This window comes from Abrus precatorius, unplaced genomic scaffold (genome assembly GCF_003935025.1).
Source record: "Abrus precatorius isolate BTA unplaced genomic scaffold, Abrus_2018 Scaffold8, whole genome shotgun sequence".
NCBI classification, from domain to species: Eukaryota; Viridiplantae; Streptophyta; class Magnoliopsida; order Fabales; family Fabaceae; genus Abrus; species Abrus precatorius.
Window position 1 is genome coordinate 28,192,333 of NW_020874428.1, and position 57,967 is coordinate 28,250,299.

The 57,967-nt window shown below is 31.5% G+C and overlaps 5 protein-coding genes across 15 annotated transcripts; 2 read left to right on the top strand and 3 right to left on the bottom strand.

Annotated features, from left to right (window-relative positions):
• Positions 1-2,205: 2,205 nt before the first annotated feature.
• LOC113848240 (cx9C motif-containing protein 4) lies at positions 2,206-4,698 on the top strand. 2 transcript variants are annotated; one of them, XR_003501806.1, is made up of 2 exons: positions 2,206-2,313; positions 3,819-3,864. XR_003501806.1 is itself a non-coding variant. In XM_027477659.1 (2 exons), exons 1-2 carry the CDS (start codon positions 2,228-2,230, stop codon positions 4,456-4,458), a joined length of 195 nt encoding a protein of 64 aa, XP_027333460.1. In that variant the 3' UTR covers positions 4,459-4,698. The 2 variants fall into 2 exon arrangements, 1 of the variants encoding a protein (XP_027333460.1); XM_027477659.1 differs by lacking the exon at positions 3,819-3,864 and adding an exon at positions 4,350-4,698 and having other exon boundaries at positions 2,228-2,313.
• Positions 4,699-6,117: 1,419 nt separating this feature from the next.
• LOC113845948 (DExH-box ATP-dependent RNA helicase DExH7, chloroplastic) lies at positions 6,118-38,246 on the top strand. 8 transcript variants are annotated; one of them, XM_027473696.1, is made up of 34 exons: positions 6,118-6,443; positions 6,528-6,633; positions 6,729-6,919; positions 7,155-7,211; positions 7,773-7,923; positions 8,005-8,375; positions 8,935-9,153; positions 9,669-9,780; positions 10,016-10,207; positions 12,190-12,269; positions 13,902-14,024; positions 14,207-14,293; positions 14,769-14,869; positions 15,265-15,322; positions 16,609-16,674; positions 18,020-18,102; positions 18,217-18,400; positions 18,564-18,719; positions 18,805-18,910; positions 19,100-19,155; positions 20,185-20,289; positions 20,757-20,897; positions 21,130-21,219; positions 21,304-21,360; positions 22,087-22,170; positions 25,602-25,700; positions 25,785-25,925; positions 26,188-26,258; positions 27,208-27,277; positions 31,090-31,182; positions 32,117-32,329; positions 35,476-35,568; positions 37,634-37,756; positions 38,113-38,246. In XM_027473696.1, the coding sequence occupies exons 1-34, from the start codon at positions 6,186-6,188 to the stop codon at positions 38,188-38,190; spliced, it is 4,215 nt and encodes a 1,404-aa protein (XP_027329497.1). In that variant the 5' UTR covers positions 6,118-6,185; the 3' UTR covers positions 38,191-38,246. The 8 variants fall into 8 exon arrangements, with proteins under 8 accessions (XP_027329497.1, XP_027329493.1, XP_027329496.1 ...); XM_027473692.1 differs by having other exon boundaries at positions 18,805-18,906; positions 19,003-19,155; XM_027473695.1 differs by having other exon boundaries at positions 18,573-18,696; positions 18,821-18,906; positions 19,003-19,155.
• Positions 38,202-42,809, bottom strand: LOC113845950 (prolycopene isomerase, chloroplastic). 2 transcript variants are annotated; one of them, XM_027473702.1, is made up of 9 exons: positions 42,411-42,737; positions 42,199-42,309; positions 42,044-42,097; positions 41,672-41,959; positions 41,241-41,432; positions 40,998-41,156; positions 40,432-40,668; positions 39,975-40,213; positions 38,202-38,266 (listed from the first exon to the last, which is right to left on the bottom strand). In XM_027473702.1, the coding sequence occupies exons 1-9, from the start codon at positions 42,729-42,731 to the stop codon at positions 38,248-38,250; spliced, it is 1,620 nt and encodes a 539-aa protein (XP_027329503.1). In that variant the 5' UTR covers positions 42,732-42,737; the 3' UTR covers positions 38,202-38,247. The 2 variants fall into 2 exon arrangements, with proteins under 2 accessions (XP_027329503.1, XP_027329502.1); XM_027473701.1 differs by lacking the exon at positions 38,202-38,266 and having other exon boundaries at positions 39,583-40,213; positions 42,411-42,809.
• A 3,654-nt stretch (positions 42,810-46,463) lies between these two features.
• LOC113845973 (elongation factor 1-gamma) lies at positions 46,464-49,395 on the bottom strand. The gene is made up of 8 exons (XM_027473738.1): positions 49,277-49,395; positions 49,128-49,178; positions 48,684-48,833; positions 48,535-48,595; positions 48,305-48,357; positions 48,062-48,163; positions 47,225-47,741; positions 46,464-47,046 (listed from the first exon to the last, which is right to left on the bottom strand). Exons 2-8 carry the CDS (start codon positions 49,134-49,136, stop codon positions 46,667-46,669), a joined length of 1,272 nt encoding a protein of 423 aa, XP_027329539.1. The 5' UTR covers positions 49,137-49,178; positions 49,277-49,395; the 3' UTR covers positions 46,464-46,666.
• Positions 49,396-52,604: 3,209 nt separating this feature from the next.
• LOC113846812 lies at positions 52,605-55,183 on the bottom strand. 2 transcript variants are annotated; one of them, XM_027475468.1, is made up of 3 exons: positions 54,979-55,121; positions 54,182-54,402; positions 52,789-53,953 (listed from the first exon to the last, which is right to left on the bottom strand). In XM_027475468.1, exons 2-3 carry the CDS (start codon positions 54,218-54,220, stop codon positions 53,042-53,044), a joined length of 951 nt encoding a protein of 316 aa, XP_027331269.1. In that variant the 5' UTR covers positions 54,221-54,402; positions 54,979-55,121; the 3' UTR covers positions 52,789-53,041. The 2 variants fall into 2 exon arrangements, with proteins under 2 accessions (XP_027331268.1, XP_027331269.1); XM_027475467.1 differs by having other exon boundaries at positions 52,605-54,402; positions 54,979-55,183.
• Positions 55,184-57,967: the final 2,784 nt, after the last annotated feature.

Below are 57,967 nucleotides of genomic sequence, written 5' to 3' on the forward strand. Positions count from 1 at the left end.
TGAAAGACTAGATTGGCTCGTTCTGCCATAAGTACCTCCATATTCCACTCAGTGGGATTCGGTTCGACAATGGATTTGAGTCAATGATTGGAAAACTTCCTTTTCTTTATCTTGATTCGCGTAGAAATTTGAAAACTATGATCCTAGTTGAACCACGGAGACCTGAATTCCACACTGGTAGCATAAATTTACTTATCTTACATATCAACCATCTATATGATTAGATATACTGTATGAATAGGTCTGGCAAAAACCTTGTATAGCTTCTTCAATTTCTCGATAAAAAGAAATATGACCAACAGTGGTTCGAATGTATGTATTCTTTCTAATTTTGAGTGAGTTATGAAGATGCAAAATTGTTTTTTTTTTACTTAGTACAACAATTTCATTATTTTTAATTTCATCATCTTCCTTCTACTTGAAAAATTCATAACTTTCACAAAACTGAAAACACAAAAGTTTCACCTTCTGTTTTGCTGATTCAAAGAGACGTAGAACCCTAACTTCATATGCCTTAGCTCGTATGGAAGGAGAAAACCCATAATATAACATTTTTAATTATTTTTTAATTAAAAAATTGAGGTGAGTTTAAATAAACAATGTTAAAGTCACTTTAACGTCACATAAGATGTCTTTATTAATTTATGTAACAAAGCTAACGAAAGTTATGAATGTGAGAAAAAATTAAACTTTAAGGATGAAATTGAATAAAAAAAAGTTAGAAGATAAAATTTAATTTTATCCTTAAGATAGGGGACAAAAAAACTAATTTTATCTTTATAATATTCATAATTATTTATTTTATCAGAAAAATAACATTATGACAATTTAAAATTATTTTAGATTTTAATTGCATATTTATAAACTAAAATAAAGAAAAAATTAAAATAATATGACACAAATAGTAATAAATTATCCCTCTCTCTCTCTCTCTCTATATATATATATATATATATACTTTTTATACAATTTTATTTTGATTAGGTTTTAAATATTATTTTAAAAAATAGGAACTCATTTAATTTATTCTTTAAAAGAAAAAAAATGTTAAAACTAGTTCCTAAATATGTAGTCTATTATTTATTTTTGTCTTTAAAAAAATATTTTAATTAGTTCTTGAATATGTGATCTGATATTTATTTTAGCCTATTATCTATAATTCGTTAATTAACTTTCACATATATGTAAGTTTGGCATATTAAATTTAATGTGACTAAAAAAAATATTTTATTACTAATATTATATTGCATTTAATATTTTAGATTGTAAGAGTTAACTAATTAATTGAGTCATGTAAGTATAAAATTTAGTTGCTTTTGTAATTCTAATTATCAAAAAATCTTTTTAAAGTATAATTATTTTATCATGATAATAGTTTTTTTGAACATTATCATATAATTTATATAACTAATTAAAGAAAATAAATTATTCTTTTTTTATTTTGTATTCTTTTTCCTAGCTCTCTTTAGTAAAATCTCTTTTGTTTTTATTTTAAATAATTTTGTCTTGCATGACTATTATAAAATATTTTTAAAAAAAAATGTTAAAATCATATTTTTTGATATCTTACCGTGAACGAGTGAATCATTAAATGTGCAAACACACTACTTAATATAGTTTAGAATATGATTTTAGTTTGAATATTGAGTTATGATAAATCTAAAATTGTAAATGAAATAACAAGATTTTTTTGGATGATCTCATATAATTTTTATTGATTAATTTTTTTATAATTTATGACATTTAAATAATATCAATTTATATTTTATTAAAGTGACGAGTATATAAAATATTTTAATAAATCATAGACTATATATATATATATATATATATATATAAAAGTAAATTATATACTTCACTTTTGTATTTTATGTTTCTTTCATAAGTAACTTCTTTAAAAATAATTAATTTTTAAATATGTTACAGTTAAATTTTAAAAATATAATGTACAAAAAAGCATTAACATATTTCATTGTTTTTAAAAATTTATAAATTTTAAATAAAAAGTTAAAATAAGTTACAAATTATATATTTAGAGATTAATTTTAATGTTTTTAAAAATTAAATTAAAATAATTTATATTTTTTTTTAAAATTAGAATAAATTATAAATTATACCGAACTAGTTTTAATATTTCGTTGTTTTAGGACTAAATTGAAAGAATCTGTGATATTAAAGATAGCTTAGCTTTCTGTGACCTGATAGAAAAATCTTTGTGAGAGATTCGATGGCGCAGGCAAGCAAAGAGCCTTGCAAGAAAGAGGCTTGTGACATTCAAGCTTGCCTCTCCAAGAACAATTTTCTCCCACAAAAGTACGCACCTTCACCCTATACACCTGCAAAATTTTGTTTCCGATGTTCATATCTGATTGTGTTTTCAATTGAATTTCTCTTTGATTTTTGAGTCGATAATATTTCTGTTCTTATTCTGCCAAGTACCAATTTGGTACCAAATTCCCATCAATTTATTCCTTATGTCCTCCCTGGTTGATGTCTCCTATCACATCATTGATGAGTTTCACCACTGTTTCCATTTTGTTTTGATGATTCTCTCTTCATGCATCATCTTAAAGTTTCGTAGGAGTTATCCAAATAATTTATCTATTGAAGTGTAGGTGTAAACTAGGGCTTGTACAAATTTAAGGGTGCTTGCTTCATTAGTTTGCCTGGAAGAACATTTATGTGATGATCCTACTTTAACCACAAGTTGCAATGAGCACCGCCTTCTTTAACACTGGTTATGGCATGGACTAAATATTATTTATTTATTTTTATTTTTATAAAAACTTAAAGTAAAATGTTCGCTGTCTCATTTTGTTGGTCTCTCTGCTGTGATTTTAAGTATTCTCTCTGTGAGCTTGGAGATTGAAATCCAGTTGAAGGAAAATTCCGACAGACAAAGAATATCAATGAGATGTGTGACGTGCAAAAATGCACTATTCTTGCACGGGTTGTGAAACTATTTCCATTTGGAAGTCCAACCCATATTTGCTTCATTTCATAGTATGGTGTGAGCCATTTAAATGAACAAGCAATATGATCCATAGCTCCTAAGTCTAGGATCCAGCCTCCTAGGGGTTCATTTGAGTGGCACAAACTTCTATGACGGTATTGATTGAGTTCTTCCCAAAGTACGTTAGGCTCTGTAAAATGCTTACTTACTGACAACAATTCCTGCTTAAACGCATACAATTCTTACTGTAATCCCAAGACTCTAACTAGATCTCCCTTAGAAAAATATACTTCGAAGTATTTCCAGACTAATATTGTGTTCCTAATGAAAGCGACATTGTGTGCGATGGAAGGTGAAATTGAGTTAGGAAGCCATGATTTAATCAAGGTGTTACATTTCTCCCATGCCTCATAGTTTGGATTGTTCATTGATGGAACTTAAATTGTATTATCAAGACATTGGAACTTGTGCTTTGATATGAGGGCTCTACACATAGACCTTCTCGAATGGTAATTAGCACCATTGAAGGTGGGGTGACCATAAAGTGGAAGGATTCTCCCTAAGATGAACAAAGAGTTATATGAATATGAATTTCATGCCACTAAAAAGAATTTCCACAGCAGAGTTTGAAATTCAGAGCTCTGATTCTGATACCATTATGAAAACGTGCTTGAAATGAGGGAAATATGAGAATTCCATTTACTGATTTTGTGTATTACATTGGTATGTACATACAGCTATATGTAAAGCTGTGTTTCCCTACTGTATGGCAGTGTTGCCTCTTGCACTAGAGCCTACCATCTAACTACCACGTAACAGATTGGTCCTAACTGTCTAACCGTGAATTTGATGCATGTGCATGCAGTTGTGATTATGTTACATGGGAGGAGGTTGACTCGTGCATATGAGTGATCGTCTGAGGTGGCTGATAACTTGTTTAACCAACTTTTAACATTTGAAATAAAACAGACGACTGAGAAGTTTCTTCATTGGTTTGGCTTTAATGTCATGTAGAAGGAAAATCCCTGCAAAAGGCGTTTTGTTTGCCAAAAGACATTAATATAACAAAATTTATCCTTTACTCGAACTTTTCTTTATTAACAAATTTTGGGTGTAATGTCGTAGAGGTTCATGTTGCTAATTTTCCAATTAAAATTAGAGTTTTAATTCGGTAATGTATGCTAATTTTAATCTCAACCTTGGTATGAATTATCAAAGTGAATCTCTACTTATAGTGGGATGACGATATTAAAAAGACCAATGGGATAACAGTATTAAAAACACCAATAATACTAGACTTAGGTTTTATGTTCTGCAATCTTATTGCGTGTGGTTTGATTTCTAAAATACTGAGTTACTCGTAGAAGTTTCTTATAAAGACAAATCATAATGCCAGGTGCCTTAAAGTCATTGAACTGCTGGACTCCTGTTGCGCAAAATGCGATTATAATTCAACTCACTGTGCTTCCCTCGCCGGACTTTTGAAGCAAAAACCTAGGAGATGAGTTATATTTTCATATTAATGATGATGACGTTGACCGGGATGCATATTCTCGTTTTGTCGATAGCTTACGAGACTCGGCCACTTAATTGGAAGAGTGGTTGAAGTGAGTGAAGAAAAAAAACAAATGAAGGGCTCGCATAAAATACTTCTTTTCTTTAATTTTGTTTTTCAGATTTGAATTATGAAGGGCAAGCATAAATGTTGTTGAATTATGACCAGCTTGACAGAATGACCGGTGCACCCCGGTAGTAATGTACTTCTCTTACAATTGTCATAGGATTATGATATCATAAAATTTAGATATATTTTTGACTGAAAGTAATTATTTATCAATTGCAAGAGTGAAAACTAATATAATTATGACCTGTTGTACTAATGTTTATATTTTTTTGTCAACAACATTTAAATCCTCTAAGTTGTTCTACAATGCACATGTTCAAATGAATCTTACTGTACGGTTAGGAGCACCTCATTAAATTTATTTTGATTGAATTAATTTAATGTAATTGATAATGTTTAATATATACTAATATTTAAATGTTTAAATTTAATTTAAGATATAAAAATAGAAAAATTAAAATAATTTTTATAAATGTAAAAATATCCATTTAGAAAAATATGAACACTTATTTAAAGTAATAAGAGAAAGTTAAATAACAATTTTAATTTTTAAAATTTAAAACAAATTTAACAAAAATATAAAAAAAAATTATCACAACAAGATAATGTATAATTTATACATTTTTTTAATTAATTTTAATATTAAAATATATATGTGGTCATCTATGAAGGAGGAAACATAGCAGCATGACAAATTATTAATTATTGTCATCTTTTATTTATTTTGTTTTTGCGTAAATTATTACTAGTTTAATACATGAATAATGATATCTAAGCACAAAAATTGTTTCATGAAAGTGACGGAAACTGACCCATTCAAGATTATAGTAATTTTTTTTATTAATGCGGCATTTGGATTGACTAATTTTTAAATTTGTTAAAATTACATTATATCTGTACTAAACAGCAATGATGTTAATATACCTATTAATATTTTTCATTTTTAAATTTTTATTAAACTTTGAAATTTTATTTTTGTCTAACTTTTTTTTAAATGAAAGCTAAAATCATTTATTTTAAGACGATTGATATTTATTGACGCTCATTACTTCTTTTTGTAATCTATTTTTAAATTAATTTTATTAATTTTTTAACAAAAATAAAAATTATTTAAGTTTATTTTTTCATATATCAAATGTATATAAAAACTGCATGTATATTTTTTTTATTTAAATTTAATATTTTTTATCTATAAAAATTAGATAGCTCAAATATAGTTGTTCTTGTTGAAAGATAACCGTAGCTAGAAAAGAAATAGTAAACTTTTAAATAATTTTTTATGTTTTATGTTTACATTTTAAGTATAATAACAAATAATTGTTTAGAGTGAAAAACACAAAAATTTAAAATTGAAACCTACAATAGTTGAATGACTGATATATGTATTACTTAATAATTGTCTATACATTTAATTAAAATAAAAAAAAGAGACAAGAAGGAGTTGAATTAAAAGATTTAATTTTTTTTATCACATTTCATATGTAAAAAATAACTTCTTTTTGTTAAATAATTACATTTGAAAGATGACCGACCTACGTAGACGAAGTCCAAAACAATCAAGAAGTTATAAATGAAGGAAATTTTGATCGTGAGAAAGCCATATCAAAGATGGCGCCGAAAAAGAATAAACAGAAGGCAAAGGCGCAATCCGGTCCGAAGCTTCAGATTTCGGCCGAAAATGAGAACCGCCTCCGCCGGCTCTTGCTGAACTCGGCGGCGGCCCGGCCTACCTCTTCACCGGAGACAGCGACGGACGATACCCTAACCAAGGCTCAGAAGGCAAAGAAGCTCAAAGCTGTTTACGATAAACTCTCTTGCGAAGGTTTCACTAATCATCAAATCGAGCTTGCTCTCTCTGCTCTCAGGGTAGGGTACACTGCTTGAAACCCAGCCTATCCTATTAAACGCCATTTGCATTTTTCTTGGACTTTGTTTCATTGTAATTTGTAGGAAGGTGCTACGTTTGAATCAGCTCTTGATTGGTTATGCTTGAATTTGCCTGGGAATGAACTTCCACTCAAGTTTTCTACTGGGACTTCCTCTCATTATAGTGAAGGTGCATTTGTGCTCTCCTTGATTATATAACAATGTTAATTTCATCATCTGTTTGGAATTTTGGTGATTCATCATATACATACAATGTCTTCTTAGGGGGTTCTATTGGTGTCATATTAAATCGAAGGGACAATTCAACTCCATCAGTGGATCCTTCTATTACAACCAAGGAAGAAGCTCTAGAACCTGCAGTGTTAATCAAGAAAAAGTGGTGTGATGATTCTTTAGATTCTTGTCAACTGTCTCAAGCGGATTGGATCAGGCAGTATGTGGAGCAACAGGAAGAGGTAATTTAAGTGCAAGCATCACTGCATATGATTGCTTGAGATAGGTAGTGCCTGAAAACATTAGGTTGTTTTTACAACTAGAAATAGGATTAACCATGTGATAGTATTGAATCACAAGTGTGTACAGATTGCAAGTGTCCTCTACATTTGCAATTGTCAAGTGTTTGCTTCTATCAGATGTTGTCTACTTGTCTTTGGGTGCGAAGGGAGAGCCTTAATTGTTTGGTATTCGCAGGATGAATCCGAGACTTGGGAAGATGAGATTTTTTATGGAGGTAGTGCCACAAAGAAGGTATTTCTCTTTTCTTGAAGTTTAATAATAAATAAATAATTTTGATGTTCACTTCAACCTTTACTTTTCTCCATTATTTTAGTATTATAAATTCAAGTTTTGGCCTGTATTTTTACCTTTATGTTCCTTCTTGTTTTTTAATCATGTTTTGGATTGAAGTTGCTTTTTTGCTTTGATTTCTTATAAGTCATGGAGTTGTCTGTTATTACTTAATTTATTGCAGAACTGCTATTAATAATTTCTACTCTAACCAGTTTAGCTCTGTGTCTTTTCCCATTGGACCTTTGTTAATGCTATTGAATTGATGCAGCATCCTACTTTATGTGCTCTGACTGAAGTTGATTGTGTCCATAGTAAAGTTTTCTGGGTACCATGATCAATTCAAAAATTAATTATAGGTTAACTGTTACTCTTATAGGTCTCCTTTATTTAACAGGACAGGAACTGTTGGTTGGAAAGTTTAATGTCTTTATTTTGTTTGGTCTCTATTAACAAAGTGGTGATGATGGAAATTATTTATTTAATTCTGATGAGTTTATCATTTCTCTTCTATCTTGATAGCCCTGTGAACCTAGGTCTTATGATGTTATTGCTAAGGAGTATCTAGCTGCAAGGTTGGAAGCTACAAAAGCCAAGGAAAAAAGGGACAAGAAACTTCAGGAGCAGGCAGGCCACATCATCCGAAAATTGAAGCAAGAGTTGTCTGCTCTAGGTTAATTTAAATTTCATTTTCTAGTTCAATATTTTTGTGACCTGTAATTTGTCTCATTTGATTGTGCAATACATTTAGCAGGATTATCAGATGACAATTTGGCCTTAGAGCATGAGCATGAAATCAGTTCTAACTTCAAATCTGAGAGAGCATCCATGGGTCATGATCCTTTTGATTCCTTTGAAGAAAAAGCTCCATGTGAAGCTAAAGGATTACCTTCTGATGAAACTGCAGTTGATGGAAGTGATGTGGAGAGCCATAACTTGGTGGAGAGGATGGAAAAAGATTCTGCTCAAGGAGAGGATGGAGAAATTGAGCTTGGTGGTTTCTTCTTGGAGGATGTACCGTCTGATGAAATATTGCCTCCTGATATTTTGAAAGTACAGAAACAAGAAAAAATTAAAAGACTAACTGAGAATAATTTGGATAAATTAGAAGGCATTTGGAAGAAGGTAATTTTGTAGGGCACATTTCGTCTATCTTGATGAAAGGAGTTTAATGTAGTTTATGTGGCTTCCAGTTACTCTTAATATCTCTTTGCTTCATTTGAGTTTGAAGAAACACATTGATTGTATTGGTGGAGAGAGGGAGGGGTGGTTCATGGATGGATATGAGAATGCCTTTATAAAACTAAAATAAAAGTGGAAGGAATATTTTCGTGAATTTGAATATGTTGTTTGCATTTGTGCAGTTTTTTTTAAAAAGGTTTTCCAATTTTGCAAAAGAGTCAAATGCCTTCAAAACCTATATTTATAATGTGGTTTCATTGATTTTCTATTTGTTTAGGAAGATTCCTCAATCTTTACCCTCTCTTTTCTTTATAATTTTTTCTCTTCATCTTAATGAATTTTCTTTCATATAAAAAGGATTTTAAAATAATTGTGTCTCTTGTTTGTTTATGAGCATTGGTTGGATAACATTGTTTATATTTGTGTTTGTTCTTGTGGATATATATGTTGCAATGATCTGAGAATAGTTATTTCCTACCTGTTATAATTTAAATATGGATAGGGGGACCCTCAAAAGATTCCAAAGGCTGTTCTTCATCAGCTATGTCAGAAATCAGGGTGGGAAGCTCCAAAATTCAATAAAATTCTTGGTAGAGGAAAAAGTTTATCCTGTACTGTAAGTATATTACGCAAAGCTAGTGGGAGGGGCAAGAACCGAAAAGCAGGGGGATTGGTCACACTTCAGTTTCCTGATCAGAATGAAACTTTTGAATCTGCTGAGGTGAGTCATCCTTAAGCTCATTATCTCCATGCTTCTGCTAAATAATCTTTGTAGTTAATAAATGATTTGCTAGGTGATTTTTGTAGGTACTTGCATTTGATCACAACTTATTTTGTTGGGCATCTGATAGAAATTGGGTATCTTATTGAGAAGAAATAGGGATAAATCCCAATTACAAAGATAGAGCACTGCAGTTTGAGGGACTGCACCTCTTGAGCCAAAGGCCCTAACTTTCTCACAATTTACCTCTCCCTCTCAAGTCTCAGCCCCTTATTTTAACACCACCTTACACTTTCATCCAGGCTTGGGACTTGCGATGTAAAATTTTTAACTAAGTACAACATAGTTAAATCTTCTGAAAAAATAAACTCTGGATTGTAAAACCTCTTTCTAAGGTGCAATTAATGTGTCACTGCTCATGCTTGATTTTTTTTTTGTCAATTATGGTCAAATGATATGTGAACAAATTCTTGTTGCATGTCCATTCATTGTTTGCAATTTTGACTTGATTGCAGGATGCACAGAATAAAGTGGCAGCATATGCTTTGTACAAATTGTTTCCTGATGTCCCAGTTCATCTCCCAATTGCTGAGCCTTATGCATTGCTTGTTATGAAGTGGATGGAAGGTTACTTTTTTTTTAACTATTTGTAAATTTGATTTAAAATAGAATATTATGGCATCATTTGATCCATGTTGTTGACCTACCTATTGGGAAAATGCTTAGTTGTTGTATAAATTTTATTAAATGAAAATCTTGATTCTTACCATTCTTTACTGCAGTTATCATGTTGTTGGTGTAAATATTTTAACCCATTGCATATGAACTTCTGCTTGAAGATATGTCATTTCTAAATTTTCAGGGGAATCGTTAACCAATCTAGAAGACAGTGAGGAAGCTCATAGGTCTGGTTTTGTGGATTCATTATTAAATGATGATGGTTCTGGTGCAACTGCATCTGTTGGTGTTGCAGATTATAAATTTCCACAAAACTTTGGTAGATTCCATGAAAATAAAAGTTCAATCATTGCTAGTCATCAGCAATTTGTTCAGAGTAGGTTCATCCATTTCTTATTTAGTTTAATATGGATTTGGAATCTTATTTCCATTCTTTTCTGCTAGTTTTTGGTAATGTTTATTCAAATTGTCAAACCCATTTCTTGTAATGTTGAAAATATTAAGATTTTGACATACATTATTTGTTTTGGCTATCTTAATGTTTAATTTCTTTCTCATGTTTTGCAACCATATATTAATCTTTTTTATCCTTTATGAAATATTTTAAGATATTGCAAGTAGCCAATATAACTTTCCAATCTAATGGATTTAATTAAGGGAAAAGCTTTGCGGACAATCCAAGCTCAACATTAGGAGCCACTCAAGTGATCAGAAGCGAAGATAAAGTTTGAAATTGGTAGAAAAAAATAAAAGGGTATTAGGAATTTGTATGTGGGTCTGGTCCAAGAGTGAGGGAGAGTGATTGAGCTATAAGCTTGTGTGACCTGCTTGTTTAAAATGCCTTAGGCAATTTAGACTTGATGTTTTCTTGCTTATATACCCTTTGATTTATTGTTAATCTCCCAATGTGGGACTTTATTATCTTAACAAAATGACTTCAATAGTGCCTTGGTGGAGTTTCTTAAGATGTTAGGCACATGGATGTATAAAGTCACATTATTGGTTTTCTATTGACCATTGTGCCATGGAAGCCTCTTCTTCCTTGAGGAATTTGCTATGATATTGTCGCTATATGCTCCAAATTAAAATTCACATGAATGTCATCCATCTCTCCCCCTCTATCATACCTACATTGAAACCCAAAGCCAAATTTCATTTACTTTGTTTTTTCTTTTGTTGTGATTGGGAAGCTTTGTTGTATCAGTTTTTTTTGTTTTTTCTTTTGTTGTTTCTGTTTTACTTTTTTGATTTCTCTTTGTAATGCATTCTCTTCTCAATAATTTTTTTTTTTCATGTATAAAAAACTGTTGCTAGATATAAGGAAGAACCTCCTTCTAGAATCCAAATCTTCTGCCTTCAATCCTTTTGACTCAAAAGGGTTATATATATATATATATATAACCCTTTAAGTGTTACTTAACTTTGTATTTTAATTTCACAAAGCAAAATTATTATAATGCAAAAAGCCCTTTATAAAAGCAACTTAATCCTATCTTCCTCTAAAATGATGATTTGGAGGTAAAGTTTATATGGCTTCTAAATAAAATCTTGTATTGCATCCACTTCCCAGGATCCTAAATGCTAAAAGCTACCTCTTTAGGGATGTTTGACTGTTAATAAAATCAATCAGGTTTATGATTATCATGAGTAACTATTTCAAAGAACTACCTAACGTTTTTTCTTTCCAAGAGTGTTCTTAAATTTAGGCTTAGGCATAACTCAACTACAAATGATAGCTTGTAAGTTGATGATTGCTTTAGTCCTTGTAAGCTCTTATTTAGTCATATATGTAGTTGATGTGAGATTTCAACATTGAAGCTTGGAAATTATAGGATTGATTTCTTGTTTTTAATATTGCATTGGAACAGTCATGGGATTAGGTAGATTGTGTCAGAAAAACTATGAGGCCAAGTTAATTGCACTGGGAAAAACTGTGGGACCAAGATTTTTTTTAATTTTTCAGTCAAAGGTGGCCTAATATTAGATCTATGGCAAACTCTAAATCATATTACATTTGGGCGAAGGTCTAATTTAATCTCAAAAGTTAGCTTGTAAGGTGAGGATTATTTTAGCCTTCATAAGTTCTTATTTAGCCAATTTGTAATTGATGTAGAATTTCAAGTGTTATTTGGTGGTAAATTGTGTATTGCTTGCTGCTAAGTAAATCTGCTTACAATCTTTACAGACCCTAGACTCAATAATGTCTTTTGATTTTTGCTTCTAATTAAATAATGTGATAACAAAAAAAAAATAAAAATGGTCCATCGATAAAGTTCAAGTGGGCGACACGTGTGTTCCACCTATATGCAATTATTTCCTTGTTAATTTCTTCTTTGAATTTTGAGTTTCATTATACAGGAGAATCCTATATCGAGGAAATGGAGAGTGCTGATTTGAAAAACGTGCAACGTATTAAAATGAGAACACAAAGATACCAGGTTTGCATGTATTTCGTAGAATTACGAATCGTGGCTTTCTCTCATTTTTTTAAAAGCTTTATAGCACATATATTTATTATATGATTTCTCATGTTAGAAAATGAAAACTGTCTCTGCAATGAATATGGGATTTATCTAGTGAGAACAACTCATTTTAAAAATAGGAGAACAATAAATCTAGATCATACAACTTTACATGGATGCAAGATTAAAAGTTAGTTAGTGGTTATATGATCGCTTTAGAAAAACTGTGTCATTTTTCTTTTTATTTTGACCATTCAAATAAGATCTAATGGTCAATATTTTGTTCTCTCATTTCTCATAATAATCATGTGTTCTCACTTAAGCAATACCCTATACACACACAAAACACTTAACTACTATGAGAGGTAAACACATTTAGCATGGAGTCGTGAATACACACACACAAAACATTAATTACAATGAGTGGTAAACACATTAAACATGGACACATGAACACAAACACTAATTACAATGAGAGGTAAACACATTTAGCATGGACACATGAAGTGCATGTGGCTAATCTTGCACTTGCCCTCTTGTTGGAATATACATATTATATAACTCAAGCTTGTTACAAATAGAATCAACTTCATTCTCATTATATAATTCAAGCTTGACCCAGTACTAGTTTGATGTTGGGATCCATAGATGTATCATTGCGATGAAGTCCAACATACCTGTCTCTTCAATTGTGTCCAAATCATCATACTTACACGTAGTGATGATAATACCTATATTAGATTCAACAACATTAATTCCCAATTAGTATATCTAACACAAACATTAGGCGTGGAATTTTAAAAGAAAACATGATCTGCTTAACATTTTATTATATCTAACAAGCCCCTTCATCAAGTGTGTTTGGGTTTGAAGTGTGGATAATGCATAGTCATTAAGGCAAGAATTGAGCTCTTGATTGCTTAGTCATTAAGGCTCTAATATATCAGGAAGAACAGACTAGCCCAAAAATTTAAACTATTACAACAAGGCACAAGATTGATTTTATTTCTCTTCACTCCCTGTTACACAATGAGTTTGGACATAGCATTTGCAAGGATTGAATTCCTGACCACTTCCTAATATTGAGGTTCTGATGCAATTCCTAGAATAAAATATTCAAAGCTTATATGTATAACAGCTGGCAGCCTGGCATAATATATGTAGTACATCATAGCCAAGTGTTTACTAAGATTTTAGTAATAAATATTATTAAGATGTCTCACATTTGCTAGGAATAGAGGCAAAATAAGCTTGGGTAGTCCTCCTTGTATGAGCTAGCTTTTGGAGGTGAATTAGACCCAAGTTTCTTAATATGATATAAAAGTTTATCTAGTTTGAATATTGGACTGCCCAGACATGTCTAGTTTTGTTGGGCCACCTACAAATGTTCAGTCCTGCAAACTTCATGTACCAGATATCTAGTCCTGACATTGGCTAAAAATAAAGACATAATACTCCTTATAAGGGCTTGAATAGTCCTCATTCTATGAGCTAACTTTTAGGAGTGGGTTAGACCTAAGTTTTTTCTTAATAACTACAATTGTCTCACTCTTTCTTAGGAAAAAAGAATCTTAATCTGTTCTGACCTAGACACATTTTCTGCTCCAGGATATGTTGAAAACTAGAGCTACACTTCCTATTGCTGCATTAAAGGGTGATATATTGCAATTGATGAAGGAAAATGATGTTCTTGTTGTTTGTGGGGAAACAGGCTCTGGAAAGACAACTCAGGTCACAACAATTTAACTATAGTTTGTGATATCTTGCCATCTCTATTTTCTGAACTTTCTGTTTCTGTCATTTGCATTCTTGCTTTCAGAATTTATGTATAGATGAATGCAGGTGCCATACTCCCTCTTGTCATCTCCCATCTGAGCGTGTGCAGATTATTTTCTGACTGGCATTTAATGTAGGTTCCCCAATTTATATTGGATGACATGATTGAGTCGGGACAAGGTGGACACTGTAATATTATTTGCACACAACCACGAAGAATAGCGGTAGGTACAAACTCTTGTACTTTGCATATTTGACCAATATAAATATCTACAATAGTTTTATGCTGTATAGTCTTTTCTGTCCCATATTTTCAAAGAATAAGTTACTTGTCACTTTCTTGTTTTATATTCCTTGTCTGCGTGCATAGAAGGGCAAGCTTGTCATAGTGATCAAGGTTTTATGAGGAGTACTGCATTTTGAATATTCTAATTGACTTTACAATTGCTATATAAAGCTGACAAAATTTAAAATAATCTTGGATTGGTAGGACCTTAGGAATCTGTGAACAATCTTCCCCCATCCTTGAATAACACGTGTCCTTTCCTCTTGCTTGTATTTTCTATTATTTGTTTGTTTTAACTTTTTCTTCCATGTGTTAGAGTTGATTTGCTGAAAGTTACCTTGAGAGAGAAATATAATGTAAGCATTGCCTCACTCTTATTACTTTTGGTTAATGTTTTGTGCCTCATGTTTTAGGCTATTTCTGTGGCTGAAAGGGTCGCAGAGGAGCGGTGTGAACCTTCACCTGGTTTGGACAGTTCCATGATTGGTTATCAAGTTCGTCTGGATAGTGCCAGGTGTTTGCTTGTCTGTTCAACAATTCATTAAACACTTTATTTAATTGAGGAGTTTACCTATTGACCCAAAACCATGAGTTGTCTTCAACTGCTAGTCTGGCAAAGTTGCAATACTGAATTGCCTGCTTTCTTTCATTTACTAAATTCCAATTTTGACTTTTAACTGTGATTTATCAAGTATTTTTTATGCAATAGACAATTCTACCAGTTGACGATAGTTTTCAAACTAGCAATACATACTAGATTCCAATATCTTGGTCCATTTGTATGGAAAATTGTTTCTCAGAAAGAAAATATTATCTAATGCTAATGCTAATGCTAATGCTAATGTTTTCTCTTTTTGTTCTGTTCTGTAATTGTAAGTTTTAATCTGTGACTTCTTATTTTCATGTTAGGAATGAGAAAACAAAGCTTTTGTTCTGTACAACAGGCATCCTTCTCAGAAAAATGACGGTAGGTTATTTCTTTAAATAGTACAATAGGTCTATACTTAATGTTGTCTTCAACCTGATGCATGCATCATTGCATCTTAAATGAGAAGGATCAGTGGAAGTGTATGTATATATATATAACATTATTTGGTCCATTGTGACCAACCTTACCTAGTATGCATCTTAAATGAAAAAACATTTTTTTAAACACTTAATGCCATTTTATTCTGTAAGTATGTTATTATTTTCTGATTTTAATTGTTTTCGGGGAAGGCATGGATTATTTTATGGACTAAGTGCATTGGTATAGATTATTTTTGGGAAAACAATTGCTTGTTTTTTAAAAGCTCTTTCTTGAAGCTGGTAAAAATAAAAGATTATATTTCCTAAATATGCTGAGCCAAGCATGCACTAATTTTAAATAAGCGTCCTTCAATACATTAGATATTACAGTTGACTCTTGTGGGATGCAACAATTTATGCATTTTCTTTCATGAACTTATTAATGAAACCCATTGAGCCCTGGCCCATCCATTTGATGAAGAGATAGTGAGAGACTTGCGAGAAATAGCTAAAGGCAAAAACAAAAGAAGGCTAGGGCACATGCGAAGAAAGGTTGATGATCCAACTCCAGTCTCCCCAAAACCTGACCCAGAAATCCTAACTGTGCAGGATTGGTTCTAATCACTGGTTACACAATCCCACGCCTAAGATTGATGATCCAGCTCCAGTCTCACCAGAATGCTATCCTGTGCCCAACTTGGCTTACTGATTGCTGCAAAATTCATAAAATTGAATGATCCTTTGATCTTAATCGCGATCTTAACAACAATGCCCAGTAGAACCAGCAGGGCCAGATGAACCTGGTGATGGCAGCGGTGGGTGAGGAACCTTCTTGCAACACAGCTTGGTTGGTTCTCAGATCAGTTAACTATGGGGGAATGGTGGCAGCAGTGCACTGGATAATGGCATCAAAGATAATGGATTGGTGCTTATAGCAGCTGATGCCCTATCTGAAATCAAAAAGAGGGAAAAGGAGTGTTCTTAAGCTCTGATGCTGACTTGAACTAAAATGAAAAGTATTATAGTTATTAATCTCTAAAGGAAATTATAAGAATTTATAGGGGTAGAGGAACTACCTCTAACCAATCCCTTAAGTGCTAACTAGCAAAAGGATAATAACTAAACTAATCCTAACCATCCTAACAAATATCAGCTTAATCAACCATAACTATACTGTTTTTAAGTCATTATTGGGTTTTGTATGCTTTTCATTTCTTGAATTGTAGGTTATTGTTTACCTTGCAGGGGGGCCAAAGCTTGTCTGGCATTACGCATATCATAGTTGATGAAGTTCATGAGAGGTCTTTATTGGTTAGTTTACACACAACATTTGTATGAAGCTTATGCTCAAATGTAGTTCTCATTATTTATACCTTGAATGATTAGATGCGTGAAGTTCTTTGTAATATGTCATTTTCTACCATGTGTCATGAACCAACTATCCCAAAAGCAAAGCAGTTTTGTTTTATTATATTATATTTCCTACATATCTCCATACGCATTAGTCACTTTGGATTGAAGCATGGACAATGTACAGGCCCACCTATTGGGGGCTGCAAGGATCAAACTCTAGATTACTTGGTCACAAAAACTTCGATACCATTTCATGAAATAAACTATCCTAAAAGCTTAAGCTGTTAGGTCAAACACAAGTGGTTTTATATCATATTTCAACCACCATGCTTAAACATTATTTAGGTAATTGTGTCAACATATATTTGATTACGTTGATTAGTATTGAGATAGGCTTTAAGTAGGAAAGTGAGAAAGAGAGAAAACATATTTTTAGCAATATTCTCTAATTTATAATAATGTAATATAGAAGTAATCATCCAATAGTCTTATTTATACTAATAATTAGGTCAAGTACGGGTGTATTTTACTAATACAAGCTTAGGGTGGTTATGGACCAGGTCAACTTGACCTGAACTATCATACCAATTCTTTAGACCCAAACACTACCTGGTCATGACTCAATTATGACAGGCCCATGACTGGGCTGACTCTACATATTTAACCAAAAAATGTAAATTTTAGACATATAGTTATGCAATTTTAAACCTAAGAAAATAAATTTCTTATCTTCTCACTTTTGTATCTCTCTTTCCTCTCAATAAATTTTGTTAAAAAAAAAAAAGAGAGAAATATGTGGCTTACATCATATATTTTGAAACAACACAATCATGATATGTAAAACATTCTAAGTCAATGTCTTATTTTTTTTATTTCTTGTTTTTAAAAAATTGTCTAAAAATATTATCTGACATCACGCTGGATGGGGTTAACTTTTGAGGTGTTATCCAAACCTGTTTTCCCTATCCCCATGCTTGTGCGGTATCATATCTGTGGTAGATAGGATCAAACACCTCACTAATGCCTTCAAACCTAAACAAATCTTCTTTTATTTGGAAATTTTGATTTTATTTTTGGCAGAGAAGTAACAGAAAAGCAAATAAATGAAATGCTGGGATTTACATATTTTTCTTTCATGGTGAAATTTGAGAGCTTCTTTGAGATGATATTTTATATCTTTTGGGGCTGTTAGGAGAATTCTTGATCCTCTGTTTATGGACTATTATATGCTAATAATCTCATTTATTAAACAATATAAACTTCATATATATATATATATATATATAATCCTATTTTTTTACAGGGTGATTTTCTTCTAATTGTTCTAAAAAATCTTACTGAGAAGCAATCCAGTGAAAGCTCAAGAAAACTGAAGATCATTCTAATGTATGGATTTTTGTGTTCAATGCTGTTTCAGGAATTAGTGACTAAACTTGCTTAAATTAATTTTCTTTTGTCCTAAATTATTTTTTTTGTCTTGTATGCAACTATAACGATCAGGTCTGCAACAGTTGATGCAAGTTTATTTTCAAGATACTTCAGCCATTGCCCTGTAGTTACTGCAGAAGGAAGGACTCATCCAGTGACAACATACTTTCTCGAGGATATATATGAATGGATTAAGTATAAACTTGCTTCAGATTCTCCTGCTTGTTTAACATATGGGACATTTCCCAAAGGACAGGTATTACATGGCCAGATTTAATTACTGTTATTGATTTGTGACTGTGATTTGACCTCTATTGTCCATCCTTTATCCCTTAGCTGACTTGGTGCATAAATTATCTGATTTAATTTTTTTTTTTACTGATTGCACTTCCTCTAATTTATGAAGTATTGCAATTTAGAATTTGCAGAGAGGTGTTGTGACAAATAGCAGGGGGAAGAAGAATCTAGTCTTATCTGCATGGGGTGATGAGTCTCTTCTTTCTGAAGAATATTTTAATCCGTATTTTTTTCTAAGTCACTATCAATCATATAGTGAACAAACTCAACAAAATATGGTAAATAAATCCCTATCAAGATGTAAATCTGCATACCACCTTAAATTGTGACTCTAATTTGACCATTCGTATTTTGTTTATTCAGAAAAGACTGAATGAAGATGTCATTGATTATGATCTTCTTGAAGATCTGATTTGTTTCATTGATGAAAATTGTGGTGAGGGTGCCATCCTTGTATTCCTACCTGTAAGTAAGAATATAGTTATCCTTTGAGTTCCTATGTTTACCTGTATCTGCTAAGTGTGATTAGTAATATTTTTTCAAAATAATTTGTCATGCTAGGGAGTGTCAGAAATAAACTATTTATATGATAAGTTGGTGTCTTCATACCAATTTGGTGGGCCATCTTCTGATTGGGTTATTCCTTTGCATTCATCAGTTGCATCAAATGAACAGAAAAGGGCGTTTTTACGCCCTCCAGAAAATATACGTAAGGTGAGTTTGACGATTATAATTTAGCATTATAAATCACTTGTCCTTTTTTTCATACATAGAGTTACACTTCTCAGATTAAAAGAACTTATGACATTTGGGCAATTGTTTTCCCCTTTCAAAAACAACTGTATGTGACCACAATACTTGGGCCTAATCCTGTCATTTTTCCATTCAGATCCCTATCATGAACAACCAACTATCCCAAAAGCTTTGAGCTGTTGGGTGAAAGCATGAGTGATTTTATATTTAACGTACATGTAGAATTGAGATAAGGACAACACTTGGTACAATGGTAAGGTTGTGGACTAGCGACCTCGAGACCAAGGGTTCAAATCCTAGAAGTGGCCCATTTGCATGGGTAAGACTAGATATATCTACCTCAGGTACCTTATGCATTGGGTCACAATTTTTCAAAGGGAAAATCTTGGTGTAATGATAAGGTTGTTGCCTTGTGACCTAGGAGTTGTGAATTCAAATACTGGAAATAACCTCTCCACTTGCATGGGTAAGGTTACATACATCTACCCTCCCCAAATCACAGTAGGTGGGAATCTCATGCATTGAGTTGCCCTTCTTTTATGCCTAGAGAATTTAGAGAGATAGGCTGGAATATATTGAGTGGGAAAGAAAAGACACACACAAGTGATTATTTTCAATGCTTAATAAAGTCAGAATTATTTAGTAGACTCTAATTACTATGAAGGCTAGCTACATTTCACATGGAACATACATATCATATGTTCCAAGCTTGTTTCAAATAGAATCAACATGAGTCCCTCTTGAGTATTTATTGAAGATTTCACCCATTAGTAAAGTAGAATTTCTCTCGGGGTGTAAAAGAGATATATTTTGTGGGTCCCACACCTAGAATCAATTCTACCTGACAAAAAAGATTAAAATTTTCACTTCTACCACTGCTGCGGATTTGATTTTGAGAATGCAAATAGATGTAATATTAGGGCCTTTTCAAATTCAAATAGACACTTTATTGTAGATTGTTTACTAATTACTGTTATGGTTTTCTCTTAGGTTGTTATAGCCACAAATATAGCAGAGACAAGCATAACAATAGATGACGTGATATATGTAATTGACTCTGGAAAACATAAGGAGAATCGCTATAATCCTCAGAAGGTATGTTCTTTCTCATATCCAAAATGAGTTGGTTGTTCATAGCGTCATAAAGGTCTTGTTCATACACGTTGCAGTTAAAAATTTCTTCATCAGCTTCATTTTTTGTGTGAAATGTGTAAACTTTTCACCTCATTGTTAAAGCTCAGAGTAGTGGTACTGAAACTAGTATGTTCAACAATGTAAGGTTGTACACTTGTTAGTTGTTCAAGTAAGGGGATGAAATGGATACATTTTCCTAAAGACTCAGATGTCTATTGATAGTTTGCATCTGTATAGTTACATTTTGGATACTCCACTGTTCTAAATAAAATAATTTTTTGAAACTGATTTTCTTTTTACCAATTTCATTTTTTTGTTTCAGAGATGAAATTACAATTTTAAAATTATTACTGAACCCTTTATATGCATTGAATGTGATAATATAACTCTCTAATATCTGGTTTGATTGTTTGTATGGTTGATACTAGAAATTATCCAGCATTGTTGAAGATTGGATTTCTCAAGCAAATGCAATGCAGCGTCGGGGTAGAGCTGGACGTGTAAAGCCTGGAATTTGTTTTTGTTTGTACACTCGTCATAGATTTGAGAAACTTTTGCGTCCGTATCAGGTATATATCAAAACTTAAAGGGTTAACTAATGGTTCATTCGGTTTGTTTTTTGCTTTCATTTCCAGTTGATTTGATTTCCCTAATAACAACAAATTGTTACTTTGTTTTCATTTTGTTTCCCTTCTTAAGATTGAGAATAAAATGCTGAAAACAAGTGTTATTTTATGTTGTTTTTCCATCCTCTTAATAAGTTTCCTTCCCTATGTTTCCTTTTATTCTCTGCTTATCAAGGTTCCAGAGATGCTTCGGATGCCATTAGTTGAATTGTGCCTGCAAATTAAGTTACTGTCTCTTGGATATATCAAGCCATTTTTGTCTGAGGTAAACTATTTATTTTAGGACTTAAAAAAATTATCTCGGATCAGATTGTCTAGACAGTTTTCTTCAATATCTTTTCACTTTCAGGCATTAGAACCTCCCAAAGTTGAGGCAATGGATTCGGCAATATCTTTGTTGTATGAGGTACTTTATGTTGTTTTTTAATGTCATTGATTCCAATGTTTCTGCTTTAGTGGATTTTGATTTTTTTCATATAATTTTTTTCTTTAATAAATAGAAACTATAAGTTTGCTTTTGATGTCTGCTTTGATAAATTCTGCTGATTGATAAATTAGAGATAGGATGTTTAAAAGCAACACACATAGCAAAGTTGCTGTCTCATGAATGGCAGAATATCCATTTTCTTCATGGCTCATAATGTTGTTCCTATCTGTTAAGATGTCCGACATTAGTTAAGAATAAAGATAAAATTCTCCTAATAAGGGTTTGGGTAGTCCTTCCTCTTATGAGCTAGTTTTTGGGAATGAGTTAGGCCTAAAGTTTTAAATACTCTCCATAGAGCAATGACATAATTTTCAGGCACCTTATTTATTTTGGAAGATGAATATCCAATTATCTTGTTTCTAATTTTTTTTTTATTTTTTGGTTTGTTAGATAAATTGAAGAATGTTATTTGTTTTGAAATCCTTATTACTTGTTTCTATTTAATTTGCTGAGGCATTTTCCCATTCCAATCATATTTCTTATCTCAAGTAAAATTTTCCCCCAAAAGCAATTGCTCTGTCTTATTAGCGTGTGTATAGAAATACTGTCTTATGCCATAACATGTTTGTAGCCCCTATATAATATGATAGATGAAAATGTTTCCTAATCTTTGTATATGCTTTTATTGAAATCAAAATGTGGTAGGTTGGAGCTCTTGAAGGGGATGAGGACTTGACACCTCTTGGGCATCATCTGGCAAGACTGCCTGTGGATGTATTAATTGGGAAGGTATACACCAAATTTTTCTTTTTTAAATTGAACATTTGATTTTCAATGCTGGTGCAATGTCTGTCTCAAGAATTTGTTGATTTTAATATGGTGCTTGTCATTTCTTTCCTCATTTTAAGATGATAAAGATTCCAAGAAAATGAGAAAGAATGAAAAAGTTAACAGGGAGAGATCTGAAGTATAATCTGAACTATTTTTCTGTTATTGATGGAAATTATCTCTGAATTGGCATCAACTACATTATACATTTAGAGGCAGAGTAGTCAATAGCGGCTGCTACCACGAAAGAGCGGCCATCACACCGCTAATAGCAGCCAAATCGCGGTAGAATCGCAGCCATAGCAGCCGTTATTTCATCTCTGGCCAAAACCCGACTTTGCCCTTCTTTTCTTAATGTTGGACATCTTTAAATAGGGGTAATCTTGGTATTTTTTCCCCTTTTACATTTCTGATATCTTCTTCTTCCTAGCAAGCCCTAAGTTTTCATTTTCATCTCTCAATTCTCCTCTCAGTTCTCTCTGGTTTGTTCTTCCTCATCTTCGTTCTCTGCAACATTTTCTTGCTTCTGGTGTCCTTCTCCATCTCCGACGAGGTTTTTGAAGTGACAGAGTCGTTTCTTTTTTTCCAGTTATTTTCTTCATCTCCAATGAAGTTTATGACTTGACTTAGACGTTTTCCAGTCGTCTTCATCTCCAGTTGTCTTCTTCAACTCAGGCGAAGCTTCCGATGTGATCCAAACATTTCCAGTCATCTTTTTCATATTTGATAAAACATTCGACGAACTTGCACATTTTCTAGTGATTGACCATTTTTTTCTTTTCTTATTTCCTTCTCTATTTTGGATATTAATTTTATATTAGGTATACTACTTAGAACTTCATAATTGCTGGCATCCCGCTATCCATGCCGCTATAGCGTTTTTGAGGTTGGCTGCTCCGTGCCGCTATCCGAGATTGACTACTATGGTTAGAGGCATCACTCTGTCAAATAACAAAATCTGCAGCTTCCTACACTTAGTAGCATCTCAGTTAAAAGTTAAAACCTAAGTGAATTTAGCAAAGAACACACTTTATTATCACTACTACATGAGCAGTAATGATAATATCTCAAAGATAAAACACACTTTATTTTGATGAGATGGCTACTATGTCAATGCTTAGTCCTCTCGTGGAACATTGGGTTTGAGGCTATATGTAGAGTAGCTTGATAGTCACAAATGAGTGTTATTTGTGTAGCTTTTCCAAACTTCAATTCCTCAAGTAACTGTTTGGGCTATAAAAGTTCTGAAATATCAGAGACCATAGCTTGATATTTTACTTCTACACTAATTCTACAATACTATACTTTTTCTCCTTCCAAGAGAAAGTTATCATAAATAAAAACACAATATTCATAGGTGGATCTCTTATCAGTAGGAAAGGTTACCCAATATGCAGCAGAACGTCCCACAATTTGGGTATGTCCTTTGTCTTAATGCAGAATGCCTTTCTTTTTAGCTCCCTTGATATATTAATGTTCTTTACAAGGAGAGTTGAAAAACTAACTCATTACACTTACAACAAAAGAGATATTGGGATGAGTGATAGTAAGAGACTTGGCAACATGGTTTAGGATCTGTAAGAGTGTCAACAAGCTTGACATTTTGACAAGATCTTTTGGAGAACCAAACCATAAAAGCTTCCAATATGAGACTCAAGTTTTATACTTTGCAATTGGATCTTAACATCCCACCACACTTTGCAGCCCCAATGCTCATGCAATGTACACTTGGCCTTTTGACTAGTCTCAAGTGAATACACAATGCCAACACGTCAATACCCACACTGCTCATTGAGAGACATGGTGGAAAGCTCAAATACCAAATGATTAGAGCCTTGGGAGAACCATACAAACAAAAGCTAATTGTTGTAGTTGGAGAGTGCAATGCCTTATAAACCTACATTACCTTGCAATCAGATCTTAACACATTCATCAATACTGCCTTTTTCTAAAATGTCCATTTCATACTACTTGTGATGAGAGTATCATCCACACAGACAATAAGGTAAATGCAAACAATAGCTGAATAGCAATAGAAGATGGATTGGTCAACTTCATTACCAAATTGTTAAGCCTCTAAAATAAATGTCAAACCATGTTCAAGGGAATTGTTTGAGACATAATGACGTGTGCAACTAACAAGCAAGTCTGGAACACTCTTAGAACAACAAACCTGACAACTGGTCCATTTACACATCTTTCGTAAGATCATGTAATAAAGCATTTTATATGTTCAATTGATAAATGATCCAATGAAAATTGCTCCATAGACAAGAACAACTGCAGAAAAGGCATTTTTGCTACTGGAGACAATGTACCACCATAATCTAATCCAAAAATTGTAATTTATTAAAGTTCCACTTCCAAGATCTTCCTCCCTACATGATAAGCATATTAAGGTTAAGCAAGTAAGTAGAACACAAGTGCAATACCTAATGAAATTCAATCTAAATGTAAGATTAAGTATAAATTAAATGCAAATGTTGCCGATTATATGGACACATTAGTTGTAGAAAAAGAATCAACTTAACATTGGCTAATGTGAAAAATGACATATGCAGGATCGGAACTTCGGTGCTCCAATGCTAACTTGAAACTGAATGTTGTGTTGTATATTGTTGATTTACATGTAGGATTTTGTTCAAATATATGTACGAAGAAAACGGAATCAAATCCCCGAAGTTCAGGGATTGAAATAAATAACAACCTAAAGTATCTAAGGAAACATATGAAAGAATACAAGCAAAAAACTACACATAATTAAAATTGACAAACTCAATCAACACTTTCTTTCTTTGTTACTGTAAATTTTTTGTAAGAGCTATCAAGGAAAAAGTCATATCCCTTGTTCCCCCTCAATTATATTTGTTAAGTTTTCAAGTGTCTACCTAATGATTAATTTTGATACACTTAATATATAATATGTCTTTGTGTTCAATCCAAGCTTAAATGGAATAGAATGAATGTCTATATTATTTTCTCAAATGAGTTGCACTTTGATTAGGCTGCGGCTGGTTCCCTCAAATGCACTGCAGTTAATATATTTTTTCCATTAAATAATCTTCTGCAGTTTATATTTGTACATTTGCAATAATCAACTTTTTAAAATGATCTTCAAGGGGCGATGTTGTTGACAAGTTTTTTGTCATATTTCCTATACATTTTATTTCTATCTGTTAAGATTTTTAAAATGACCATCAAGTTCTGTCAAAATAATGTGCTGTTCTCCTCCTTGTCAAAATAATACTGCATATCAAATTTATTGGAAGTCTGGTTTTGGCTAAGTGCATTTTCATGTTGCTCTGCTCTACATTACTGTTGAAATAAATATATGATTTAAGACATGCTGACTGCTGAGCCATCCACAAATGGTGTTGTTTCTGTAATTGCAGATGATGCTATATGGTGCAATATTTGGTTGTTTGTCTCCTATTCTTTCAGTTGCTGCATTTCTGAGTTACAAGTCTCCATTTGTGTATCCTAAGGATGAGGTCTTCTGTCAGTGCTTTCATAATATTTCAACAGCTTTACTTCTTCATATTGGATTTTAAATAAAATAGTATGTCTACTTTCAGAGGCAAAATGTTGAAAGAGCAAAATTGTCATTGTTGAATGATAAGCTAGATGGGCCTGGAAACACCAATGATGTTGATCGGCAATCTGATCATTTACTGATGATGTCAGCATATAAAAGATGGGAGAGGATTTTGACTGAGGTCAGTATGTAATTGTAATTTGTTTTCTATGCATCCCCCAATAACTTTTATATCCCTTTACCTTCACACCTTGGTTGAGGCATATACTATTGCTTATTATGATTATGATAAGGACTTAGTGTTGGATATACTCAACTGTAAGTTGTAAGAATGTAAATTATATACATTTATCTGTAGAAACTGTCATATTTGTGTGGTATATTTTATAGTATGGTGTTCTTTCGGAACATGTTTTAATTGCTTTATGTATTTAAATCTGCAGAAAGGAACTAAGGCTGCACAGAAATTCTGCAATTCATTTTTTTTGAGCAGCTCTGTAATGTTTATGATAAGGTATTCTTTATTTTGTCTGTATCTTATTCAAGTGACAGTTCTGCTACCTTAATGTTATTTTATCTCAATTTTGATTGTAACTGATATTATAATTATTCCTTGTTTCTGTAGTTTTGCTTAGATTAAAAAGGACATGGCTGCAATGTTATATCAATCTCTCATATTAGCGTTTTTACATTGCTGTATATTATGTATATATTTGTTTACCACGTGAGCCTTTTCTTAGGCGACAATAATAAAATCAGTTTTGAGTTGGTACTAGAGCTCTCTAGTTTGACCCATAGTAGTCACTCCTATATAGAAGCATAGAGCGGCCGACCCCCAAAACACTATAGTAGGATGGCCACTATTCTAAAGTTTAAAATACACCCAATATAAATTATGCTATACATATATATATGCTGAAGAATACAAAATTAAAACCCAAATTAAAGACATGAAGGGGTTCAGAGAAGAAAAACATAAGAGAAAAGAAGAAAGTCAAAGTAGATAAGGAAAATTGAGAATAGAGTGATCAGTCATTGGAAAAAAGCTGTAAAGAATAGCCAGAAAATGTCTTGGTATTGTTGGAAAATAGCACTCAAGAAACTACAGTTTCCTTGCCCAAGCCCAATGTTGAATTCCTCATGAGTTTTTCTCTCCCTGGCTCACTTCTCTCCTCTCCTTATAACTGAATTCCCTTTTTCCAAATCCCATCATAGGCATCCAGTACCCTGCACATTCGGTGTTATATATTAAAGATGTTTTAAACTTATACAATAGTGGTATCTTCAAAGAAATGGATAGAGGTTATATATTAATGATTTTTTAATGTTTAGCTTATTTGGATCTTCCAACTCTTAATACCTATTCATGTTAACCAAAGGCATGTTAATCCAATCTTCTGTTAGTAAATTGTATTTTTTTTTTATCAACTCTTTTTATGCCCCTTGTTTATTTGATATGTCAGGGAGATGAGGATACAGTTTGGAACTTTGATAGCTGACATTGGTCTCATCAATCTCCCGAAAGATTATCAGGTTTGTTGGCTCTCTTGTTCTTTAAAGTAATGTTTCTGTTATAGGACGAGTAACCAATAATGGTCCCTCGCACATGGCAGTAACGGCTGTCATGGCAAAAAACCTTGAAAAATGGCATTTTGCATGGGTTGGGCCCAAACCTGACCCGGTCCAGAAGTTGACCCACGCAGGAAAACTTAAGGTACTTGCCCTCTTTGTCACTAAAAAACACTTCCTCCTCATCTTAGCTCTCTCTCTTGTCTTATTTATCTCTTGTCTCCAATCTATCTCTCTTATCCGACCTCGTTCTGCATTTTGCTGAAGTGTCTCTCTTTTCCAATCTGTTATTTGTTCTGCTGGGTGTCATTGTTCTGTTCTCTATTTTCGGCGACTTCTCCATCTTCGGTAACTTCAACCTCCATTTCTGGTGACCTCATTTTTTTTTTTGTTTTTCCCTCTCTTGCAATTTTTTCTTTATTTTCTTCATTTTAGTTTTGCCCTTTCCATCTTTCAAATTTTCCCTCTCCCACGTCTATTTTTTCTCTATTTTTCCTCAAAATTTTTTTTCTTTATTTTAGCTTTTCTTAACATGGCTCAACAAGAATCTTTATCAAATTTTTCAAGAGCTTTAATCGTTCTGACTCGAGATGAAAATATGCTTATTCGTTGAAAGAGGTTGATACAAAAAATATGCTTATGAGTGCTAGAATTACCGCAGTGAAACATTTGATTGGAAAGAAGGGTAACGTGAAAGCTTGTTCCAAATATTTAGAAAAAGTTAGAAAAGAGATTAAGATATATCAAAAAGATAAAAAGAGTCAACAACTTTGAGATCCAAATGTGAGAAGCTTTGAAAGTATAAACTATGATAAAAGTGAGGATGAGTAGGATACCCAAACACATAGTATTGTCATGGGTAATCAAAAAGGGTAAATGGATTTGTATTGTAGAAAGCTAGAAAGTTCGATTGAAAAAAGGAAAAAGTTAAAATTGAGACAAGTAAATATAAGAGAAGTTTGTGATGAAGAAGCCAAGGCAAGTATCTATCAATGCATAGCTCGATTTTGGTATCAAGTTGGCCTTTCCTTTAACCTTGTTAAAAGAAAGAGCTTTTAGAATGCTGACAGTTGTTGGTGTTTTTGGTGTTTTCGGTCTAAATTTATCAACTCTAAGTTATCATGATATTCGAATTTCACTTCTTAATAAAGAGTTAGAATATACGGATTCTTTTATGAAAGATCACAAGGAGCAATGGAACAAATATGACTGTTCCATCATGCCAGATGCATGGACCGATCAAAGGCAGAAATGTTTGATTAATTTCTTGGCCAACTCTCTTGCTAGGACTATGTTTGTGAGGTCCATTGATGTTCTAATTTTATAAAAATCGACGAAAAATTATTTGAGATGCTTGATGCTCTTGTGGAAGAGAGTAAAGATAAAGTTGTACAAGTAATAACAGATAATGGAAGCAATTATGTCTTTACTGTTAAGATGTTGGAAGCAAAAAGACCATATCTTTATTGGACTCTTTGTGCAATTCATTGCATTGATTTTATGCTTGAAGATATTAGAAAGCTTCCTTTGATAAATAAGACAATTCAAAGGAGAATATTTGTTGTTGACTTTATTTACAATCATTCAATTACCTTGAGTTTGTAGAGAACTTTTACAAACAAGAGAGAATTAGTAAAACATTTAGTTACAATATTTGTAATTTCTTTTCTATTATTAGAAAGACTTCATCAAGAAAAAGTAAATCTTAGAAAGATGTTTACTTCTTAGTTGGGGTGTAAAAACAAATTGTCAAAAGAACTTAAAGAGAAGTAAGTAGCAAATTGTATTAAATTTTGTATTTTGGAATAGTGTGGTATATACTTTCAAAATCATGGCTTCTCTTATATGTGTGTTACGTTTGGTTGATATGGAGGTTACGAATGGATTGTATCAAGAGGTTGGTGCCAAGTCGAGATGTGCAACAAAGAATACTATTTGAATTACCAATATATAAGAGTGGTAGTGGTCTATTTGAGTTCGACTTTGCAAAATCACAAAAAAAAACATTGTTCTTGGTAATTAATCAAAAACTTTAATATTTTAATTTTAAGTTAATTAATAGTCAAAACCTTATCTTTAAAGTTATTATTTATTTTTGATTTTATAGGACTAGGACAAAGATCTATTCGGTGAATGTGAACAAGTCGGGAAAGTCAGTTGGAATAACTGCCCTTAATAGTCAAAACCTTACCTTTAAAGTTATTATTTATTTTTTATTTTATAGTTCAATGGTGTAGAATGTATGGACATTCAGCTCCACATTTGCAGCAACTAACTATCAAAATTTTGAGATTGACATGTAATGTATTTGAATATGAACACAACTGGGAGTGTTTTTGGGCAAGTAATTTCTCATCTCTCAAGCTAGTACTTTCTTCTAATAATTAGAAATAAACTAATTACTACTTTTTTAATTACACTTACATTGCAGATTCATTCAAAAAGAAGAATAGGATTGATCATAAAAAATTACATGACTTGGTTTATGTGAAATATAATTAACAACTCGAAAAACATTACAATCTTAAAGATGTAATTGATTGAATTACACTTAATGACATTGATGAGTGTAATGAGTGGTTGGTTGGAGAGATGAATGATGATGCTCATGATGAGGATGCTAAAAATGATTTAGTTTTTTATGGTGAGGACACTTTAAATTTGGCAACTGTTTATGAAGCTTCTGGATTAAGAGAGCCTAGAACATATACTAGCCTATCAAGTGGTATTATTATCAAAGCTACAAAAGTTTTCAAGATCAAGGCATGTTTAATAGCAAAAAGTAAAGAGAAAATGATAATTGAAGATAATCATGATGTTGAAGAATTAAAAGATGAAAAGACGTCGAAAGAAACAGAAGATGAATTACAAATTAATCTGAGGGAGACGAGGACGAGGGATATGTTTTAGTGGATGAGAAAGAAGATGATTACATTGGAGTTGAAAAAGAGGATTAAATTGATAATTTTTGTTTTTATTGTTAACTTGACATTTGATGGCTACATATTTTGTATTAAATTATGTTTTGAATTATAAGTTATGCTACATATATTTTGAGTTAATTCTATTCTATCATTTTTTGTGATCTATAATATTTTTTATATATTTTATTATATCCATCATAACCTATTATGACGGCTGCCATAACTTTATGACATTTTTTTAGGTTTCTGTCATTGATAACATTGATTATTTCTATTCATTACAGATTTATTTCTTTTTCTTAGGGACAGATTTAATTTATTTTTTATTCTCCTTGTAATTTATAATTTTTCTTATTTAGACAGATTAGCTCCTATAAGTTGACAGCAGAATATATCATAAAATAATATTCTACTTCCTTTACCCTTATTTTCAACTATATTCAAGATTCTAGAGAAGAGAAAGAGAGATTGAGAAGTTGAATGGAATTACACGTTGAAATCACAAAGTTTAACACCAAACCTCAAGCCTTTCATGGAGGCTTACATGAATTTGCAGCAAGACAAAATGCCAGAAAGTGAGATTATATCTGAAAATTAAAATAAAAACATAAAATTCATAGGAAGGATAAAAAATTAAATATATTTAACAAAAATCAAATAATAATCATTTGAAATAAAACACAAGATATGTAGAATTTTGCATCAAATTTCAGTGGACCTCTTATATGTTACTTGTCCGTGTATGTTGCTCGTTTTAATTCTTTGGAGTTGTAAAAATTTTGTCATGATTATGTGGGAATGCTCTATTTCTAATTTTATTTTTTTCTTGATACATCATCTGGGCCATATCAGATGGATGGAAAAAAGACGGGGAACCTTGACAGTTGGCTTTCTAATGCATCACAACCATTTAATATATATGCTCATCATCCATCGATTCTCAAGGTAAATTTTGTATATAACTTGGTTGTAACATTTAGGCAATGCTTGCTTCATTTTTTCTAACCTTTTAGCTGATATTCTTTACATTTGCTTTGACTTTCTTTACTTCACGTAACTCCTAGTGTACAATCTGATCAGTGATTCTCTTGATCTAGGCGCTTGTTTCTGTTCTGAACGTCATGTTTAGTTCATGTTGTCATTTCCATCACTTTATATTGTGCTGTGTGAGTCTGTGCCATAACTTTTTCTCAATTGTTTTTCATAGTCACTTTTCAAGTATAACAATATGGTGCATTGTTTTACTTTTGTACTTCTACTTTTTATTTTCTGAATCTTGATACTCAATGGATGCAAATACATCAAAGACATTATTTGTCACAAGATTTGAAGGATATTTTCAGTTATATCCTTCCAATTAATCGCACAATTTAAATCTGAACTTTGAACATTGTTCTGTAGCTTATATTGAATGGAGAGTAGCAATTAAATTTAGGGATGGAGATGACTAACCATTTTACTGCTGAATTGGAATGCTTGGGCCCAAGATCTGCAAAATAGAAGCATGTTGTGTCTTCCATTCTGTTTTCTTAATTTTTATTGGAACATGCCATAAAAATTAGAATCTTTGTATTTCTTTGGATTTCTCTTTGCTTCTCACTTAAATTTTTTTTCTTTGGTTCTGTCTCCCATATATAACTGTAATAATCATAGTTCTTGTTACATTTCATCTGAAAGATTAACCCTTTTGTTTGTTTGGGAAATTCTAGTTGGGCACATCATTTGTGTGCTATATCACCATTTTCCATTTATATAATTTTTTCAGTACAGGGATCAGTTCCTTTCCTGTTAACAGTCAGAAAAGTGGTAGAAAACTGATGTGCAAATATCATTGTCCATTCTTTTTACATGCCAAGAACTCTTAAGTGTACTCTTGCAGGCTATACTATGTGCGGGTTTATACCCCAACATAGCAGCCAGTGAACAAGGCATTGTTGCAGCAGCTCTCACCAGCCTTAAGCAGTCTTCTAGCTCTGCAAATTCTGGTCATAGAGTCTGGTTTGATGGAAGAAGAGAGGTTCATATCCACCCTTCTTCTATCAACAGTAACACAAAAGCATTTCATTACCCCTTTCTTGTTTTCCTTGAAAAGGTTTGTGATTAGTTTTTCTGCAGAAGTTTGCCAACTCTTTTTTAGCATGAAATGTTTCTTCTCACTAATAATTTGGAAATTTATTGCCACTTTAATATTTGTTTATCCAAACTGTTGCTTTGAAATCATTTTAATATTATGATATATATGTATTTATGAATATAAAATTACTGTAACAAACTCATTGCTACCCCTTTGACCTAGAGAAAAGTTGGTAACTTTGAACTTCAGAAATATTGAATGTTATTTCTTGAAAAACGCCCATGTGTAGTTCTAGTTTCTTATAATTTTAATGTAGGAAAAAAAGTGTATTTCACAGCTTGATGTTTGTTTACAAGGCAACGGTATAAATAGGGAATTAGATCAATAACTGTACGTTAATCTAGGCCTAGAAAGTATGTTGGTAAGTGATCCTTGCAAGTTACATTATTCAGCTTTATACAATTCATGCATATTCTCGCAGCTAGCAACTGCTGTAATTCCTCTCTCTTTAGGAACACACTGAACTGGGGAGACTCATGAACTATCAAAGATTGGATGTATGATACCTACATCAAGCCACATGATGATTTCCTTCTTTACCGCTCCATCATAATGGGTTTTAATCTGCATTGATGCTCTACTAATGATTTTTGGCCCTCCAATAAAATTTTATGCATGCAAATAGAAGGGCAAATGCCACAAATGTCAAGGATTGTCCATCCAATAGCTAACTTGAATTGGCAAAAGACTCACAGCAGGTTGTCCTCTTATCAGTAGTGAAAGAGAAAGAAATGATTACAGGTTGAGTAGAAGCCGTTCCTAAGTAAGCAAAACACAAATGACTAGGAAGTGGCTTGAGTTCTAACTGAGGGGATTTTTTAGTTGAAGGCTTTATCCCTACTGTAGTAGAAGGTAATTCTAGTGGCTCAAATCTTGGATTCTTAGAAAGTCTAGCTCCAGTATCAAGTTGGTGCAAATATTTAAGAACCATAGTGTCAGCTATATCTTCCCTACTTTGATGAGTTACTAACAATAAAGCTAGCAAGTGTTTGGACTTTGGAATAGGTCTCTTTAAATACTGAAATTAAAAAAGGAACATTTTTCAAATTCTTGCCGGAATTTCATTGCTTAAAAGATGTTAAAAGTTACTTCTTTGTCTTGTTCCCACATAGTAAGCTCATCTTTCTACACAACAATTAAAGTCTTACCAGTAGCAAGGAATGGTCTCCTTAAGTTGATAAGAACTTTGCTATCTTCCTCCATATCTCATATTACAAAGTCAGCAAAGAATATAAATTTATTCACTTTCAATAAAACATCTACAATTATGCCTTAGGATAAGTGAAAGAGTGAGCATTCCCCAAACCTAGCTTATGGAATATGGAAGGAGGCATAAGGTTTATACTTGCTCCTAAATTGCATAGGCCTTATCCTAAAGAATTGATTTCTAATAGTTTGTGAAATAGTGAAGCTTTCACTGTAAAATGACTGAACAAATACAACACTTTGCAGACATTTCACCTTTGGAAGAATGTTTTGTAATCACACTTCTTGTTACAAAAGGCACAATATACTCATTTTCAGTATTCATAATTAATCTGTAAAATGACTAGTTCATTCTGTTTTTCAATCATTATTTCTTTACCTACGCTCATTTTCAATATCCATAATCAACTTGCAAAAGGACGGGTTCTTCAAACAGTGGAAGACCAAACAAAAATACAATTGAATGTTATTTGCACGTTCTTCCACAATAGTAGAATGTTTTATAATCACACTTCTTGAACCTTTGGAAGTGGTCTTGTTCCAAGATTTCTCCCACATATTACTTTAGGATGCAAATTACTATAACCGATTTCCTTGACATGGAGAGCTAAGAAAGTGATTTGCTGCACTAACTCCAAAGGATATGTGTGGACAAGTAACTGTTAGATGGTGTAGTTCATAAGTCAGTCTTCTTTATAGTTTTTTGTATCTGAAAGTGGTTCCTCCTAACTCGGCAGAAATTTGACATTAAGATCGATAGAGGTATCAACAAGTTTGATACCCATCAATGTTGTTGCATATATGATGTCCATTACATACTTCTTTCAATTGAGCTAGTTATGGAAGGAGACCACCAGTCTTTGGTTTGGACACTGCTTGTTAGTTGTAAGCCTCTTTGGGTGGACCAATGATATTATTTGAAATCAAGAATGGATCAAATTGAACTTTGATGTTGTTGAATTGGACCTAAAGCCTAATTCAACCCTAAATGTTAGCTCATGAAGTGATGTGAGACTTCAACACACTCTTTCATGCTCAAGATTGAACATCTAGAGTGTAGGACTTTTTTTTAAATACTACATTGGATAAGCAGTGGGACCAGGTAGGTAGCAATAGGAAAGTTACAAGACAAAGTTACACTGGGAAATCCATGGGGCCAAGTTAATTGCATTAGAAAAGTTCGTGGGAATTATTTTATTTTTTTTTTTTTCATTCAAGGATGACCCAATGTAAGATCTATGATAAACTATAATACCATGTTAAATTTGAAATTTAAGTCTAACTTAACACCAAAAGCTAGTTCGTAAGGTGGAGATTTTTTAGTTTTAATAAAATCTTATTTAGCCATATTTATAGTAGACTTTAAAATGTCATATAAGAAAAGATCTTATTTCACAACTTAATGTTTGATTTCAAGGCAGTGATATAAATAGGTATGTAGGCAAACATCTATACACTAATCTAGGCCTAGAAATCAGAGAAATAATTTCCTCTAAAATTGTGCAAAGTAATTATAGAAAGAATACATGGGATCTCACAAAATAATGAAAAGAATCTGCTCCTAGCCGCACAAAGAAAATAAATTAGTGGATTTTGTTTATTCCTGAAAATCAGGAACAAATCTCCTAAATATCAGGAAACATCAATACTTAAATTTAACATTGCAAAAGTTCCCTCAAATTCCATTGTGTGCTTTGCTAGGATGACATGATGTGTTAGCCACACTCTTGTTTCATACAATTCTTATTTTCATCTCTTAAGTGTTCTTGGGTTGTGTGATGTACTAGTTATCATTAAATATGATTGTGCATGTATGATGTATATTCGTATGAAATTACTTGCTATTCAATTATTAAATTTTTATTTATATTTACATTGCTTACTATTGAAATTGACAGGTTGAAACAAACAAAATATTCCTTCGAGATACTTCAGTCATTTCTCCATACTCTATATTACTGTTTGGAGGGTCAATCAATGTCCAACATCAGGTACGTGACATTACTCTTTTCCCAATCAAATGTTTTTTCAATGGAAAAAGGATAAACCTTTAAGATGAAAATAGTTATGAATATGATTTTCATAGGGTGTATGCGTACCCAATATGATGTAATGTATCCCTTCTATTGCAAAATATATTTAGCCTTGAAAAAACTATGCTGTTTCAATTTATCTTTTTTATTAGAAACCATTAGTGTTATATCTATCTCTTTGAAAAAACAAGAGGGAGAGCATTAATGAAGTGATATTGTTTTGAGTACTTTTATAATAATTAATTTAGTCAAATGTAGATATCATTTTCAGTTGAAACAATCATTGTTGCTTGAGATAAAACTAATTAGATGTTTATTTTTACGTTAAAGGTTACGCACAAGATATTTTATGAAGAATACCATGTGAAGTAGTAAAAGATTAAAATTGTAGAGAAATATTATGTAAAATGTAAATTGAATCACCAAATTGAGTCTTGATTTCATGAAAGATAGATTGAAAAATAGAAAACAATGCAAAACTATCTTTCATTGATAATAATCAAGTACATCAAGAATAATCATTAATAAATTTGACAAAATATCTAGAGCCCATGATTGACATTGTACGATTAGAACCTCAAACATCTAAACTAGGAAAAAGCTTGTCTGTCTAATTGACATAAATCACAAAACAAAGTAGACAATTTGAAAGATGGCAAGATTGAGATAACCTAGTTGAGCTTGAATCAGGAGTCCACTACGGAACTAACATGAGTAGAAGCATTGAGTTGATAAATACCATGAGAGACACATCCGGAACCAACAGTGTTCCCTGAACCCTGACCCTCCTATAGGAAAACAAACTCTTTTGTTAAAGATACCATACAGTCAAGGGAATGGCTTTGACAATTAATAGATAATAAGTGAAGTGAAGCCCAGGAACATGGAAAACATTATCAACTAAGAGAGATGAAAGAAGATGGACAGTACTAAATCCCGAAGATTGTGTTTGAAATCCATTAGCCATGGGTGCAACAGAGAAATAAACCAAAATAGGAAGAGTGGAGAATGATAGATGTCTCTATCAATCAATTAGTTACATCTATCAGAGAATAATGTCTTATTACTAGTAGCATGATCAGTGACCCCAAAGTTAAGAACCCATGGACCAAGAGATGTGGGGTGAGAAATGCCTGCAAAAGAACTACCTTTGTGTGCAACAAAGGCAGTAGAAGATGTCTAAGGATCAGGTGTCAGAGCAGAGGACTCGGAGACAGCAAAGGGAGCAGTGTATGCAACATTGGCAGTCCGTAGAGGGATGTTATTCAAAGGATTAAACACCCTATCAATGGTGTGTCCTACATTGTGACGATACTTAGGACAAGATTTTCCTGGTTTGCTGGGTCGAGAATGATCATACAAAAGAGGACACATCCTTATCAGAAGAGGACTTTCCAAGTATTGCAAAAGAATGGAGCATGCACAGTTCAAAGTAGACACAATGGGAGATCCCAAAATTTTATCATGAACTGTAAAATACTCTGCAAGCAAGCTCTAGAAAATTGAAGTTAAATGAATTGTGTATATTTCATTAGAACTAAATATCATACAGAATGTATGCATGATTTCTAGACTAACTAAGGAAACAAAATATCTCCGTATCCTACCTTGTAATCCCTTGATTTTAGGGATTTTCCTAATTTACAGCCTATATACAAATTACATTAAGAATCACAATTAGCCGAAAGGAGCAAATCATAGGAAACCAGATGACGAGTTCAATGGAAGCTGGGTGAACCATAAGTGGCCAGATGGCAAGTTATTACTTGACCAGATATCAGATTCATTTGTACACGTCAAAATATGTAGGCCAAATGGCAGAAACAAAATCCACATGACGAAAAAGGCAGCATTTCAGCTTCCCCTTATATAAATGTTTGACTAGATTAGATTACTACTTTATATTAGCAAGATATGTTTCAAGCAATAAATTGAGTGTAGTTTTGCTTAGATTGTTTAAAACTGCTCGTTCTAAAGTGTAATTTCATTTCTTTTTTTTAATTTTCTTTCCTTTATGTGATAGTCTGGACTGGTGACAATCGATGGATGGTTGAAATTGAGTGCACCTGCCCAGATAGCTGTCTTGTTCAAGGAGCTGCGATTAGCTCTCAATTCTGTTCTGAAGGAACTTACTAGAAAACCGGAGGTGCCCTTTTTTAGCTTTAATTCCATAGTTAATGATAATTTGAATTTTCATAACTTGAAGCTCTATCATTTCTTATTTTGTATGCTTAGTATTTGAATCCTGAACCGGATGGTCTCTTGTATGCTCATAATTGTTTCTCTTCGGTGGTTGTAATGCGTCTAAGTCTACCATATGCTCATAATCGTTTTAGTTGAATGTGTACTTGAAGTTTCTATTCGCCAATCATATAATCAACTTGCAATGTGTTTCATCAGTGTCTACTGTAACTGTACCCTCCAATGTGTAATATCAATACCATTGCTACACGATGACTGCTTGACAATGAGAATAATAATTGGGTTTTTGTTTCCTTTCAGAATGCCATTGTTCTGAATAATGAGATCATTAAATCTATCATCACTCTGCTTTTGGAAGAAGGAACCATCCATCAATGATTGAGTATCAGCTGATGTAAGCTAAATCATTTCTTTAATTTAAAGCTGCTCCAAGAATCAATCATTGAAGAAGCAGATTCCTTCCTGCTGTAATCTGCTAGTCATTCTGTTGAGTAAAAGGAGCTGACCTTTCTCCTCCGAAGAAAGAAAAGCCCTTTTGAACCATGTTTCTTTACTGTCTTTGAACTATCGATCACGAATTTTGACAAGAAGTTCAACTATATCGTTGGTCATGCCTTTAGCTTTATGTTCTATGGTAAAGAAGGAATAGCGTATTTTTCTTGTAGCTAGGCAGAGATTTTATCCAACCATAGGCCATTAGTTTTATTTAGGACGCGTCGTAACTGCTTTTGTCGTGACTCGTGTGTTTGCTATATACACATTATATAATACCTTGTTAAATGCTAAATCAGTTGCTGAAATTTGGTCCAGGGAGGCTACTACCTGTGGTGGCGGGGTTGTGAATCTGTCTCAAAAAGTGAACAGGATAATGTGATCAATTGAACTGATTCAATCCAATTGGTTTTGTTTAAACTGTTCAATTGATTAGTTTGGACTTTTTTATCTAAACCCAAACTAACTTGATCTGTAAACACCAATATATATTATTTTCCTTTTGATAATTTGGATAACAATTTTACTCCATTATATTATTATGCACTTTTCATAGAAATTGTTAAAATATGTTTCTATGATTAACTATCTTTAAAAATTAGTTGATGGCTAAAATTTAAATTGGCAAACACATGTAAGACGTGATCAATTGACCTGAGAATCAAATCTGGTGAAACTATACATTTGATAACATCTAGTAGACGTTAAATTTTATCAATTTTTTTCTTAAATTGTATTATATCTTTTATAATGATTACGCATATCAAATATGCTGTGTATAAAATGTGGAGCCCTAGTTTTTAAACAAGAAAGTCTTTAGGAATTGGTTTCTTTTTTATTCTGCCATAACTTTTATGTTGACTATTCAATTTTCTAATTTTAATTTTAATTTTAAATTTTTTAAATCTATCTCTTTAATTTAATTATATTTAATATAAAATAATACTTATTATTTATAATTAAATATGTAGACATTTGACTAATTAATCATTGCTTGATTACTTTGAAATATCAATGAATTTCTCCTAAAAAAGGATACTTAGTTGAAGACTGTTAAATTTTTGCAAAATATGTTATTGTAGTTCAATATTTATCTTTTTCACTGACAATGAGGAAGAAGAAAGATTTGGGAGTCGATAATTTTTGTTTTAGAAAGTAAACAAGAGAAAACATGAGTGGAAGAGAGAGGGGAGCAATTTTAATTTTACCATTTAAAATAAGATTAATTTACTAGAATAATACTATTAATATAGTTGTATAAATAAAGCGAAAAAAAATATAAATATTTTGGTATATGTTGCTAACCTTTTAAAAAATTTAACCTTAATCATGTTAGCAAATGCTACAAAATGCACAATTTCTGTTTAGCATTTATGAACTTACATATAGCATGGTAAGTTGGTAACAACTCAATCACAAGTGATAAGTGGATAAAGAAGAGGGCTAGGCAAAGCATGCTAGATGTGCAAAGCCAAGCCAAGCCGAACAGAAATTCTTGCTCAAGATGAAGTTTCTACATGAGAAGTACAAAAACTGTGTCTTCCTTGTGCAAGCGTGGGGACGCGCACGCACGTGAAGATAATTTTTCTTGCATTCATATTCCAATTGCGTCTAGCAGCTGGGAATGTTGAGATACTGAGACTAACGAATTTGCTACAATGGCACCACTTGCAGCAACTGCTGGGACTCCAATGCCAGGAAAGGTGGAGTCTCCACAACAATAAAGCTGAGGGATAGGAGTCGAATGTCCAGGAAAGGTATCTGTACCAGCTTGCACAGCTGGCCCATATGTTCCTCTGTTTCTCCGAAGAAACCTTTCATGTGTTAGTGGACTTCCAACTAACTTCACCTCACATTTCTCCCTGCTGAAACCTGGGCCCACTGCTCTCTCCACAGCTCTCCACATTACCTGACTTACGATAACATAAAAGTGAAAAACTAGATCAAATTCTTCTTTTCCTCACTGGAATCAAACTCAAATTGTGAGAACAAAAATCAGTAGAAGGTGTAGTCTATGATGCTTTCAATCACATTAATTATGTCCTCTTTGTCACAGTTATAAATGCAACATCCATTTTTTTCTCAAATAAACACACAGATATGTTAGTAGTTATATGATCCATATACCTCTGATCTTTCAGCTTTGAGATTTCTGTATTCAGAACTCCTACGATCAAGTCCTTCCCACAACTCAAATGGTTCAGTTCCTGGCATATAAGCATGTAACACGTGTTTCCCCAGCGGTGCCAGATTAGGACTAAGTACACTCGGTACTGATATCAACACAACATTCTGGTCGGCATCAACTCCTCTTTTCCAGTCATTTACAACTATATGATGAATTCCCAGATCACTGCGTATACCCTGGTAATGAGATATTGGGAAAATGCTATCAATTTCAGTTCAAATAGTTTAAACAGTGGATGATTATAGCTATTTAAACTTGAAGATGCAACCAGCACAAGTGACATTACTTCTGCTACTACAATTTTAAGGAGTTAAAGAAGATTATGTGGTATAAAAGGAGTGGAAATGTACTAATTTCCTGTGAAGAAATCACCGGAGAAAGTGTTTTATGCACTACCAACTATTTGAAATGCAGTAAGTGAATTGACCTAATACGTGAAAACTTTGGCATTGCTTCAAGTGAAAGACAATAGAAACAAATAAAACTAGACACCAAATTGGCAAACCTCAGCATCAAATCCCAAATGGAGATGCATGAATGAATCACATTGAGGAGTCGTGTTAATCCTATTGGAATAAGACTTCGGAACAACTTCTTCAGGTAGCAATTTTAAAGTGTCCCACATCGATGCATTGCTTACAACAGCCTTTTTAGCGCTTATGAACTGCAGAATACATAAATGTTCAGTAATCTTAATCCAACTAAAGTTCATCATTGTGCCTTTCGTTATGGATCAAAATATACTCACTTGACCACTTCTCAGCTTGACCCCAATGGCTCTGTCATTTTCAACAACAATCTTTTCCACGTGGCTTTGAAGAGAAATTCTTCCACCAAATTTCTCTAGTCCTCGCACAAGAGCATCAACAATAGCTGCACTTCCATGAAGGGGGTACTCAAGACAGCATCCTGGTTTGTACCATTCTGCAAACATGTAAACCTGAGAAGTTGGGGAAAAAGAATTGTTTCGGCATCAATAAAAATCAGTAAGAAATGATTCATTAGATTAGTACTCGTAGCCTTCAACCAGCAGTGTTTCATGAATTTTCTATATTATTGCTTTAGATGTTAAGGACTGAAACGAATCTACAAATAGTTAGACATTGATAAGTCACAATAATTATTTGAGATAGGTGGAAGAATAGTACACAATCTGAGGTGTAGTTACTAGTTAGTTACCATCTCTGCCGAGAGTATAGCATTAGCCTTGACCCCAGCAAGCAAGAAAGAGAGAAGGTCAATCCAATTGCGTATGAAAGGGTCTTTCAGTTGCAAATCATCAAGTATTTCTGAGAAAGGTCTGAGAAGTTTTGTAGCTCCAAGAGCACCACGAGGCCCCATCTGAAGAAAGGATCTAAAGAGAGAAGGGGCATATCTAACTGCAGCAGTGGAAAGAACACCCAAGTCTCCTCGGATAGATAGAGGGGGAAGACCCATTGCAGCTGTGGATAATGGAAGTACAGCATCCTGCCAAAGAAATTACAGTTCAACAGCTTTTTAACATGCTTGCATTCGCAACATCACAATTGGGATTTGGATGCGACAACTCACTAGAAGTTTTTGCCATTCATTTACAGCATTGGGACCCGCATACTTGTCAAGGTCCTGCAAGTAACACATACAAATCAAATCAGTGAAAGTAGGTATTGCAACAAGAATGAGTGAGTGATTTAGATAAATCAAATAAGCCTGAGGCTGAATTCCACCTTGAAAAATTCCGTAGGCCCAATGCGCGACAAGAATTCACCTTCAGGTATGTAGACCATCCATGAATCATAAGAAGCACATGGAAGAGACTCGCCCAACGCATCCAGAACCTGAAACAGATGGATGGTGAAGAAATTCAAAACATGAAAAGGAAGAAATGAATTATTAATTATGATTGTATTTCTTTGGTTTCGTTTGTACATTGCATTACCTGTGCCAGGGGATTAGCCTGAGGGCCCCTTGATTGCAAACCAGAGAATAAAGATGGCCCAGAATCAAAGTTGTAGCCTTTGACATGAAAAGAATGGGCAGCACCACCGGGTTGGTCGTGGCTTTCCAGAACAAGCACATCTTCCTCGTATCTTGCCAGAAGTGCTGCACAACACAGTCCACCAATGCCACTCCCAATAACAACGACATCAGCTTCTGACTTCGACTTTGACATCGACTTCGACTTCACATCCGCAGGCACAGCGTTTTGATATGAACTGTTATATCTCACAAAATTAGGAAACAAACCCACACCCGCCATGCTTGCTATCTATGTGCCAAATGCAAACTCTCTTCTCTTCTAATCCTCAGTTCAAATTGTAGTCGTTAAATTAGCCACGTCACTGCCAACTTAATTCGTTACAATATATCTCTTTCAACCAAATATTATTCTTTGATTAACCATTTACAACCTTTCGTGTGTTTCTCCAATCAAAGGTGATGATGATGAGTCAGTTTTATATTTTATCATTTTAAGTTTTTTTTTTTAAATTAAGATTTTATTTTTTAATTTTAAAAATTCTCCTTATTTAATTTTATTCCTTATCATAGAATATTTATTATTTAAGATTTTGTACTCACAAATTATATATAAATATTGATATAAAGAATTATATTAAGTGAAATATTTTTAATTAAGTGTTATTATTTTTAAATTTTATCATGTATCTTTTCTTATATTTAATATTTAGCTTTTTAATTCAATTTTGTTTTAAATTTTAAATTATTTTTAAGTTTGAAAAATAATTAAATATAATTCTTAAATATCAAAGTTGCTATAAATTGTTAAAAATTATAAATCAAAAGAATTATTCATATTAATTTTTTATACATAGTTTTTCATAAAAATTATTTAATAGTTATTCATAACAGAATAAAATATTCTAAAATAAAGCACTCATGTATTGCACGGGTTATTAACTGGTTAATAAAAGAGAAGTCTTTATAAAATTAGTTTGCAACTTCACATGAGTTTTCAATCACTAAACAATTTATTCGAGAAAGATATAACCAGAAAAACGAATATATACATCGTAAATTAGATAGAATATCATACTTGCACTTAATCTTATAATAATTAAATATCAAAGTTCACTATAGGTTATATGTTCTTAAAAGTCATAATAAAAATTATTTACATTAATTATTTATGCATATTTTCTATAAAATAATTATTTAAAAGTTATTTGTAACATAATAAAATATTTTAAAATAAAGCATTTATATATTACACATGTTACTAACTAGTTAATAAAAAAAAGTCTTTACAAAATTAGTTTATAATTTTATAAAGCTTTTAATTGTCAATACATTATATATATATATATATATATATATATATATATAATAAGAAAGCAAGTATATACCTCCTAAATTAAAATACATGGCATGAAGTGCAACTTAAGCAAAAATTATCAACACTTTCTTATTTAAAACAATTGTGTTGATTAATTTGAAAAAAAAATAAAAATAAACTCATTCATAGTAGACTTTTACAACTCTTACGTTTAGAAATAGTTAGTAAAAACATTTAGTTCACGTATCAAGACATCACATGACAACATGCAAAAGAATGGTCTTCTTGTATTTGGTATGTTAAATAGTAAAGTGAAAGATCGTTTTGCAACAAATTAGAGTAGATTCATATTTTAGATACTCACTTATATTTGAAGGATATTTAGATTAAATACATGTGAAACTTAGAAAATTTATATACCTTTTCGACTAAATAGGTCAAATGAATACTCCTTAGTCCAATAAACTTTTTGATATCAATGACTCCTAATAAGTGATTTTTTAAAAAAATTAAATTTAAAAAGGTACCCAACTAGTGAATATGCTTAGCTACTCAAAAAATGATGAATTAGAACTGTAATTATACATGGTCTTGATATTGAGAGCAAATATTAAAAATTAAAATTATTAATTTTTTATTATTATTATGAGAAGTATTAACTAGTAATCATTTCAAATTCAGAAGAAACATAGCAAACATTACTACTTGGTACAATAACATGAATGAATCACTCCTTTATTCCTTACAAAATTGTCTATTGTTTAGGATAATTTGATTATTGTTAAACTTTTTGTTATCTATCAAACTTCTTAACTAAAAATGTGAAATAACATATTACTTGTTTGCTCACATGTGATATGAATAATAGATTTTGTGTTAAAAGAACAATTTCTTGAATTTGTGTGAAACAGGCATAAATAATTAGTATCAAATATATGGAAATTAATGCAAAAGTCTTGAATTTGCTCAATATTTATGTATATATGAATATAAAATTAATTAATTTTGTAGACATAATTTATATAATAAAAAAAATTTAATGTAACAATTAATTATATGATAAAATATCAAATAAAAAATTATTAAATAATATCAATGTGTAAGTTTAACTTTAACTTGCACCAAGTTAATCCTCTTACAAAAATAAGAGCATCAATCAATTTATATAAAATATTTTTTATTCAATCATTAATCATAACTGTGAATTATTTTAATTATGTTAAATTTTATCAAGATTAAATAATTACAACAATATAATTAAAGAGATCTTATTTTTATATATTAAAAATTTATATATTAAATTAATCCTAATGCATATTAATAAAAACTCAAATAATTTAAAGTTAATTAAAAATCTTATAAACATGATATAGATAATAAAATATTTTTATTTAATGATTAATTTTATGATAAAATTATTCAATAAAATATTATTAATTAGTATGCAAAATATCAAGACTTCAAGCCTACGAGTAGAAAATGACATAATGGACTTTTATTTACAGAATAAATGTTTTTTTAGTATGTTTGAAGCCTTTCTCTACAATTTTATGTCAAATTAAAATTTTAAGCAAATACATTTTTCTTTTAAAACATAACACAACATGACGTCATTAATACTTATAAAAACTGACATTAATATCATCTTATGACCTGAATCTTCATTAGATCCATACATAATAAAATATTTTTATTTAATAATTAATTTTATGATAAGATTATTCAATAAAATATTATTAATTAATGTACAAATAAATATTATTAATTAGCATGCAAACTATCAAGACTTCAAGCCTACTAGTAGAAAATGACATAATGGACTTTCACTCACAGAATAAATGTTTTTTTAGTATGTTTGAAGCTCTACAATTTTATGTTAAACATAGCACATGACGCCATTAATATTTATAAAAACTGACATTAGTATCATCTTATGACCTGAATCTTCATTAGATCCATACATAATAAAATATTTTTATTTAATGATTAATTTTATGGTAAGATTATTCAATAAAATATTATTAATTAGTGTACAAATAAATATTATTAATTAATATGCAAACTATCGAGTAGAAAATGACATAATAAACTTTTACTTACAGAATAAATGTTTTTTTAGTATATTTAAAGCTTTTCTCTACAATTTTATGTAAAATTTCAAGCAAATACAATTTTCTTCAAAACACAACACAACAAACAACATGACGCCATTAATACTTACAAAAACTGACATTAATATCACGTTAGATCCATGCATTGAAGTGGTAATTATGTCCTTTTAATTATGACCAAAAAAATTTACATCAGCTACCTTTAATAGTAAAATATTTCGGAAAAAACTAGACATATCAGAACAAAAGTATGTCAAAGTTTAACTTTGTACGACTATTTTTCAATAAAAATTTAGTTAACATAAAAACAGAACAAAAAAAGGCATTCTTTTTACTTTCGAGGTATGTTTCTTAAATACATGTATACAAAAAGATAAAAGAAAAAAATGAAATAAAAAAATGTATACACCCTTTTTCTACGGCAGCTCAATCAGTTCATAACCAAATGAGGAAGCAGCAAAGGAGCACTTGGGATTCTCCGTTTCCTGCTTCTCGCCGTCTGTAATCGATAACCTACGACCCATGGCTTCTCCGAGGGGAGAATAAAAAAAAAAAACGAATCCATGTAATCTCACACATGCTTATATTCAACATAAAAATATAGCACTTGTATATTGTCTTGCTATCATTAAAATTAAGGTAAAAAATCGAACATTATAAAGTTTCGATGTAGCTCAAATCAAAGTTCGGCTAACACTTCACTGTTACTGAAATAGGAAAGAGAAAAGAAACCAAACCCTACCAAAAACGAAGACACATGATAAAAGCAGACTCTTTCAAGGAGTATTTTCACTTAAAGCACTTGGCATCCAAAAGGGCCTCACCCTCAAAGGGTTCACAATCCTCAATCATCTGATTGACGCGCTCCTTTTGGGCTTCGTCCGAGATGTCAACCTTGGTCCATTCATAGAGTTCCATGTCATAGCATTCATCAATCACAAATTTTGGGATTTCTTGCCCACGGAAAAGCCACAACCCCTTCACCTTAAATGGTGGTTCTGCTCCAATCACAAGCATCTTTCCAAATGCGTACTTGCGGGCCAAATCCATCCGCTGAAGAAATCCACTAACCTTATTCAATGTCACAAAGGAAACAGTGTTCTCATCATTGTATTTATAATCACAGAACCAGAGAGAGTATCCCTCAGGATCATACATGTCCCAAAATCCTGCAAAATAGAATGGAAGATTTTATATGATTAACCTCTCCATGTCATATAAAAATTTTCAAATTCTTGGATAGAATATTCATAATCACTAATGTTTGTAATGGATATAAGCTACCACCATAATCCTAATTTTGCAAAAATTTAGAACAATGACCCAAGGGGGTCATAATAACAATACCTTTTATCGCAACCTGCCTGAAGTTGGTTTTAGTGTTTGAATAAAGTCGTTTCCAATCATCCAGTATCATCGTACTTGGAGGGAGAAGATCAAGGGGATTCTTGGGTTTGGGCTTGGGTGCCTCCTCTTCTGCATCTTCTTTGGGCTTTTCCGTTTCCTTGTTAGCCTCTTTCTTAGCCTCCTTCTTTGGTTCATCCTTTACCTTGGGCTTGGATTCTTTTGGCTGGGAAGGCTTCTTCGCAGATTGAACAGGTGGAATAGCTTCAGTCTGCTTGACCTGACCAAATATCTTTCGGAAGTTTGGCTGATTGACCAAGGTCCAAAAGTATCTCTCAACATGAGGAAACTCTGAGGTGAAGCTCTTGACTAAGATTTTTGTGAAACCAGTATACAAATTGCATGTCATTATGATGTCAGCCAGGGTCACAGAATGCCCAACCAGGTAAGTATTGGAGGCAAGGTGAGTGTTCAAAGCACCCAGAGCTCTCTTCAGTGCAGAAATTGCAGCCTCTTCAGCCTTCATTCAGACACATAATTAAGATCAGACTAATATCTGGGTAATATGATGTTAACAATCTTGAAGAACATAATGCACTGACTGTGATCAGATGCATAGGACATATATCCATTTTCAATGCACAGTTCAATTGCACCATCACTTCCTATTATCGTCGACTGATGATACCATGAACAATTGAACTAACACATCTTATACTTGACAACAGGATAAAAGAACTAAACTGAGATTTGCATGGAGGTTCAACGTGAAGTTGTTAGACCAGATTTTCCAAATTACAAACCTATTTAGCATAAAAAATTTCTTTGTACAAAACTTACTGGAGGAAGGTATGGGACTAGTCCCAGTCTCGGGTAGTACCACTTATTAATATTAGCATCAATCTCCAGTGATGAAAAATCAATCCATTGCTCAACATGGGCCTGAACATTAAAATATTAAAAATATAAGCACAAAAGATAATACCAACACAAGCAACCTTTCCTAAAGTGACATACAGTATGACTAATCTACTCCAACAATAAACATTTTTTATGATAATTTGGAGGAGGAAACAGACTCACGTATTCAATCAGAGAAGATCCATACAAAGTGTTATCGCCCTTCACTCGAGTAACTGCAGCAAATCAACAACCCCAACAAAAATAAATAAATCCGAATAATCCATATAAACCATAACACATCCAATGCACGAGAATAATAGTATATGAACAAGATTGAATTAGCTTATGGAAACACCTAACATGCGGTCTCAGGGTTTCAAAATGATGAATGAGACACACTATATACTTACCATAGCGAGCAATGGCATTGCTCTCAAATACTGGACCTTCAGGTGTTTCCAACACAGGAACCTGGAAGAATAATTATGCAGATATAAGACGAAATCAAAGTCGGTTTTCCATCCGTGTTATAGTATAGACAAGTGGATAAACATGATACCTTGCCAATAGGATTCATCTTGAAAAATTCAGGTGTTTTATTAGAGACACCCATCTCAAAATTAGGGGCCAATTGAACCTGTACGCCCGTATACTCGGCTGCAATGAGCGACTTGTAAGCATTTTTGTTTGATTTCCCAGCATGCAGGATCTAGAGAACAATCCGTTAGATGGACAGATAGTAGAAAAAAGCATAAAGTAGATATCAGGAAGTAGTGAAATGATGTGAGCAAAACCAAATGAGAAAATTTGAAACAAAAAAAAGTAGTGAAATGTTATGATTGCTGGTGAGGTGCTGCCCCATATATGATGGAATATTGATTAGTGAGTGATTGTGACTTTCCTTTCCCTGACCTCTAAGTCTAAATATAAAAGAAAGTAAGTAGGATCATGCAAAGGAAAAAGCAGTGTTAGATATGATTTGAATTGTGAGACTAAGACTCACCAGCGCCATGGCTCGAAGGAAAAAACTGCCCCTCTTATTTAAGATCTGGACCTGCTCATCGATCGAAAATGGAAATGGAAATGGAAATGAAATGAAATGAAATGAAATACTGAAACAAAAGTAGAGTAAGAAGCGACATAAGATCTTACAGTGCAAGCGCCGAGCGTTGTTCCGAAGCACAAGTGTTTTCAGATCCAAACTCCTATCATCTTTATTAGGGTTTAGTAGCTATGACTCACCGGGTCGGACCATTTCCACCCGACCTTTTTTTATTACAATTAATTCTGCAGATTATCACATTAACTGTAATTTTATTTTATTCTATTCCCACCGTTCCCTTCTTCTAAAAACTTTGTATTTCAGCATTTTCTACCCAATAAAAAATATTATTATCACGATCATTTAATATATCAATTGTTAAATAATTATGTGAATCATCGTATTAATATATATATATATATATTTTCAGACGCACTGATGAGATTTTTATTTATTTAAAAAATATATTTTAAGTATTTATATTTAAAAAATTAATAAAAAATTATTTTTTTTTAATTTTAAGATAAAATTTATTTTCTCCTTCTAACTTTTTTTATTTATTTTTGTTCTTAAAATATATTTTTTTTACGTTAGTCATTTTCATTAACTCTGTTACATAATCTACCAGAAACGTTCTACGTGACATTGAAATGATATTTTATTTATTTAATTCAACATAAATTTTTTAATTTAAAAAAAATAAAAAAAGTGAAGTAATGCTGAGTTGTAATTTTTCCTTTCCACAATCTCTCTTTTTCCTTCCTCCCTACAGCCCCTTCTCTTCCCCTTCCTTCTCCTGCAGTTCCATCACTATTTTCCCCTCAACCCACAAGCTCTATTTTTCTCGCAGCATTGTCTCTTCCTTTTCGCAGTCTCCCTCCCTTACTTCCAGCTCCTCCATATTTTTTCTCAACCCATCAACTTTGTCTCTTCATTACCGCAGTCCCCCTCCCTCTCCTTCATTCTCCCATAGTTTCTTCCACCCATTTCCACAGCCCACCAACATTATCTTCTCCTTCTTGCAGCCCTCTTCCCCTCCCATTCCTTAATGTCAATTGGCGAGAATGCTTCAATGTAGGAATTCTTACATCATAAACAAGCTTGCTAGTGTTCTAATTTATTTATTAGTATTACAAAAAATTGTATTAAATGAAGAATTTCTTACATTATAATATAAAATTTTGTTAGGTTTCTCAGTTGTCATTTTACTTGAAAAAAATTTTCAAGTTTAATTTCATAATTATCATTTTTGGGTATAGAAAAAGGTCTATCTATCATGTTAAAAAACATACTTATCTTACAATTGCAGCCTTGTCTTCCTCTTTTTCGCTAACTAAATAAAAAATTATCTCCAAAATTTTATTCCAAACATCTATTGAATTACTTGGTTTATAGAATAAATTAACAAAGTACCAACTTATGCCTAATTATTAATTATAAAATTGATTTACACAATACATCCATTATGCTCCCTCTCTCTCTCAGAATTTAAAGATTGCAACTTTTCACTCTATTACTTATTAGGTTGTTTTAAATTTATATCAAACTCTAAATTTTATTACTTTTTATGTATAATTCTTTCATTTTTTGTGAAATATAAATCTCCTATTATTTTATTGTTGATTTGTGTTATTGATAATGCTTTACTTGTCGGAAGAGGAAATAAGGTTGGTAGGTTCGAGAGAAAAGGTGTCAGAATTGTGAGAAAGGAGAGGGAAAGTTGTGAAAAGGGAAGAGTGAGTTGCAAGAAGGGGAGATAGGGCTGGTGGGTTGAAGATTTGGGAGGAAAGAAGTTGAGAAGCTGCTTAAAGATAAAGGAGAAGTGGAGTAGTTGCATTTTTTAATTATTTTTTAAATAAAAAAGTTTATATATAATTAAACAAATAGCCTTAAGAAGCTTCAGCGCCACGTATAACGTTTTTGTTAAGTTATGTAATAAAACTAATAAAAAGGACTAACATGAAAAAAAAAATACTTCAATGACAAAAATAAATAAATAAAATTAAAAAACAAAAAGAAATTTCATCTTAAAGTTAAGTGACGAATAAAGCAATTTTGCTAAATAAATAATATAAATTAGAAAGATCTAATATTTAAATAATATAATATTATCATGATAATAAAATGTAATACAACATATTAAATATTAAAAATTGTGGATTAAAAATTGAAATATAAATTCACAATTTTCTTTTATTTATAATTTCATTTTATTGTGATGTATACAACACACTTACGTAATCAGATTCATTTATTCTAAAAATAAAATGTACACCCTATAATTTGATAATGTTTTACTTAATGAATTGAATAAATTTAATATTTAAATCATATGATATTATACATTTAGTATATGACAGAGGCAAAGCTTTTATAGAGTTTAAAAACTATTTTAACGCTTAAAATAAAACAAGAGTTTTCAATTAAAAAATATAATTATGTGCTAGTTTTATATTATTTTAAAATTAAAAGTTACCTTCAAGTAAACCTTAGAAATATATTCTCTTCACCATATCAAAATTTTCTACAAAGAAATGTTTAAAACCCCTTCACCTTATCACTCTTCTCTATTTAACTGAAGACACTGCACCGTTCTCACCAATTTTACCAACATTTGCTATATATAAATCCTCTTCAATAAAATATATTTTTAAATTAGATCTTAAAATTTGGAAGAAAATATTTTTGAAGAAATTAAATGTATAATTTCAGCATTTTAAGTATACTGTAATTAATTGATTAATTTTTTAAGTCATGTGTTTAATTGTTTTGTGATTAATTAATGCAATAATAAAAAATATTTTTTTATTTAATGAATTAATTTACTGCAATAAAATAATGAAAATCAAAGATGATTTAAATTTATTTTATTCATGTAATTAAATTATCAATATCTTTAAATGATTTCTATTATTATGGTAATCAATAATAATTCATCAAGTAATAATATAAAAAATTTAAATTACATTAATCGTAATATATTTAAAATGCTAAAAACAGGCACTTGATCAAACATTTTCATTCCCTTTTCCGCTAATATCTTACTTCAAATCTTGAGAATATGATAATTTTAAATTTCATCATCTCAGTATGGTAAAAGAAACTTAATTTTATATAAATTAAAAATTATAAAACCATTAGCAATTAAAAATAGGTGATAAAGTAAGACTAAGGTCAGGGATTAAATAATCTATAAATTTTACAAGTTATGTTACAAAGAATCATGCATAATGGAAGATTATGATAATATTGAAAACCAAAAGACACAAGCTATCACACCTACAAACACCTAACACATTGCTATATAGTGCTTATTTATTATGGTTATAGATCTTTATAATTATAAAGATAGAAATTATGAAGTATACTTAAACTCAGAATATTAAAAAATAAAATAAAATATTTCCAGTTTATAGACTTGACTCGAAAAAAATTGCAGAGTCCAAACACAAAATCTTCTATTAAATAAATCGACCTTACACGGGATAATCAAGTTTTTAGTTATGTATTTAACTATAAATTATAGTGATATAATAAACATGAAATAGATTAAAAAATAATCATAAACAAATTACATATAGTATAATATATAAATTATTTTGAAACGAAACTAATAATCAAAAGAATATGTATCATTAGGAAGGATGTATACGACTAAAACTATTCAAACATTTGAAATAGAAATTTTAGAAACGGGGAAAAGAAAAGTTGTGGGGATGGTGAAGGAAAGAAAAAAAGTTACAAGAAATTCCCGAGCAAAAGCAATATACCTAGGATTAGGAGACAAAAAACGAGAATAAAAGCCTTATTGAATCTAAACACTATACAATCAGTTTCCTTTCCCACAAAAAATGATAATCTGTCTTTACTCTTCTTCACGGTCCAATAACTTGCGTTGGGGATCGCATAGGCCAGCCTAGAGGAGGGGTTGCATGTCGACTGGGAGAGAAGAGGCTTAGTTCAACAAATGTAGCTGTAGAAGTATCATCCTTTTCCAACGTCCGAAACGAAATTGAGCCACGTTTTGCTGATGCATCAGAATACCTACGGGGACTAGACCCAGCATCGTCTTCTTCCAGGTGACTCTGGTTAGCAATAAGAGACACGGTTTCATTATGATCAACGTTGAATCTCCAAGCTCCCAACTCTTGTAAATTTCCGAGCGCTAAACAATCTGCAACTGGACGGTATACAAGCATGCACATGCACACCCCAGCACAACATACAAGGGCAAGAAAAGCCAAGAATGCAAAAGCTTCAAACATAAAATGTTCAGGTCCAGACAAAACAGATAAACCAAGGAAAAGAACCCTTAATGGAAGGAACCCTGAAACTGAGAGTATCAATGTGTAAATCCTCTTCTGCAAACCCTTATTAATAACTAATTTCAAAATCCGATTTCCAAGCCAAAAAAGGTAGGAGGTCAGGATAATGACAAAAAGGCCAAGGAGAAGAGTACTTAGTAAAGGGTAAGTACAGAGGGCAATGTCATGCTCCCTAGTAAATGAAGAGGCAGCAGCTGTACTGGTAAAATAATGAGGCAGTTTTTTCCCTGAACCCTTATTCTTGTTCAACTCAGGTCCAACCAAAATTACAAAAAGTTGAAGAACAAAAACTGGGAAGCAGTAAAGCAGAATATATCCTGCTGTCTTCCCGTTCCACTTTCTGCTCATAATTCCACTCTCCAATTTCTGTAAGGGTGCACGAAGAAGAAACACAAGTGTGAGGAAGAGACACGGTTCTGCAAACCCCAGATTTGATACAATGTAACATTTGCAGACCGTTTCCTGCCATTTTAAGTGAAGGGCTCGTCTTAACAAACTTAAACGAATAATCTCACCCACACCCCACCAGAATGCAAATAGGATGAATGTGATTCTAATGATCCAAGGACCACTAAAATAACTCAGCTGAACACAACTCTGAAGATGATGAATTCGAGATCGAAAATAACATGAGTATACAATACACAACAACCCAAGAAGAAGCAATATGGCTACGAAACAAATTGTCACCACATCGAACGCATCGGCAGCAAATCTCGTCAGGGGCATTACCCGAAGTACAGATTCCAAGCATGCTCTCTAATAGCATGGGCACAAAAATTCCTCTGATGCTCCAGAATTGAACTATAACTGACTCAGTTCCAAATATTAATAATTAACTCTGAGTAGATGACAACGAAGCTCAAAACTGGTATGCTGTCGGAGTCGGACCAATTATTCAATTCAAGTACCTATATATCCAGATAAGTAAAGCATAAGTAACATTGGGAGTCGATTACTCGGATTTGAATGGCAACTGAATATAGAATTTCATTTGGTATCTAACTAAGATTTGAATTAGCAAACAAAAAATTTCTAAACAAACACGCCGAAAACAAAAAAATTAAAACGACGACGAAGTGGAATAGTGTGTGAATGAACGCTCACATTTTCAATACAAGGGTGGAAACACCAAATTGAGAAAGGTACAAAATTCATTAATCATTGGCAGAGAGTTAAGGGTGCATCGTTGATAGGTAGGAAAAGAATACTAATGCATTGAATCATTTGAATTAATATGCAAAAGTAATCAGAATCAATTAACAAATTGCAGAGAACACTAACTTGAAGAAAATAAAGAGTTAAGAGGTGAACGGGAAGAATGGAAGACATGATAGTGATTCTGGCAGGTGATATGGAAAGGAACAACGGTAGATGTGGCCATAATTTTGATTTGATTTGAATCTGGTTTGCACGACTTAATGGAAAAAAAAAAAAAGGAAAGCGAAAGCAAAAGATGGAGAAGAAAGAATGAAGGGAGAACTTACAGAGAGGATTAGATGGATCTAGCGTCCAGAGAGGCGAATGATTGAATGAATGAATGAAGGAGAAATGAGAAGTGAACGTTGGCTTCCCCTGTGGCTGTGCGCTGTGCAATTCCCATACATCTTGTTTACAGCCTGTCTCCAGCTGTCTCAGCTCTCAGCACACTGCCGCCTTTTCTCTTTCTTCTTATATTCTATTTTCTCTCTCTTCTAACACTAAAAATAATTATCATTATTTTTATATACTTAAATAATAAAACCATTTTTCTAACAAATATTTCCATTTATTTCACAATACGACAAAGCTACAGTTTCTTTTTTACAGATTGTGACAGCTGGAAAATCAAACTACATCTACGTTGAGTAAAATTTTCGTTTGAATCACACGCACGACAATATTTTGTGTTCCCTTTGCTAGAGAAACATTTGGCACATCATTTCTTCACATACAATATCGAACACATGATACATGACAAGTATGCGTGTCTTGAAATCCGTCTGCAACATTGTCTAATATAACAGTATATTTGTTTCGGATCAAAATATAGAGGATAAAATATCAGCTTTTTTTTTTTTCAATTTTATACATTATAATATAATATATAACAGATAGATAGATTATTATTTTTGGTGTATACTAAAGATATTTCTAGTTGACAATTAATTTTTTTAGACAAAGAGATCATCAAAGTAGTTTTTTTTTTACAATAAAATATTTCATCTAATAAAATTTAGATCATTTAGTGTTTAATTTATTAATTTTAGCTTTTTTTATCCTTGGAAAGAGAAATTAGACTAAACAAAAAAAATTAAGAAGAACCTTAAAAAATGCAATTTTGTTAATGAAGAAAAATATATTTAATCATTTTATTTAATTATTTGGTAATTAATTACTGCAATAATAACAATTAATTTTATATTTAATAAATTAATTACTGCAATAAAATTAATTTAAATGATCGATGTATACTTACTATAATTTTAACAATATTTCTTTATTATAGATTGAAAAATATTAAATAGTACCTTTAAGACATCACTAGTTTATGAATTTAAAGTGAGATGATAATTAAAAAAAAAAAACATTGTTATCCTGTAATATTTAAGGCAATCATAATATCTTTTAAAATAAACTTGTTTATTTATAATTTATTACTTATTTTTCCATTATACAAGTATTAATAAATAAAATATTTTTAATTAAAAAATATTGCATGATATTTTAATTTTTAAAAATAAAAAAGTATTTTTGTTTATTATTAGCTTTAGTATATAACTTGTACATATTAATTTTTAAATTATAATATTTTCAGAGCATTTTGTTTTCTATATTTTAAAAATATCACTCACGAGTTTATATATAAACGTTGACGTGAAAAGCTCAATATTTAATCTAAATAAAATTTACTTACAATGATAAAAATCGAAATTAACCCCTAACTTGTTTCCCATAATATTTTTACAAGCTAATGGTTATTTATCTTAAAAAGTGGGTTAAGAACTCCATCTCTAATAATAAATCTGTTTCAAGTTGCTTTAATTTCATTTTATTATTTTTATGTAAGTCCTACAATAACATGTTAATTATTGTTTTATTATGTTGTTTAAGCAATTCTTAAACTATTTCATATCTTATATATTATCAATATTTATTTTTATTTTTAACTTTTTTGTCGGATTCCACAGTTTATTATTAAGCAATAGTCGCTTAAATAAGTAGTTGTAGCTATTATGTTCTTCACGTCAACTAAGCTCTGTTGCATAATTTATATAAACAACAGTTGCTTTTTTATATAAAGTAGTCAAGCACCTTCCAGTTGGAGTTAACTAGGTGTGTTAATTTATTCAAAGAATTGAAAAAACATTAATAAGTTAATCTTTCACATAAGCGATGGTAGTTTATTTAAAATTCATTGGACATATATGAGTTGTCATTTTAAATAAAGAATCGTTCTTTATCTAAGTAAAATTGCTCAAGCTGAAAACCAACAAAAAGTGGAACACTTGATATCACTTTTAAAAATAAAATTAAATGTTGATGACATATAAAAATGTGGAATAATTCGTGCATTCATTTAATGAATTTGAAGAGTTGCAAGGTTAGAGTTAAAAGTTGCTTAAATAACTATAAAAAATTAATATTGTATTTTGTTATGAACCTACATAAAAATTAATAAAACATAATTTAAACAACTTATAAGATTCTTACCATGAAAATACTAGTCTAGTTAGAAGAATATTTGTAACTTTATTTAATAAATTTTGTTATGAAGCATGTAAATAATTTTGAATGTATCATAATTTAAAATGAAGTTCATATTAAGTCTATTGGCCAAGTTTAAGTTATTAAACTGGAAGAGAAATAAAGTTTTAGTTCTAAAAAGCTTAATATAGCCTAGTTTAATTCCATTGTTGTAAAAAAAAAAATAGAAATTAATAATTTGTAAATATAATAAACGAGAGAGATAAGTATATTTAAAATCTATAAAAAGATTAATACAAATAAAGATAATATGATAAAAATATATATTTTTTTTATAAAAAATAAAAGACTAAATCAACAAAATCAATAAAAATAAATAATTCTGTTATATTTTTTATAAATATAAATTTTATTTTAAAAATACCCATAATATTAAACAGTGTAATTAGTAATTTATATATTTAATGATACTAATAAAAAAAGAGTATAAAAGAAATTTAGTAATTAATACATTTTGAATCTATTATTTGTTTGTTATAATAAAGACCAAGAAAATGCTCTATTTTATTTTTTATAAAAAAGATAAAAATAAAAATAAAAAGTTAAGTAACTTTAAATAAAATACAAGAGAATTAGCATATCTAATAATAATCTTTTTAAAATTACTTAAATTTTATTTTATAAATTTTTACCTGAATCTTATAATAACACTATTTTTTTATGTTTTTTTTATTATTTAAGCAACTTTCAACTTCAAATCATATATTATCAGCTTTTATATTAAATGAA

What these genes read in the sequence shown, in the direction of transcription:
- LOC113845948 (XM_027473692.1), top strand. Translation starts at nt 6,186, where the DNA reads ATGGCGCCGAAAAAGAATAAACAGAAGGCAAAGGCGCAATCCGGTCCG. An exon ending in TCCTTCTCAGAAAAATGACG is followed by an intron (nt 15,323 to 16,608) that starts GTAGGTTATTTC and finishes TTTACCTTGCAG; the next exon opens with GGGGGCCAAAGCTTGTCTGG. An exon ending in TTGTGTATCCTAAGGATGAG is followed by an intron (nt 25,701 to 25,784) that starts GTCTTCTGTCAG and finishes GTCTACTTTCAG; the next exon opens with AGGCAAAATGTTGAAAGAGC.
- LOC113848240 (XM_027477659.1), top strand. Translation starts at nt 2,228, where the DNA reads ATGGCGCAGGCAAGCAAAGAGCCTTGCAAGAAAGAGGCTTGTGACATT. An exon ending in AACAATTTTCTCCCACAAAA is followed by an intron (nt 2,314 to 4,349) that starts GTACGCACCTTC and finishes TCATAATGCCAG; the next exon opens with GTGCCTTAAAGTCATTGAAC.
- LOC113845950 (XM_027473701.1), bottom strand. Translation starts at nt 42,731, where the DNA reads ATGGCGGGTGTGGGTTTGTTTCCTAATTTTGTGAGATATAACAGTTCA. An exon ending in CTATACTCTCGGCAGAGATG is followed by an intron (nt 41,433 to 41,671) that starts GTAACTAACTAG and finishes CCAACTTCTCAG; the next exon opens with GTTTACATGTTTGCAGAATG. An exon ending in TCAAGCTGAGAAGTGGTCAA is followed by an intron (nt 41,157 to 41,240) that starts GTGAGTATATTT and finishes TGTATTCTGCAG; the next exon opens with TTCATAAGCGCTAAAAAGGC.
- LOC113846812 (XM_027475467.1), bottom strand. Translation starts at nt 54,220, where the DNA reads ATGCCCCTGACGAGATTTGCTGCCGATGCGTTCGATGTGGTGACAATT.
- LOC113845973 (XM_027473738.1), bottom strand. An exon ending in AGATGAATCCTATTGGCAAG is followed by an intron (nt 48,596 to 48,683) that starts GTATCATGTTTA and finishes TTATTCTTCCAG; the next exon opens with GTTCCTGTGTTGGAAACACC. An exon ending in GATCTTCTCTGATTGAATAC is followed by an intron (nt 48,164 to 48,304) that starts GTGAGTCTGTTT and finishes TTTAATGTTCAG; the next exon opens with GCCCATGTTGAGCAATGGAT.